Source organism: Canis lupus, chromosome 36, assembly GCF_048164855.1.
Source record: "Canis lupus baileyi chromosome 36, mCanLup2.hap1, whole genome shotgun sequence".
In the NCBI taxonomy this organism is placed as follows: Eukaryota; Metazoa; Chordata; class Mammalia; order Carnivora; family Canidae; genus Canis; species Canis lupus.
The window spans coordinates 2,931,976-3,004,064 of record NC_132873.1 but is presented as its reverse complement, the minus strand read 5'-3'; the positions used below and the strand labels follow the sequence as shown (position 1 = coordinate 3,004,064).

The 72,089-nt window shown below is 40.0% G+C and overlaps 1 long non-coding RNA gene across 1 annotated transcript; it reads right to left on the bottom strand.

The window, feature by feature from the left end:
- Positions 1 to 24,394: 24,394 nt before the first annotated feature.
- Positions 24,395 to 55,207, bottom strand: LOC140625872 (uncharacterized). The gene is made up of 4 exons (XR_012025147.1): positions 55,076 to 55,207; positions 53,856 to 53,940; positions 25,401 to 25,525; positions 24,395 to 24,589 (listed from the first exon to the last, which is right to left on the bottom strand). It is a non-coding gene; the product is annotated as an uncharacterized lncRNA (long non-coding RNA).
- Positions 55,208 to 72,089: the final 16,882 nt, after the last annotated feature.

Here is a 72,089-nt window from a genome sequence, read left to right as displayed (position 1 = left end):
TCATACGCACTGAGAATCTCTAACACCATTCTTTCTTTTCAAACTTGTTTGATTATGCACCATTTCCCCCATCCCCATTTTGTGCTAGAGGAGCTTTTGGAACTAGTGTTCCTGGAATACATTCTGGGAAACGCTGCTTTACAAACTCTAAACTCCACTTTTGGATTAAACGTGATTATCTAAGTGTTGGCCATTTAGGCAAAACCACATCAGTCCTATATACAACTTGCTTACCTAATAATTCGGCTCTGGTGAGGAGCCGTTAACTTACGTTCTGAGCTACGATGAAGAACATAATGCCGTGGAAATCATAGTTGTGCTTGTTGCAAGAACATGAATTTTCTTTGTTTCTGTGTCTGTTTTTTTAGATCTCCCTGCGTCCTGGTTGTGTGGTCCAGGTTTGGTAGTAGGAATAAGTGTGATTTTCAAACCTGAACAACCAGCTTCCCCCCCCCCTCCCCCCCGCCCCATCCCAGGCATACTACATATCACACATCCCATCATGTTTTGCTCCTGGATTCTGCTGCTTGGAAAATAGGGCTCCACTCTTACAAGCATATATATGCACTTATTATTAGCAATAATTAATACTAAGAAAAAGGATCTTTTAGATCAAAGACCAAAATTTTCTCGCAAACGATCCTGGTGACTGAGCAGCAGTGGAGGATGGAAGAGTGTCAGGGATAGAGAGGATGGATAGACATCGGATCTCAAAACATGAAATCAAAATGATTTCAAAAGTTTGTTTTCTCCGACAGTGAACATGCTTCAAAACCGGGCACAAATTCTCAGAGAACCAGCCTCGTGTTGAGGATTCGGTGCTCTTTTCTGATAAACTTGTATCACAGCTTAGTAAGACATCGCTCACGTTTGACTCTCCTGGGAAGACACAGAAGGTCATTTCGGCAAAAATATTCAAGAGCTTCACTGATTTTCTCAAGGGGCTTTCTCCATCCTTTGATATTCAAATCTTCTGCTTTTGAAGTTTCCACCAATGGGGTCTTGCGCGTCCAGTTTCCCTTACTTAGCTGTTAACTCACCCAACTGCCAGGTCTTCGTGGGCCTCAGGCTTGGGCTTCAAGCAGGTGGTCGTCCGACCGGCCTCGCAGAGCGGAGGCCCCAGGGCTCCCTGCACAGGGGGCCACCACCAGGGAGCCCTCAGTGGAAGACAGGTGCGTGGGGACTGGAAGGGCATTTGCAGAGGCCTTACTGCATGCCTCCAAGCAGCCTTTGCTTTTCTTAGGCAGCCCTGGTAACTTCTGGAACCCCTCAAACGAGGTCAGATCATACCAACCCCCTCTGTAAAAGGTCACGGGGTGCACGTGGGCACTTCGACCTGAGTCTGCATTCCTTTTGTTTTACCTTTTTTCAGTGTTTTGAGGTCATGGTGCTTTATTTATTTATTTATTTATTTATTTATTTATTTATTTATTTATTTATTTTTATTTTTTGCAGCTCAGTGAACAAAATCAGAGCGTTTTGCGGAAAAAGCGAGAGCAGCCTAAGAGGACTAAGCAACCAAACGTTACCCGACTTCAGTGGCCTCTTCCTTCACAATGTTGCTCGGCGTCCAAAGGTTTGGCTGACACCCTTCACATCGCGCTGCCTTTGAACCAGGACATCTGCAGTCGGGCACCACTGAGGTTTTATATCTGCGGTTAAACCTTGTGACACTGGGTTTAAAGACCTGTGTGAACCCTCATCCTTCTGCTTCTGTTTTCCAAATATTTACATGGATCTTTATAGTATTTAAATGCAAGATAGGTCCAGCTGTCAGCAATTGGGACATCCATATCGAGAGGAAATGAAGTATAAAATGACTCACTCTGGCTCTTTGTCCAAAAGGCAAGTGAGAAACATTTTAACAAATATATGTAATCCTCACGGCTAATTATGATTTTTCTCATTGCAATTTTAATTATTTTTTTAAACCCACACTTTCTTTCATCCCTCATGGCAGTTTCATTGTCATTAAAAGTACCGCTCTATTGTGTACAGCCTCTATTCATATTCATGAGGTCAGGACCATTCAACCACAGTAATTGAGCAGTCTGATTGGCTGAATGTCCCACAGTGGTTTAGAGTGATACTGATTAACAAAAGGCACCAAAGCCTCTGCCATGATAGAAAGTATAATTAAGTAGGACCCTAAATGGGGACTCCAATCATCTGACAATGCCCATTGGACTCACATAATATTAGTGTGTTATCTATCATCCCACTATGATTAAGTAGTATTTAATTATTCTTTTTTTTAACGGGGATTATCCCCAGTAAATATGTCTCATACCTACCAACTCAACAACTCAACTTCTTTTCTGGGTTTTCTAAAGAGGATTTTTAAGTCGAATATCATGCTGGACATGAGCATATCTAAGATGCTATCCCCCAAATTGGTAAGATACTCGCAGGAACACCCTGGTGCATGGTGGCAGTGCCGAATGCTGTATAGATTGTCGTACTGTAGGCAGAATGAAGTATGACTATCTTTTGTCTCCTGGGCTCTTTCTTTGAGCTCCAGGGGAAATTCCTTCTACTATTTCTTCCAATACTCTGGAGCCACGTAACCTCTGACACAGCATTTAATCTCCCTGGATTTCTGGTTCTTTATCTGTAAAACAGGAGAGGTTGGGGAAAAACGGTTCAGAAGCTCTTTTCCAGCTTTAGAATTCTGTGATTTTCTGTAAATGGAGGTCTATTCTATTTCATGAATGGGATTATTGTCAGAATTCCATAGTCTGTGTGGTAGCTCATATAGCCGTTTCAAAATATATATAGGAGGAATATAAAACCATTTCCAGGACTATGGGAACTCATTAGAACTTCATTTATTTATATTTATTTTTTAATTACCTTTAAAGGTTTTCTATTATATATTTATGTTTTATATTCATTAAGTTTTCAAGCACTTTATATGTGCCAGGCACTGTTCTAAGTGCTCTAAGATTATTGGTATTATTTAATCTTTACAGCAACTCTATGAGGGAGATATTCCTACTATACTGATTTTATTTATTTATTTATTTATTTATTTATTTATTTATTTATTTATTTTTAAGGTAGAGTGTCACTCCTTTTTGTTTAGACACTTGTCTTTTTTTTTTTTTTAAGATTTTATTTATTCATGGGACACACACACACACAGAGAAAGAGAGGCAGAGACACAGAGAGAGGGAGAAACAGGCTTCCTCTGGGGAGTCTATTGTGGGACTCGATCCCAGGACCCCAGGATCATGACCTGAGCCAAAGGCAGACGCTCCGCTGCTGAGCCACCCAGGCTTCCTACTATGTTGATTTTAATGGTGATGAAATAGAGACACCAAGGTTATGAAAATGACCTGAGATCATACAAAGTTGGAGATATTCAAGCTGAGACTTGAACTCAGACACAAACCTCTTAACCACTTACTATCCAATCCTAGTACAGTTACAGGATCCAAAAATAAGTAAGCGTGCAAATGGCAGACAGACTGTACGATGCCACTCCCCACGCTCTGTGATTCCCTTCCTTTTTCCTGATGTTCCTAGGTTCATATAATCCTCTCTCATTAGAGGCAGAATCTGTGACTTGCTTTTAATGACTAGGATATGCCAACAGTGAGAGGCTGCCATTCTCATCTCATTTACTGACAGATTTGTTCCAATAGGTTTCTCCTTTGGTGGCTCGGAAGGAGCAAGGTGCCATGCTGTGAACTGCCTATGGAGAGGGCCCCATGGCAGAGAACTGTGAGTGGCGGCGTCTAGAGGTTGACGGTGACCTCCCGTCAATGGCCAGGAAAAACTGAAGCTCTCTTTCCTACAACCATAAGGAATGCAGTGCACTGAGTGCTGCCAATAAAATCGTGAATGAGGAAGTGAATCCTTCCCCAGACAAGCCTTGAATGAGACTGAGCCCCAGCCAACATTTCAATTGCTGCTTGCAGAAACCCAGCAAGGCTGCCCCCCGCCCCAGACTCCTAACCCAGGGGTAAACTGTGACATAATAAATGTGTGTTGTTTTAAGCCTTACGTTTGTGTTAATCTGTTACACAACAATAGAAAACTAATGTAGGAAGGACCTGCTCATGTTTCTAGCCTAAAACAATGAGCCATAAAAATATATATACCACTTCAGTGTCTCTCTCTCTAACCCATCCGATGGATGTAGAAAATTTGGTTTGGTCGCACTGGAGTTTGGCTCTCCTCAGTTACCCTATTCCCAGCCAATATATGAGATTAGCATCAACAATATCCATGTGAAAAATAGCTAGCAAAACATCAGAGAGAGCTTTCTCTTCAGTGGGCTGGGCTACTTGTAACAAGAAAGGTTCAGGAATTTATTTATTAAAGAATGTAGTTAGAGAAAAAAAAATAAGAAATGGTGCCAGCTAAGGGCGCCTGGGTAGCTGTCAGTTAAGCATCACCTCTTGATTTCCACTCAGGTCATGACCTCAGGGTGATCAGATCAAGCCCTGCATTGGGCTCCATGCTCAGTGAGGAGTCTGCTTAGGATTCTCCCCCCTTGCTCCTCCCCCGACTTGTACTCACTCACTCTCTCTCTCTATCTCTCAAAATAAATAAATGTATGGGTTTGTTTTTTTGAATACAAGAAATGGTGCCAGTTACATAGAAGAAAGTAAAACTGAACCTCAATCAGACACCATAAAACATTAAATTCCAGATATTTGTGCGATGGAGAAAATGACATATAGAGAGACACCATGTGGTTATTTATGACTTCAGAGAGGCAGGAATAGAGGAGATTTGCCGTCCTGTCTTTGAATGGCATGAAATAACTCCATTAAGCATATTCCAGATTTTAGTTTGGAATACATTTCATAAAAATTTATTTTATATAATAGTAGTTTCAGGAGTAGAAGTTAGTGAATCATCACTTACATGTAACACCCCATGTGCCCTTCTTAATGCTCATACAAATTTTTTTTTAAATAGAGAAATATTGGGGCGCCTGGATGGCTCATGATCCTGGGGTCCTGGGATTGAGTCCTGAATCGGGCTTCCCTGCAGGGAGTCTGCTTCTCCCTCAGCCTGGGTCTCTGTCTCTCTCTCTGTGTCTCCATGTGAATAAATAGGTAAAATCTTAAAAATTAAAATAGAGCAAGATTTATTTTGCTTCCTTGCTTAAAAGACATGTATGTGGTTATCTTTTCATTTTGTGTATATTTTATGTTTTGTGTTTTTATCTATTGTATTAGAATTTTTGAGTTGTACAAGTAATGCTTGGTCATGGTAACAAGTTAAACCTGGTAAAGATGTTCACTTCCTTTTTCCGGTCTCCTGGCTGCCCACCCTCCCTACTCCATTGTCATTGCACACTTTGGTGTATATTTTTTCAACTTTTGCTATATCCACACAAACATGGAAGAGTAGGGGGAAGGCACCTGGAAAGCAAGATCTAGACAATCAGTGTACTTGTTGTACTATTGGGTGTCACTATTTTATCTGTGTGATTACATTACCAGTTGAACATAGTTCCATTTCTTTCTGCATATATTAAATTTCATATCTTTTTATTTACTAGAAACACTTTATTTACTTTAATTTTTGAACATATAAAACACTTTCAAATTTTGAAGGTCAAAACTATATAAAAACATATACTGGCAATATCTCACTACAATCCCTAAACCTTTCCTCCATGTGGCTACCTACCTCCTTAGTTAACACTACTTTTACTTAGAATCTGAAATAGCCTGCCTATGTTTCTTCTGCAAAAATAACTGTCTGTGTGCACATCCACAGATTTATTTATGCATTTTAATTTTTTCCTTCTTTCTTACATATAGCATAATGATTTTGTACCTTGTTTCTTTTATTCAACAATATATTCTGGAAATAATTCTCTATCAGTTCACAAAGATTTTCCTCATTTTCACAATATCATGTGGATGCAGCATAAATAATAAACATTTATGTATATATGTATGTATTTATATATACAGGCTGAATTCAAATAAAGAAAGAAATTGTAAAGTGCTAAAAAGTCAGAGAATATTGAATATTAGAATACCAGAAAGACCAGTAAGTGTAGTTATGTTGCAGCTGCAATGGGAATGAGCATGCTGGTGAGAACCACAGGATTTTTAGTCTAGCGGCATGAGTTTTTATGCCTACAGTTAATGGGCCCATGTGAGGCAGAGAGTCAGAACTTAAACTTCCCAGATAAAACCAAGATCCTCAAAGAACTGCACCCTTGGGATCCCTGGGTGGCTCAGCGGTTTAGCGCCTGCCTTTGGCCCAGGGCGCGATCCTGGAGACCCGGGATCGAATCCCACGTCGGGCTCCCGTTGCATGGAGCCTGCTTCTCCCTCTGCCTGTGTCTCTGCCTCTCTCTCTCTCTGTGACTATCATAAATAAATAAAAATTAAAAAAAAAAAAAAGAACTGCACCCTTCGTGGGAGAATATACCAGAAAAAAAAGTTGCCCATTGACTTATGTAGACAACAAGAAATATTGTTTATGTTTGCCTAGTTATTACATACTTCAGTCTGATAAATCTTGAATTAAGAATGTAACATAAAAATTGATCCTTGGACGGTAAATATCCAAGGTAGGTCCTGGAAGAAGTAAAATTCCCCACTAAAATTCTTCTTAAGATATAATCCCACAAAAAGGCTATGAAGAATATTTCGGAGGAAGGGGTATTTCTGACAGAAATAATTACAAAGCCAACTCAATAAATAGCAAGACTAGAACCTCAAGAACTTGAAATAACATGGAACAGTCACAGAAGAGTATCAAATAAGTATGTTCATTTATTTTTTTAAGATTTTTATCTATTTATTTATTTGAAAGAGAGAGAGTGAGAGAGAGCACGAGCAGTGAAGAGGGACAGAGGAGAGGGAGAAGCAGACTCCTTGCTGAGCAGGGGCTTGATCTCAGGACCCAAGATCAGGACCTGAGCAGAAGGCAGATGCTTAACCAACTGAGCCACCCAGGAGCCCCTCAAATAAACTTGTTTAAATGGTTAAATACAGAAAAGAACAATCAAAAAAATCAAAAGCCTAATGAGGCACTCTAAGCTAAAGACCAAAGAGACTTCTAGGAAAAAAAAAAAAAAAAGCAAAGTCCATGGAATGAAAAACTCAGCAGATTAAGGAAAATGTCAGACAAACTTAGGAAAGCAATGGCAAACTGGAAAATAGATGTGACAGTTTCACAGAACAAAGTTCAGAGATAAAAGAATGGAAATGATTTTAGGAAAAAGAAATTAAGATATGTATAGGACAGGATAAGAAAGTCTAGTATCTATGAGTAGTGTGTCTGAAAAAAAGAGAGGAGAATGAGGAAGGTAATTTTGAAAGATAAGAATGAAAGATTTCCAATTTAACCAAATAAATTAATCCTCAGGTTAAGGAAGCAACATAATTCTTTTGAAGGACAAACAACTAGTAATCTATTCCTAGACTTAGAGTAAAATTCCAAAATACCAGAGGTAAAGATCAATCTTAAAAACAATCATAAAGAAGACAGACCACTCTCAAATGAAAAAAAAAAAATTCATGAAGAGAGATGGTTTTAAAGAAAAAGCATTATCATTTTCAAAAACATAAAAGACATAGAAGAGCAATACACAATGCTGAAAAGAAAATTTTATAAGGAAATCCTCAATTCATATGCACCTAACACAGACTTAAAAAAATAAAGAAAATTGGAGAGACTCAAAAGAAGAATGCAAAGATCCACGCTCACAGTGAACATTTTGTCATTTTTTAAAGTAATAGGCAGAGCTCAATTAAACAGTGGTGTTATTTAGTGATATAATTTATAAACCTGTTAGTAAATGTTTATAAATACTACATGTAATGATGAGAGAATACACATTTTTTTACTTCTATTTTTTTTTTAAGATTTTATTGATTTATGTGAGAGGGAGGGAGAGCACAGTGGGGGGAGGGAGAGTGAGAAACAGACTCCCTGCTGAGCAGGGTGCCCCACATGGGGCTCCATTCCAGGACCCCGGGATCATGACCTGAGTTAAGGGCAGATGCTTAACTGACTGAGCCACCTGGGTGCCCCAGAGAACACACATTTTTTAAAAAAGATTGTATTTATTTGTTCAAGAGAGACTCACAGAGAGAGGCAGGGACACAGGCAGAGGGAGAAGCAGGTTCCCTGAGGGGAGCCCAACGTGGGACTCAATCCCAGGACCCCAGGATCACGCCCTGTGGTGCCTCTGAATCCACATTTTTAAAAGCCCACTTGGAACATATCTGAAAATTTAATACACATGATACATCCCAAAGCAAGTCTCAAAAATGTCAAAGAATCGATACCTATGCATTCTCTCTAAAAAGAAGCAAAGAGAACTAAGAGAAAGAGGACATGAAAGAGAGAGGAAGCATGCAGGCACAACCCTTGAATGTAAATTACCAAGATAAAAAGGGGAGAGGTAGGGTGGGGTTAGAGGTTACAGAAACACTATTCTAAGCCCAGGGAAGAGAGCCTTGGTGGACCTTACAGAGGAAGGGGGTTTGGTATATTTGAGTGAAAGGGGAACAGGGTGGCTCGAATTCACTGGTGGAGGAGGAAAGGTAGAATAACATGCGGCTGAAGAGATAATCAGGAGCGAGGCCAGGCAACTGTGTGGATCATATTTTCTTATGAACCAAGGTTTGGGGTTTTATCTGAAACTAAGAGGAAGGCATTAGAAGGTTTAAGAAAAGGAGGAGATGCGATCAGATTTGCATAAGGAAAATGTGCACTTACCTGCTGCATGGAAGTCAGACAGACAGGAGTGGAGGTCGGAGACCAGCTAGGGAGCAAAGCTGTAGTTCACACAAAACGTGGGGGACTTCAGGCCAGGATGGGAGCAGGGGAAGAGGCGGAGATGAAAATGAATGGAGGATGTGAGGGAGAATTAGGTGATACAAGATTCAGTGATGCCTTGGCTGTGGGGGTAGGAAGGACAGCAGGGGGTGTTTCATTTGTTGAAATAAACAGGTGATAGTACCAGTGACAAGAGACACAGGTATCGTGTTTCACAAACAAGATGAATTTTGTTCCTGCCGCTGAGCACCACCACCCCCCACTTTTTTTTTTTTTTTTTGAATGCTTAACTTCTTGCTTTTATTTTAAATATACCCCACATGGCCTGCAAGGCCTGGAGGACGTCTGATTTCTTCCATTCACGATCATTTATATTCCTTCAGCACCATCTGCCCTTTACAATTACACTTAATTATTTCAGAAATAGACTCAAACAGGCCTGAAGGTCTCCTGGTGGGAAAGGATGCTCAGCAGTGTGACCCCGGAGACTGAGTTTTGATCCATCTTAAGCGCTCCGAGACACACTAAATGCACCAAGGTTGTTTCTGGTTACTTGCAGTCTAGCAAGAAGGCACACCCGGAACCAGGGTCTCCAAAAACACTAAGAAGGAACAAGAGACTATAAAACTCCTATGACAATGGCAGAGCCTCTCCAAGGAGCCCAGCTTCCTTTCCCTGAGCCGTAGTAACAGCAGCTTCTGGGCTCCTTCCGTTGAAGGCTCCCCAGTCACCTGCTCCATGCGGCAGCCGTCTGGGCACACTCCATTAATTTGTTTTCTCATATTAAAGGAACTCATATTCTTTTTTGTGTGTCTTTTGACATTTCAGGGCTTTAGCTGGTGTTAGAAAAAAAAAGGGGGCTGAGGGATTTATTCATGGGCAGTCAGAACCTTGCAACTGTTTGCATCTAAAACCATCTGGGTCTCTTTGTGTTTATCCGACTGATTAGTGAATCTCCCGTCCTCTTCTGTTATCTATTAAGTTTGAGAGCCTATCTTTTTTTGTTGTTATGTTGCTGTCTTGTTACAACAACAGGAGCGATTCATTAATCAGATAATATCACACCCAGCCTCAAACCTCTCCCAGTGGTTTCCCATCCTACTCAGCATAACAAGGATGAGCTATGAGAATCAGCCCCATGTGCTCCTTGACAACCTCTTCATACTCCCTTTTTTTTTTTTTTTTAAGATTGTATTTATTTATTCATGACAGACTCACAGAAAGAGAGAGAGGCAGAGACACAGGCAGAGGGAGAAGCAGGCTCCATGCAGGGACTCCATCCCGGGAGTCCAGGATCACACCCCGGGCCGAAGGCGGTGCTAAACCACTGGGCCACCAGAGCTGCCCTCCTTTTTATTTCTCTTCACTGTGCTTCAGCTACGTCGTCTGCCTTCATGGAACACAATCACACACACACACCCCTCAAACTCGGCCTTTGTGATTTCCATCTCCACTTGAAGACCTCCTCCAGGTACTGACCTGGCTCGCTGTGGAGAGTGCACATCACCGATGCCCACTAAACCCCAGTTTTCTTTTACTTTCAGGTACACAGAGGATGACTTTCATGATGGGTCGATGACATGTAACTTCTAGGTGAAGCGTTGAGTTGAATCTCACTGTGTTTACATGCTAACATGTATAATACCTTGCATGTATTGCTTTCTTTGTTTTAACTGCAGGAACACGCCCTCCTAAATGAACTATTCCATAGCTTATTTTCCCATATTACAATTCCTCATGGAAAGTGTCAATGTCAACGTTTACTTGTACTGATTTGTCAATGTTTTTGTTTTTGTTTTAGCTACGTGCTAGTATTTACCTTCTCAATAATTATGAGTTTCCCAAGGTTTCTGAAACTTACTATTCATCCATTCTGGCTCATGTTTGTCACATGCCTGCCGTTCCAAGCTGTGGAGATTGGGCAGCAGTTGAGTAGACAAGGTTCTTTCACATAAGGAATTTTATGTTAAAGTGGTAAGAAACGGATAAATAAAATAAACCAGGGTGCCTGGGTGGCTCAGCAGTTGAGTGTCCGCCTTTGGGTCAGGGCGTGATCACAGGCTCCTGGGATTGAGTTCCACCTCCCACTCCCCATAGGGAGCCTGCTTCTCCCTCTGCCTGTGTCTCTGCCTCTCTCTCTCTGTGTGTCTCATGAACAAAAAAATAAAATCTTCAATAAATAAATAAACCAAAATATTTCAGATAGTGATCAAGTAACATACAAATAAACACGGTAATGAGATGGGAAGTGACTTGGACCAGAAGGGCGGTGTCATAGAAAAGATCTGGAGGGACTTTGGGCTCAGCCCAAAGGTGACACATCTAGTTCTACATATACTTAGGAGAAAAGCCTACCATGCAGAGGGCACTATGGGGCAAGCTTGCCACGTCTGAGGAACAGAACGGCCAGTCCAGCTGAAGCGTGGTCTGTGTAGGAGTGTGATACAGAATGAGGCCAACAAGGGAGGCTCTGATAGTGTGGAACACATAGTAGGTATTCAGTGATGTAATGAATAGGGCCTTTTTTTTAAATAACAATGATATGATTTCAAAGGGAAAACTAATATATTTGCAAAATGGGAAAAAAATTCTCACTCCAGGTTTGACTGATTCCATAAGATATTTTGAATCCAAAGGCTGAACAGAACCCGAGAATGTTTCGGCTCTTTTATAAGGCACCATTAGGATGGCCATAAAATGTTTAGCCCTTAAAAACACATTCTATAGCTCAGCAGTATGTCTGAGATAACTTTAAATGTTAATGAAATGTTTCATAAGTCCACTGTTTTTAAGGCTGTTAGGAGTCTAAGGAATTTCTTAAATACCATCTCATAAAAAAAATAATCTAACTTAAGATGAACTTACATACAGAATATATGTCACAGAAGACCTGGCATAGGACTTGAATTCAATGATTATGTTCTTCTGAGAGGGAAACAGGATTGATTTTGTACTGGCCTCAAGTAAGTTCTTGGAAAGATCTATTCCTTTCCAAATGAAAATATATTAGTGGCAATAAAGTTTTTTATAGCTTGTAATTCAGAAGTGAACTTTTATGAAACACTTTGGCACTGTGGATATATGTCCAGTGAAATCCTGTATAACTGAAAGATCTAGAATTGTTTTGCTTCTGGTGAGCCATCAAGATAAGCTGTGGAGCAGTGGAAACCATATTTCTAGAGATATCCTCCTATTCAGGTCCAGTCAGGTGAAGGGAAACAAGAGCATGACGTTCTTATGGGCACTGTTTTTTTGTTTGCTTTGCTTGTTTTTTGCTAATTGTTTTGCGAATGGATTTTTTACATTCCGGGTAGCCACACAGTCCTGAGGGGAGAAGCTACCAGAAGTCAAATCAGGGCATGAAAGCAGAGTAGCTACAAGAAATTAAACACATTTACCTTCAATTTATAAAAATCTTTCACTTCGCTGCGAGAAGTTGCATGTGGATTTGCCTTGTTTAATTAACTTTTCTTAGTACACTTTACATCTTTCACACCGAGAGATGTATGTGAGCTAAATCAGAGCAGCATGACAGTATTTTTGTCACTGCTGGAAAAACAAATTGCTCCTTTCAATTACCCAACCCCTTGCTCCCTGGACCCACGCATACAATCAAGTTAAAACTTACAAGAGACATAAATGTCATTCCTCCTTCCCCAAAGGAGAGTCTGACCAAGAACCCCTACTTCCCTTTGGGTTGAGTTTGGTTTTGCTGCTACCGCTGAAGGAATGAAGGCGACATTCATTGTCCCTTGCCGTTTAATGGAGGTAATAATTGCCAGCCGGCGTGGACTGTGATGCTAAAACCCAGAAAAAGCCTTTTCAATCATGGCATTGCATTTCCATCCAAGCCCCCGCTGTAGAACACTAGAGAACAAGGTGTAAATCAGTTTAAGAACATAGTTCTGCATTCAAGGCATTGTGGTTTACAGCTCCCAAATGACCTCCATCTATCTTCCTTAGCTGTAGAGGTGTATAATTGAACTAAAGAGAGTCTTGAGTAATGAGGTTCAGAGTGGCAGCTCCATTGCTGAGGCTTAATAGTGTAACTGCTGCATGCTTTTTTATCCCCTAAAATGTAACAAAATAGTCTAGTAGGTCCAATTCTTCAGGGTGACACTTGCCGAGAGTCTATATTTTAAAATAGAAATAGGTTTTTATAAGCAAAAAACTATAAATCTCTCTCTACAAGAGGGTTCTCAAAATACAATTATACAAGCCATTTTCTGCTGGAGCAGAAACTAATATGAATGCACACAACAACCTGTACTTCTTTTTGTGGGGAAATCATTTTTTTAAGCCTTTATTTTTCTAACACAACCCAACAGCTGCTTTCTTGGTCTCCAAAGGGGCTGGGGAGTGATAGCCTTTTTCAAATTGTGTGCTGCTGGGAGTTGTAGCCAGAAGACCCATGTTATTTTAAGTTTTCTTTTCTTTTTTTTGAGAAATTTTATTCTTTTTTTTTTTTTTTTTTTTCAGTGAAATTCAGGAAATACTGCTGCTGGAGAATTCTTTCTTCCAAGGAACAGTCTGCTTGCAAATGAATGTTTCTTTTTTAAGGATCCATAGTTTATATGCTCTTATCAGGCCTTGACCATATGCAAATTGCTGGGTGAACAATTTAGTAGAGCAATGTTAGTAAAGCATAAAAACTGAACAAAGGCATAACTACCTCCTTGTGAATTCTCTGGGAGTATAGTATTGGCTGAATTTAGGAATGAGCTTATTAACACAGTCATTTAATATGAGTGATTAGAACTAGGTGGATGGCTTTAGGGGCTCTAAATCCTCTATCCTTCCCCCAAAACAAGACCCTGAAAGAAAAACAAAAACAAAACAAAACCAAAAAACCCCAACAACCTGCTTGCTGACTATGCTTAAAATTCCACATTGGACATTCAACACTATTACACAAGATATTCCTGGCTAACATGCAAATTTCACTAACAGGGTAAATTATTAAATAATATCAATCACAACAAGTAACACTACCTGATTGCTTACAACATTCGTTAGAGTTCTAAGCGCTTGATATGATTTAACACTTTGAGTCCCCCAAACAGCCTATTGATTGCCTCCATTTTACAAATTCACAACCTGAAGCAGGAACAGAGGAGTTAATTCGTCCATGCTTATAGTTATACATGGCATTGCCCAGATTGTCGACTTCAGAACACTTGGTCTCTTTCTTTTTCTCTTTCTTTCTTTCCTTCATTCTTTCTTTCTTTCTTTCAGAGAGATTTATTTATTTATTTACTTATTTATTTGAGAGGGTGCTTGCACACATGCATGTGGGCGAGCTAGCAAGGGGAGGAAGGGCAGAAGAAGAGAGAGAATCTCAAGCAGACATCTCCACTGAGTGCAGAGCGCATTGCAGGGCTCAATCTCATGATCTTGAGATCAAGACCTAACCCGAAATCAAGAGTTGGTCACTTAACCATCTGAGCCACCCGGGCACTGCAGAATGCTTGGTCTTAACCCCTTTGTTCACGTGGATAAGTTTATTAGATGGATTTGTGAGAAGAGAGAACTGAGAAGGTTGAGAGAATCGTGTCCTGTGAGGAACCTCCTTTCAGAGCCCACAATTCCTCCTGGGACCAGTGGTAGAGGCAGTCTGTGGTTGCAGATTCAGTGATGCCATCAAGTTATCCTTATAAAAGCCATGCCACACCATTTATGCCATTAGTGTGTCGCAGAAAGTTATCATGGTCAAAATTATTTCCACAATAGCATACGTTGTTCACCTCTTTTACTTCGTTGACATTTGCAATGGTGGTACAAAAGCAAATGGTGGTTAAGATGGCTAGCAACTCAGATGAATTAAGGCAATGGTGTCAAACGTTGAATTCTTCTCTGACCACACTTGCAGTAAAAATATGCCAGTCGCATTCAGGAATGGCCTTGATGAAGCAGTAAAAATTGTTGATTTTACTAAATGGGACCCTAAGAAAAGGTGTTTTTAAAATATTTTCTATAATAAAATAGGGAGTATGGATACAGCACTTCAGCTACCTACCCAAAGCATGACGGTCGCCTCAAGGAAAAGCCCTTATGTGACCATTTAGGTTACAAGTTAAATGGGGCACATTTTTCACGAACCACTGTTTTTCACTTGAAAGAATGGCTGAAAGACAAACTTCGGTATTTGGCAGCTAGGATATCTAAATGAGCCTACAACACCAAGGAAACCAATTGATACCCACAACTAATTATAGTGTTGCCATTATCTTTTTGCAGGAGAAATCTGGGCAACTCTCTATAGCTCCACATCCCCCCAACACATCCCTTCTTCTTGGACGAGGTGTCTTTCCCTGCCTCTGAGCAACTTGATTGGGTTGGGTGCCTGACCCAAGCTGAGTCAACAAGCCCAAAGTTATAGCATGTAAAACTCACGACTATGTGGGTCACTGCATCCATGCCAATCAGAGAGGTATAAGGCCACCATTCTGGGAGGAAAGAAAAGAGAATGGAGGTGGCCATGATGTTTATGGAATGGTTTCTCATTGTTCCTGAGGCTTACAGATCCCCCATGAACTCTCTGTTATTTGGGCAATTCCTGAAATAAACTACCCTACCTGGTATTCTTTCATTGACTTCTGTTTGCTAACACTAGTTTAATTTGGATTTCTATCACATGCACTCAAAAGAGACATCACTAAATTTTATTTGGCTCCATTTCCTATTGTATGCCTCTATGTACCTTCTGTTACACTCACATTAAACTATTCAACAGACCTTAAACAAAAGTGTTGATGCATTTTCACATGCTTTCGCCTTCAGTGTAGAATAATTTTTCTTTCTATCAAAATCCTTCCATTTCTCAAGCCTCGGGTTCAATACCACCTACTCAACTAAACTTTCCCTGGTTCACCCACCCAACTACACGTTTCATAGCCTCTCCATGTTGTGCTGTTTATTTCCTTGTTGGTTTTCTCATTCAGCTCTGTATGACGATTATTTTACCACCTGTCTCTCTCACTAGATTTTATTTCCCTGTGGAAAGGCTCACATCATCTCTGATGCTTTAAGCCCCAGTATCTCAGTCACGGCACTTAGTTGGGACCAGTAAGGGTTTGTGCAATATGTAATTCAGGTGAGAGGGTATCATAAAGGAACCTGTCATTCGTGTCTCTCTAACGCTGCAGGGTGAATGTCTTCTTTCTTGTGATATATCTTCTTGACAATGTCTCCACTCTTTGTATTAATGTCCTATTTTTTTTCTGATTCGTCATTATTCTTACCCTGTGTTGGCCATTTTTTTTTCTCATTATAAAAATATTCTGTTTCAGAGCCAGATAGTCCATTTACTGAAGTAACACCTTATCTAGATAATGTGATTTTTCTACATCTCTTGTTTCTCGTGTTATTGTCAGACCTTCCATTTACACTATTCACGGTTTGTGAGTTTTTTTTTAAGACATGATTAACCTGGATGGTATATTTATTTTACCATAAATAAATGTGAAGTCAATATATGGATTCTTTTGTGTTTGTATCAAGTTTTCTTCCTTCTTATTTTGTATTTTATGGCACAAAAGCTGAGAATGGGAGGTTGTGTGGAAAGGGTAGGCTCACCCATCATCCATCCATATATTAGCTCAATAGAGTAGTTTGCAATCAACAAAGATACCATAATCTCATTATGATAACGTTTTACTAAAGATCAGTCATAAATTTTGGGTCATGGTAGGTATAATTAAGAAAGACTGATAGGGGTTTTGAAAATGGAAAATTTAGGTATCAGAACTCAGTTCCAATCTCAGTTGTCTTACTTACTAGCTGTAGGACATCACATCACAGATCATGCATCATCATAAATAAGCTTAGTTCTGAAGCAAGGGCTTGAGTACCTGAGATAAAGTACCTCAGATAGACTCAACTACATAAAAAGTTAAATTTAAATGTCAAAAAGCCCCACTAAAAAGTAAGTAAGAGAAATTTGAATATAGCAATATATTTATTTATTTAACAATTTTTACTTGAAACATACTTGACATATAATATTAAATTAGTTTTGCCCGTACAACATAATGATTCACCAATTATATACGTTACAAAATGCTCACCATGATTGCAGTATGATTACTGGCTGTATTCTCTATGCAATACTTTTCAGTCCTGTGACTTAACTGTTTTATAACTAGAAGTTTGTACCTCTTAATTCCCTTCACCCATGTTGTTCAACCCACCACTCTTTCCCCTTTGGCTATCACCAGTTTGTTCTCTATATTCATGAGTCTGTTTCTCTCTTTGGTTGTTGTTTGTTTTTGTTTTTTTAGATCCCACATGTAAGTGAGATTGAAATCATATGGTATTTGTCTTTCTCTGTCAGGCTTATGTCCCTTATTCCACTCTACGCCCATCCATGTTGTCACAAATGGCAAGATTTCATTCTTTCTTAGGACTGAGTAACATTCCGCTGTGTAGACGTGCCATAACATCTTTATTCACTCATCTATCAATGGATGCTTAGGTTGCTTCCATATTTTGGCTGGATATATATTTTATTTTTTGAATAAAGTTAATTAAAAATAGATAAAGCCCTGGACAGAAAAAAATTAGCAAATAATGTGAAGAAACAATTCACAAAGATAAACATAAAAATTGTCAACAAACTGGTAAAAAATTTTCGAATTCACTAGAGATAGAGGTACATGAGTTAAATTAAAAGAATGCAAAATATTTTACAATAATTAATTGTAAAAGATAGTTGTATATTAGATTGCCAGAAGCCAGAAATAATAATAGCCTCAGATGGGGCGAGTATGGAGATTTTTACACACGCGTGGGGGATAGTTACAACTTTTCTGGAGGCTAATTGGTACAAAAAGCCTTAAGATGCATATACTTTATGCTTTTGACCTAGGAGTTTCACTTCTGTGGGTTAATGCTAAAAAAATGACTGAACACGTGTACAATGAGGCAGGAGTTGGTTTGTTTTAATGCCAGAAGATCGGGAACAGTCTAAACAACCAACCATGAGAAAAAGATGTCAATTGGAGATGTTATTTAGCACTTCTGCAGAGTGGGATGCTGTTCAACCATATAAAAAAGTGCCAAGAGGAGTATTTCTCAACATGAAAATATATATTGGAGTTAGAAAACTGTTCAGTGAAAAAAGAAGCTATGAAATGTGAGATTAGGAAAAAAAAAAAAATAACACCCCCGTGTCTAGTTAGAACGATGTTAGGACGTTACCCAGTGGCTTTTCTCTGGTGGTGAGAAAATGGGTGGTTCTGATTAAAACCTTTGTCTTTTTTGGTGTTTTCCAAATTTCTTTGTGAATCAGACAGCTCTGCGACCTGCCTAAGTTCTTTCACTCGGGCCGTGCAGCAGCAAGGGACTCCTCTCTTGCGGAGTTGCTCGGTGTCTCCGGCAGCAGGTGGCACAGGGAGCCCTTACCTCACCTGTGGCAGGTGGAGACCCTTCGGTGAATCCTCTGGCGCGGCCTCCCCGACCCGGGGGACAATGTGGAGGTGCATTTTTAGGGCCCATCAGCAGGTCTCACCAGCTGACCTCTGGCTCTCCCTTGGCCTCAGAGTCCAGGTCACAGCAGGGCAGGGGACACGGGTGCCCAGCAGACTGTGGTGTCCGTGCTCTCTCCTTCTGCCTCGCCCTTCCTGGGCCTTCCCTCCTCCTCCAACAAACCCAGGCCAAGGCCTGTGCATATTCATTCCATCACATTACAATGCAGTTCACACTAACAGCGTGATATGGTGTCACTACAGAGAATGAGAGGCCCCAAGTTGTGGAGCCCCGTGGCCAGCACTGCCCCCAGCATCGGGGGATTGGATGGGCCCGCGGACCCGGGGGAGCTCGCCGCCTGCACACCCCACAGTGCTTTCCCTTGGCGGTTGGTCCAGACCAGTCCTTAGACCCTGTGGGATCAGCTCCGCTGCTGGAAAGAGCGTGGGGACCGTGAACAAGGGCACCTGTTGCACCTGCAGGGCCGCACACATGGCAGGTGGCAGGGCCCCGGGAGAGACGTGATGCACAGGCACTGGGTGGAGCAGAGTCTGTCCCCGGGGCCGCGGTGTCCCGTCCCCGGGGACGACACACACAGCTCCGCAGAGCAGGGCAGCCTGCGCCCAAGCCCCAGCCCAAACAGGGACGCGGTCCCCCGGACAGGGACAGGGCTCCTGCCTCCCTCGGGGACGGCTGTTCCCAAGGTGCACTCCTGGGCCACCAGGCAGGGGTCAGCAAGGCCTGGGCTCCCGGGGCTGCCCTTCCCAACTCGGATGCAGTGATTTAAAACTTTACCTTGGGTGGGCACTTGACGGGATGAGCACTGGGTGTTTTTCTATATGTTGGCAAATTGAACACCAATAAAAAATAAATTTATATAAAAAAAAAGATCGAAGCTATGTAAAAATAAAATAAAATAAAATAAAACAAAATAAAATAAAATAATAAAATAAAATAAAATAAAATAATAAAACTTGACCTTGGTAGGAAGCCGTCTGGTGGCAGGCCTGGAACAGATCCAGCCTCTGGCTATGCCTTCTGTCCAGGGGAGCCATTCTGTCCAGCTCAGCAGTTACTGTTTTTTACAAGAGCATCCGCCTTGATGGGATTAGGAAGTTCTGACCTTTTTCTTTTCAAATATTTTATTTATTTATTTGAGAGAGAGCACAGGGGGAGCAGCAGGCAGGAGAGGGAGAAGCAGGCTGCTCCGATGCAAGGCCAGGCTACATCCCAGGACCCTGACCTAAACCGAAGGCAGATGCTTAACCAACCTAGCCACCCAGGTGCCCCAAGAAAGTCCTGTCCTTTTTCTAATTACCTCCCCTTTTCTGGCAAACCCTAATAACCGAACTCAGTGGTGTTCAGAAGAGCCACAGAAACTTACCATTAGAAGGGATCGATGGCAGTCACTCCCCACACCCCTGGAAAAGTTAAGTTTCTGCATGCTGTCTTTTTCCTCATATTTCTTCTGCAGCTTTGGCCTAAAGCTTTGGGGGCCTGGTCTCCCCGGCTTCTACTGGAATAGGGTCGATGGTAACATCTGATTTAGCACTTATTTACTTTGTGATATAAACTTGATTACCTCATGGTGTTCTTTAAAAACGCCATTTCTTTGGATGGCTATGCCTACCCTGTGAAACACTATCCTCCTGGAGCGTACATTTGCTGTTGTTTTTCCCATTTACCTTCCTAAATGCCTGGAGGTTTTATAAGAAGTGCCCCAAATGCTAAAAGGGAATTAGAATCTGGTGGGAAAATTAGAATCAGGCCAAGATTTTCGTGCATGTCTTTTGACTTGAAATCCTATTCTGTTTCCTCTTACTGCCTCTAGCAGGAGCTCTAGAGGAAGATCTTGTTCTTAGGGCAGCCCCACTGCCCTCCACAGGCAAGCCCCTGATTCTAGCTGCGACAGCCTTCTTCACAGTTAGGTGACTGTTAGAAGGGCTGATGCCATAATACAGTGCAAATGAAAGGTAAATTGTGCAACCAAAATTTGCTCTAGGAGGTGGACTGATGCCTCTGGGGGAGAAGCTGCCTTAAGAAGCCTCAAGTCATGCAGAAAAGATGCAGTGCAGGACCCAAGGAACCCAAAGGAATATGCAAGGCAAGGATTGCCCGGTTGAATGCACTGCATGGAATGGCCATCGTACGTGAGAACAAGGTCACCACCGGTAGGTGCCTCAAGGAGGCTGGAAACAAGCAAGTGACACATGAACTCTCGTCAGTGCCTTGGTGATCTGAGCTCTAGACTTGTCCTACAGATTTTCCTTTTTAGCCAGTGCCCTTTCTTCAAGTCAGATTCCAACCGGGCAGGGGGTGGGGGTGTGGGGGTGTGGGTTGGGGAGGGGATCCAACCAGAGGTGTTCTATTTAAATTGAGAGTGGGGAGACCTGAAGCCCCGTGATGATTAATTTTACACGTCACCTTGACCACAGAGGACCCAGAGATTTAGTGAAGCATTCTTGTCAACGAATGTATTTCTAGATGAAATTAACACTGGAAGCCGTAGAACGTTGTTCTAATCTAATGAGGTGGAGCCTCATCTAACCTAGTGAAGACCTGAACAGAACCAATATGGCGGACTGAGAGAGAATTTTTCTCTTTCTGCTTGATGGTGCTCAAACTGAAGACAAGCTGTCCTCTCCTGCCTTCAGACTCAGATTCAGACTGGACCTATACCGGTGGCTCTCCTGGGTCTCCAGCTTGCGGACTGTAAATCTTGGGACTTCTCAGCCCCCATAACCATGTGAGCTAATTCCTTATAATAAATCACTTCTCGTGTTGTTTCTGTTTCTCTAGAGAACCCAGACATATATATCCCCCTAATCACCCTTCCAATTTCCTCCTCCACTCATCCTCTCTAGGAGCTAGTATGTGTGCATTTAGGCAGGTTTCTGGATGGAGGCTCTAGCCAAAAAAAAAAAAAAAAAAAAAAGGTTATAAATTCCTAGGATATATACCAGTCAGTCATGTCAGAGCAGCCTCTGGCACGAGGATTACACTACAATTTACTGGACTTGGCTCATCTGTCTTCCTGGATTGCCTTTGACTGTCTGTCAACCCTGGAAATTATTTACCTCCCCAGAGTTTAGACTAATCCCTCGTTTTCTTCCTTTCATTGCCACACTGCTTATTCACCTGTCAGATGGCAACTATATTTCTTCTAGCTCCAGGGAGTTTACTTGCTTTGAACCTATTGGGTAGATTATAGGGTCTGGGAATCTTAATTTCTGGGAATTCCACAGACTCCTTTTTAACCATTGGAGAAATCTGGCCACAGCTTTTCAATTCTGTCTGTCTTTCACATTTCTTTAAATCTGAACCTATCACTGTATAAACGTTAAGAGAGAGGATACAAGGGCAAGCATGATTCTCCTGCTATTATGCTTCAAGCGCGAACCCAAGTTGTCCCTATAAAGTCCAGAATTCAGCAGCGTGGCGGGATGGCTCCCTACTTTCTTTTTGTACTATTGGGAAATGGAAGGTAAGGGTTGGGCCCTGTTGTCAAATTGGAACCCCAGGCACCAACCTTGACTCCTCCTGACCTCTTGTACCTACCCCCCCATTCAAGCTACCACAAGGTATTGTCAGTTCCACCCACTAAATACCTGTCCAGTCTTCCTACTTTTTTCTGTTCTCATTGTCACTGCAGAGAAGTCACACCTCATGTAAGGATTAGGCTCTAAAGAGTTGAGGCTAGGAGTACCTGGTTGAGCATCTGCCTTCAGCTCAGGGTGTGATCCTGGGGTCCTGGGATTGAGTCTCTCATCGGGCTCCTCACAAGGAGTCTGATTCTCCCTCTACCTATGTCTCTGCTTCTCTCTGTGTGTCTCTCATGAATAAATAAATAAAATCTTTAAAAAAAGAGTTGAGGATAGCTGTGAGTTGTGTAGTTATGACTACCCTTAAGAATTCCTCAGGAAGATTCCTCAGTGGAGACAGACCTACTGCTTCTCAGCAAATGGAACACAATTTTCTCTCTAGTGTCAGAACACATTGCTATTTCTTCAGCTGAGCTCTAGATGAAGATGTTGGTTTGTAGTTCAGGGCCATATTGGATAAAAATGCATCCATATTTGAACCCTAGAATGACATTTCACACGATGAAATGTCTGGGCTCTCTCTGGGACACACATTCCCAGCAGTGGAGTGGAGTTGTCGGTATTACTTAAAATGGTATTTCTCTACATCTTCTGCTTTCTCCAATTCCCATCTCTCACCTTGTCACTTAGAGCATCTAATTGAATTCAAGTAAACATACGACGACACTCCACCGTGTTGATTTTAAGGTACCAACGTCTGCTGTCTAAATTATAATAGGGGTCTTCTAAATAGACCATCATCCTCCAGTATTAATATTCCTCAAACCATTTACCACATTGCGGCCAGAATGATTGCTCAAGAGCACAGAGTGTATCATGGTTCCTTCTTACTTCCCCGTGTAAAATTGTTCACCTGCTTCCCATTGTCCTGGGGAAGAGTGTAAAGTCCTTTGCATGACATGGGAGCCATTCACATTCTCTCTGCACTTTGCATGCTCTTCTCCCACCACACTTGTACCTAGCCTGCTGCCATTTCCAGTGAAATTCAACTACTTACACTCGCTAAAATAACAACACCTTCCTTTGCCCTTGGACTTTTGCACATGCCCTCTGTCTCCTTTTGCTTAACTAACTTCTCCTCATCCTTCAGAGCTCAGTGTAGGCATCATGTTCTCTGGGACCTTCGTCAAATATCTATAGCACTGCCATTTCACCCTCTGGCTAAGCCTTTGCATTTCTAATCCATGGGCAGTTCAAGGTCCCCATTGGAAGCCATTATTCCATATTTTTTAACACTCTAAGGAAACTTAGAGATGTAGAAACAGTTGTATTTCATGGGGTCATGCTGTTGAGTTGTTTTCCTTTAATGCCAGTTCAGTTACAGCTCAACACTGATAATGATAATAATAATAATTATTATTATTACAACCACATCAATAAGAACAAATACCAATGTTTGTAGTATATATGCTAGTCCTTCTAAGATATTTATACTTATATTTATATGTGATAACTATATTCATATCTATTTACCTAGGTGTATATATTTTTATACACTATATAGATACTCTTCTAATATGCACAGAATTATTACATTCTCCTCTAACAGATAGGCAAGGAGGGTCACAGAGACACAAAGTAACTTGCCTGGTGGATCAGAGAAAACATATTGCTTTTCAGTGAATCCAACACGGCTAGGCTTTCTTCTCGTGTTGGAACAAACTGGAAAAATCAGGATCTGAGTCCAGGAAGCCTGAGTCAAGAACCTGCCTAACCAGTGTACTCTCGGCTTCTCTCATCTGCTTGGCCTGGCCTCTGGGATAGAGCTCAGTTTGCAGTTCTTTCCCACCGACAATTACTCACTCCACAGCTCAATGGAAGTTCATGCTGTCTTGAATAGAGAAGGTATATATATATATATTTTTTATAAAAAGCCTAAGCCTTGAAAGACGTATTCTATAAGCATGAATAAATCCTCCACCATTACTGTTTACCATAATCAGAGGCCCTTTTCTCCAACAGTCTCTCTTTTAAAAAATTGTTGAATTCCACCCACGACCATGCTGAACATTTCCCCGGACTCCCCTGATCCAGGCATTATGCTATTTGTATTCATTAAAACTGATTAAGGTTTTCTTCATATTTATTACCAGTTTGACTTTCATAGCTGAGGCTTACTCTGCTATCAGCAGGATTCCTGGTCTCCTTTGGAAGTTTTCAAAGTGAAAATCCAAGAACACAAATGAATTCTGGCAGCCAGAAGTCTCTAATTTAGTGTGTGGGTTCAGCAAGATGAGAGGAGCTATATTTTAGGATAAAACAATTAGATAACCCTGAATTAAACCTATGGTGTACTCATCACATTCTTTTCTTGGATTCATGTGCAATGTAAATGTACTTGACATGATTCAATTATGACTTAAATTCCTGATTGCCAAAGCTAATCAGATAATAAAAGTATAACACACCAGCCATATTTACAAAAGTTGTGTAGAGCCATTGACCCTAGAAAGGACATGCTACCTCTAATTGTGCATTATGGGCAACATGGGCCCTATAAATCATAAAGAATTATCATTAAAATGCTAAAATAATGAGTTCAACGAAAGGTAGGGCTTTCCATTAAGTTTTATTAATACTGAAGAAGAATGAGATTATAAGTGGAGACAAACCATAGCATCTTTTTTTTCTGGTTCACTGTGTAGATCCAACCTTGGGGCCCTTACCATGGTCACCAAATACCTCTTATCCCTTGCACATCTTGAACAAGCTCATCAGGAGGAAGCATGCCGTGCATTCCTCTCAGGATTTTTCTGTTGAGGTAAGTAAAGATTTTAGCTTACAAAGAATACATATGTATAGTCATGGAACTTTCGATTTGCATCCCTGCAAACTACACACGTTGGTTGGAAACCATAGGTGTGGTCTAATGTTTGAGACATTCCTCCCCCTCCACCTCCCACCCCCATTTGCAAGGACACCAGCTGCTACTTATAAGAATATGTTGTATGCTATTTCTCTTCAGCACTCTGCTACCAAACATGCCTCAAGGAAAAGAGAAATCTGGAAGTAAACTGTCACCTTATGGAGTCTTTCTACCCCGCATGCTTATGTTTGTATATAAAAAAAGACACTATCGCTTTTCTCAGAAGTGTGGTCTGCCTCTGGCTTGTAATTCTTCATGGGGGGGGGGGGGGATTTTTTTTTTCTCCCAGTGACCTTAAATGCAAAGAGAATAAAGTTCTATAATTTGGAACAATGAATCCTTCCCACATTTCAAACTTGGCTGGAATCCTCTCTATCCCCTAAACACCTAGCGATTATAAACTCCTGTTGACGTTCTATCGTCTGTGCTCTGCTAGATACGTACTCACTTTTCACGTGTTTGCATCTTATCTTGCCAATGAGACCATGAGCTCCTCGAAGGCAAAGACTGTCTTTCACTGTTATGCATCCCTGCAGTCCCCAGGCTCAGCACCTTACACATTATAGGCACCTGGTTATTACTTTTGATGGCTTAATTTATCAGGAAGAGCCACTGGCTGACAACAAATCTAAGCTCCAAATTAGAGTCCCTGTGTCTTAGATCAGGGCTTCTCACACTTGAGTGTGCACATTGCTCACCTGGGGATCTTGTTACAACTTGGCTTCTGATTCCTAGAACTGTGGAGGTACCTGGGATGCTGCATTTCTCCCTCTGAGAGACTGCCAAAGTTGCTGGTTCAAGGATCTCACTTTGAGGAGCAAGGCTGAAATGTGAAGAAAGTCAGAAATGAATAAATCATCTAGCAATCACTTCTTTGCTTTTTATGCTTTTGCAGAGCCACACGTACATCACACTTCTGGTTGATGTGAATCTATCCAGTTCAGAGATTTTAGAAATATTCAGTCACCAATTAAAGGTCTTCTGCACCATAATAAGAGCTACTGTGGCAGGTAATTCATGGAGGTGCTAATTTGCATTTGTTCCCTGTATTTCTCATTCGTTTGTTCTGAGCAGGTAGTCAAGCCCATTCAAATTCTTTGCTTCAGAGATTCAAGAGGTGGGGGTCGGGGTGGCGGTGGGGGAGCAAGAGCTGCAGAAGACAACCCTTCTTTTTGTCTCTTTTGAAATCTGAGTGATTGAAAGGATCATTCTAGGTATTCTTTGGGGAGGGGAGAAGGAAAGAGAAATGGGTAACACTTGTGTCCAGGCCTATAAAGGGGAGGAAAATCAGTGTCTCTCATAAAATTAAGAACTACTTGTGAAGTGTGACAGGACCCTACAAGGGCAGTAGGCAGGCAGGGCACCAGACACCAGGCTCCTTCTCTGCCATGTACTGTGCCCTCTAAGGCATGGAAGCCACAGATTCCTGGGAATGCCTGGGCCCTGGAGATGGGTATCTCAGTAACAACCAGACTAGGCTGGTACTTGAAATGGACTCCGATGCTTTGGCACTGCACGACCTGCCCTATTCCAACAACCAAAGAAACACTGAATTCATGAGTTAAAAATGTGGAAAGAAGAAAAAGAAAAAAAGGAAGTGGAATTAGAAAAATGTTGGGGAATAAATTTCTCATTCCCCTAGCAAAAAAGAGTTTGCAACTGGGTTTAACACGATTTTAAAGAAGTAAGCCTAGGAGATAGTTTTTGTTTAGCCGAGTGTGAGAAGTAAGATTAATACTTGGTAGTCATCTATTGAGTGACAAATTTAAAGACAAAATCAAGTCATATCTCCATCCCTCCCCCTGGGCCACACACACACGTTTTCCCCCAACTCTCTAACCCTCCAACAACTTCCTATTTGCCTCAATCCCCTCAGTTGCTTCTGAGATGTTAAGTGGAAAAGGCCTACCAGGTCTGAAAGGTTTGGTACAAAAAAAAAAAAAAAAAAAGGAAGAAAGAAAGAAAGAAAGACAAAAGATTATACATTTCTGGTTACTATTTTTTAGAGTGATTGTGTGTTGACATAATGTGTTGACCACACTGGGTTAATTTCACCTGTTTCTCATTATTTCCCAAATTGCAGCTACTGGAAACCTTAAGGGCACTACATACACAGCTGGCATTTTACTTCTGCTGGCCTGCACTGCTCTGGGGATCCGCCCTCAGCCGACCTCCCCTCCCTCCCCTCCCTCCCCACCCAAGGGTCCTCCAGGCTACACGCACCTGCCCACAAAGCCAAGGCAGCACATGCCACATGCTCGAGGTTGGCTCTGTCTGCAAACTTCCTCCTCCCCGTCCAGGTCGGGTCTGGGCTCACCCTCGTGCAGGTTACTGCTTGGCCTTCCCCTCACTGCATTCAGCTAAAATTCTGCCCAAATGTCCCCTCTCCAGGGACGTTTTTCCTTACCACCCTAAGCCCATGCACCTCCTTCTTAAAGGCCTGGATCTGCTTCCTTTTTTCACATGACATCACATTGCTGGGCTCACCTGCACTCTTTCCCTCAAGGTCACCTCCAGCTTCTAGGAAAGTGCCTGCCATGTGGTGGGCACCTGGTAGACGATCATTGGATAATTGACTTAAGTGGTCATTCAAACGTGAGCTCTTGCTACCAACTCGTCATTTTCTTGGGAGTTTTGTGTACTTTTTTCATATTTAACTCTCACAGTAGATCTATAAATAAATACTACTGTAATCTAATTATACACTGGAGAAAATCAAGTCTTAGAAAAGTTAATTTAAAAATGTTTAGTTAATTTAAAAATGTTTAGGGGTACCTGGGTGGCTCAGCGGTTGAGCCTCTGCCTTGGGCTCAGGGTATAACCCCGGGGTCCTGGGACTGAGTCCCCCATTGGACTCCTCGCAGGAAGCCTGCTTCTCCTTCTGCCTGTGTCTCTGCCTCTCTCTCTCTGTGTCTCTCGTGAATAAATAAATAAAATCTTTCCAAAAAATGCTTAGTGTCCCAAACACTTTACAGAGATTTACTTACTCAATCCTCATAGTGGTGCACTAATACTGGCTATTTTTACTGGACGGGTTAAGTAATTTGGTTCAGGTGGTTAAGTAATTTGCTTGAGGTCAAGTAGCCTGCAAGTGGTGGGGCTGAGAGAGAAAGCCTGGAGGGTCTGACCCCAAAATCCAAGCCCTTTTGCCTCAGGGCCAGGTTCACACATTCCCAAATGCAAAGCAGGTTTGACTACACCCCTACTCCCCCCACCCCCCAGAATGCCCGTACTGGGATACCTACTCTCAGTGAGAGAAGACCCCCTCCTGGCACTTACCCCCACCTGCACTCTATTTCCACTACTCAAGTTCATTATCTTAAATACTGAAGACCCTATTAGGCTCCTCAAAATGTGTTTGATCTTCTGTACTTTCTCTTCTTTATAAAAAATACCACTAATTTGCTCAGTGTCCCAGATCTCAAACCTCACAGGCATTTGCCTTGTTGCCTTCACTTGTTGCTTCTGCCTACAAGTCTCTCTTCCCAATATTTTGCTTCTCTTCCTTCCCCCCCCCATTCCTACTGCCATTCATGAAATTCAGGGGTTTGTCAAGGCAGACCTGGACTTTGGGAATAATATGTTAATTTTTCTGCTGTTGTCATTGCCTCCTCTTTAAACTCATCCTGATGAATGATGGAAATATTTTTAAATAAAACAAAAACAATCATTGTTGTGTTTTTAAAAAGTTTGGAATGTACTCCTTCTTGCCTAAAGGATAAAATTCTTTGAAGTTCATCCATTCAGTGTCATTCAATGTCATCCCCAGTTAGGGCTAACCTGTGTTTCAAGCCTTATCTTCCAAATACCACCGTATCTGACCTTCTGCACTCTGGCTGCTTTACTAGCTCTCGGGAAAACAGCCTTTGTATGTTTTCACCTTTGTCCTATTATTCTTGGCATCTGCTACTCAATGTACATTTTACATTCTTTAATACATCCTAACTTATATCGAACTCTCCCATATGGCTTTCTCTGAGCATCCCAGACTGAAATGTTATTGTTCCCCTAAGCTCCTATACCAAGAAGATTTTGCATAGTTTACTCATGCAATATCTGCTCAGATTTAATCAAGATTCCTTGCACTGAAATGTTAATTCCTGTTCCATTGCCAAGTATCTTTCTTCCCCAGAGCCATATTCCCAGCAAGGGCTCTGATAAAACAAAAACAAAAACAAAAACATAATAATTTTGGAATAATCTATGTTAATAGATAGAATCCAGTATCACAAGAATTTCAGAATCAAGGATTGTACTTAAATTTGAGAAATTGGCATCTTTTTTTATCTCCAATGCTTTTATTTTGTTTACTTATATAAACCTTCTAGAACAAGACTGGAATCAGAATGATCATATTAATGATCAATGATCTTTAATTAACGATGAACTGGGGGAAAAGAAACAATAGTGGATTCCCTATAAGATGTTCTGTTTGTCCAGCCACCCTTTATGCAAATGAAATGATCGGATGCTAAATCTTACAACACTTTGCTTATAGAATCAGAGGATAATTTAGAAATCAATCTGCCCAGCTACCTAATTTCACAGGAGAAGAAACATCAAGCTCAGACTAGACACAAAACCAATAGCAAATCAAGAAGCCGAACTTAGATTTTCTGAATCCCAGAAAATCCACCTTGCTGCCTCTTGTCTGGAGAAAAGACATTCTGCTCAACCTCACTGATGTTGCTGAATCATCTAAATTTGACTTACACACATATTCCACTTGGGATTGTCGTCATTACCCTGCCACATTAATTACTCGCAGTCAGGGTGTTGTTTATGGTTCACAATACGTTTCCACAGACATTGTCTGCAAATGTGATGCTCACAACTACCCTAGGATGTTGTTGTCAGCATGTCTAAAGCCAGAGGTAAGGTGGACTGGACAAACGTGAATGCATCAGATGTGACTGTCTAGGAATTCCCTGTCCCAACAAATGTATCTCTTCGTGATCCCTTAATCAAGGAACATCAGGTGCCTATTTTGTGGGGACACACGGCACCTGCTGATAAGGGTTTGAGAGAAAATTCCCATGCCACGTGCCGGGTTATGCATGTGAAATATCCAGTCATGGTTCTGTAGGGCCGCAGAGTGAGAGAGGTGCTGGACCCACGGTGCTGGGTGCTGGGACCCATAGTAAGCGTCTTCATAGAAGAGTTGAGCAGAACCTTGGAGCCCCAGCAGGATTTACATAATGGTGATGCCCAATCAACTTGTGCATTCATTCTTTCTGCCTGTAAAATCTACACCTTATAAAGCATTTCTGTATTCTTCTTTACTTTATTTAGTCCTTTTGAGATCCTCGCCCTTTAAATGAACAGTTCTCTCAGGCCTAAGACAGTCAGTGTAATCTCGAATATTACCCATTCTAGAGAAAATTCTTTTGAATGCTTGGTCCCTCTATTAAGTTGAAAATTAAATTCTCAAGAAGTAGGGCACCGGTGAGGGGAGGGGGAAGGCTTGGCATGGCTCAGCATAGCCCAGAGACCCTTGGCTCAACTTTGTCAGGCTAATGACGCAGCCATCTTCAACAGGCAGTAGGTGTAAGTGATGGAATGGAGCCTAATTTTGCTAACTGTGTATTAAACTGAATATTAAAAATAATATTAATAATATTTAATAAAGATTAAATTAATAATTTAATAAATATTAAAAATATTACCAGAGTGCTGAGTCAACCATCAGAAATGGATTCTTCCCTCATTCACCAACATGAACTTCTGGTCATTGAATAGAGATGCCATGGTAAGGTGGCATTTTGTAATCTGTCAATTCCAAGAGGGTTTGAAAAAGACTTCTTGTGGCAGATTAGTCTAGAAATGCTTCATCCCCTTTCTCACAATGATTAAAGTGCTAGTTACAGGTTTGTTTTTTTTTTTTTTAAAGATTTTATCTATTCACGAGAGACACAGAGGGAGAGCGAGAGGCAGAGACACAGGCAGAAGGAGAAGCAGGCTCCATGCAGGGAGCCCAATGTGGGGCTCGATCCCGGGACTCAAGGATCACGCCCCGGGCCGAAGGCAGGCGCTAAACCTGCTGAGCCACCCAGGGATCCCATAGTCACAGGTTTTAAAAGTTCAGAGCTACAACTACTAAGTTAAAGGAATTAAGTTAAAGGAAATAAGTATCACACTATTATTATTTTATTTTAATTTTATTTTAATTTTCCACACTGAGCTGTCCATAGAAATTTAATACTATCTTTGACCTTTATACTTCAATTTGACCCACAGGCTCTATGTACTCCCCTCTCCCACACTTCTGGGGCTGCTCCTGTTGACACAGCTATTAAATGGCTAGCATTAGGACTGGTTTCTATGGTTGCAGAGTGAAAGATGGGTTTTCTATTATATGTTCTAGCACAATGAAAGCAAGGGGAACAGCCAAGCCTGTTGGAGAAAGTCTAAATGCCAAATTTAGATAAAGAGCCAGGAACTGAGAATGGGTTGGGAAACAAACTCAAAAAGCTGGACCTGTATGGATAGGGATTAAAATGAGAAAGGATCAAGTGTCTGATGTGCAGGTGGCCCGAGCCAGCTTTGGAAGCCCTGGAGCAGAACAGCCCGCACAGCATCCAACATGAGGAATAAGCTCAGGTACTTGCATTCATGATGACTGCCTTAGCCAGGCTCAGGAGGGGTGTCTTGAATGGCAAATGAGCACCTCTCTCTAGGGTGGTCCTTGGAAAATTGTCATAAAAAAAGAACAAATAAGCGAGTGAGACTCCATCATCCACTGAAGATGGGTCACAAAGGCCAATTGGCACATTGAGAAAGACACTCTTACTACCTTCTCAATATGGAGTGGTTCGCTGCTGGTCCAGACACACCACATATCTATAGATTAAAATGTTGCTCAGAGAAACACCCAAAATCTCACCAATTCCGTCATCCCATATCAGGATACCCCAATCAATCAGTGATATTTCCAGAACTGAGTTAAGAATTTGATTCCAATGAGAACTTTGAGGATCACACTACTTAGTACACAGGCGTGGTCATTTATGAAAGAGGACACCATTGCCTTATAAGGCTTAATGAAGCTTCCCCAGTGCCTCACCTAGTTATACTGGAGTGATAAACCCACCTGTCATTAACATTAAGGACTGTTATGACCATAATGTAACAGGGACATCAAAACCGTATTATATACTCATACCCTAATAGTACGAGCACTGCTTTAAGATAAATAGAGATTGATAAAATTCTTGAGAAAATTTGATGGACATTTTTGAGATTACTCTAAAGTAACCAATGCATTTATATCATCTCAACAGTGTTAGAATTTTCATTGTAAGGAAAAAAAAAAGAAATCATTTGGAAACAATATTATGTATGATACCTAAAGAGAATTTGTATTATTCTATTTCTCATGCTACAAATGTATAAAAAATACTCTTTAAGGGCAAATTATTGACTTAAATTATAATTTAGTTCCCCAGACCCCAGGGAGTTGTCTTTCTGGCAATGTTTTTCTTTCTTTCTTTTTTTTTTTTTTCTTAGTACACCAGCCAAATGTATTGAACACCCACTGTGTGCAAAGGCTTGCGTTCAGGCAGCCCCTTCCCATGCTCGGAAAGCCAAGAAATAATTTTAAACCAAAAAAGTATAAAGTGGTGGTAAGTAGCAGTGTACAGGGCTAACTCAGTGAGCCAAAGGCATGGGGAAGGCAGGCATGTTACGGACATATATGTGGCATCTAAAACTGGTAACACACATGTTCTAATTCACAACACAGATATGTCAGGGATTTTAAAAAAAAAAAAGCTGCCTTTGACCATGAAGAGCTGAACTTAGGTATGATCTGTTTTTGCAGAATGTCTGTGCCCTCCACCAAAGCCCCCTCATGCTTGTACTTGACATTTATACTCCTGAGGGAGCCATCCATTTTTCTGTCTTCAGAGTCCCTACTGATTCTGGCCCTGTTTCTCACCCCTGCAGTAGCGTGGGTGGCTAGAGCCATACTCTGACTTTATAAGAAAGGAACTGCTATTCACTGCTATTAGGGAAACAGTAGTACAGAGACAATAATACACTGTTTAAAACCGAAAGACTTAGCAAAAATCCCTACTCCTCCATTTCCAATTTAGAGGACTATGGGCAAGTTTCTTAACTCCTCTGTGTCTCAGTCTTCTCATCTATAAGATGGGAGCAGTAACAGCATCTATCTTGTAGGGTCATTGTGAGGACAGAATGAGAGGCTACATCCATCAGGCTCAGCTGGCATATATTGATGATAATTAAAAGATAGCTATCATTCATTGGCTCTTTGGGGAAAATGTGCTTGGAAGCCCCATTTGTCACTTAGAAATGTACACATAGAAACTGCCCGTTTTGTGTTGAGGAGCAGAAAAACTGATCAAATATACTTGAAAGAATGAGTATACAGACAATGGCCAAATTATATATGAAAATAAAACTGTGGCAACCTGCAGCAAGCAGCCCAAGAAGACAGCCTGTCTTCTGTAAGCAATCCAAGAAGTCAACTACTATCCGAAGAGTGTATTCCAGGAGACCAAACAATAATCCCTGTAAGAATCACCCCCAAACAGCTAGGGCTTGATTTAGTAACCAATATTTTCTCTAATTTTTGCCCCAGCTTCTAACTTAGGACCACACAGGGAAGGTCAAATATGTACCTTTAACTAGTCATATATAAGATGCCCCGCACTGGGCACTGGGGTGCTCAGTGGTTGAGCATCTGCCTTTGGCTCAGGTTGTGAAATAAAATCTTTTTTTAAAAAAAGGATGCCCCAGATGTAGTTAGTCTTCTTCAAGTCCAGCTTCCTCATGCCAACAGCCTCTACTTGGGACCCACATTCACTTAGGGCACACCTAAAGCCCTCCTTTCTCTTTACTTGCTTGTGATGAGTAGAAGGGAAGGATGATATTCACAGACATAAGTGACCTCCTCTACAATCTAATTTTGGTTCTGGGCAAAAATGACAATTTTATTCATAATAAATAAAAATTAGACTAGACCCATATAAGGGTTTTTAAATGTAACAGTCACAAATTGGGGAGTGCTAAATATAACTTTCTTTCATTTTCATCAATAAACCCAGCTTAGTTTCAGAGCCCATATTTCTGCTTGGGAGTGGAAGAAAAATAACAAGCCTTTCAGGGTAGGTTAATTTTTCATTTGAAAAATGGTCTCTTTTGGGCTAACTTTTCAGGGGAAATTCTGTTTTGTCCATTGCTTTCCCCTTGCGCCAATTCCCTTTTTTCCCCTTACCTGGCACCTTGGCCACAGAAGAAGATCCAGAGGGTTCTCTCATTCTAGTGCAGTCTTACAGTTTTCTCTGGCTCCCCCTGACCTCCAGGTGAGGTGCATTTCACCTATCCTGGCCTTCAGACAACAGTCTCTGTTATCAACGTCCCAGTGTTGTAGCCCCTGGCTTGTTCTGGGGTAGTCTTGACTCATAGGTGCTTGATGGTGTCGCTGATATTTGTAGACTTAGTCCAGCCTCCATTCAACCCCTAGTTTTGAACTTCCCACTAGCCACCTCTGCAATAGCATCCTGCCATGACCCCCATGTACACACTGGCAGAGCCATAGGAGTAGTTCTAGTGAATGGAGTGTGAGCAGAAGTGTAATGGGGAAACGAACAAGGGGTAGTGGAAGGGGAGGTGGGTGGGGGGATAGGGTGACTGGGTGATGGGCACTGAGGGGGACACTTGACAGGATGAGCACTGGGTGTTATACTATATGTTGGCAAATCGAACTCCAATAAATATATATATATATATATTAAAATATATAATATTTTATATATACATTAAAAAAACTAACCAATCTAGAACCCATATCCCAACCATTGTCTTCCTTGGCTCTCATGCTCTGAGCAACTATCCACCAGCTCTAATCACCTCAGGGCACAGACTAAACATTAAGACAGGCTCTATATTCCAGAACACGCTGAATCTTTTCAAAGTACCCTGCTTACCATATTTCACCAGTTTTCTCTCAAGGAAACTACAGTGAAGGTTCTTATCCACAGCTTTCCTCTTCTCCTGATTCCTTGTATGCCTGCCCCCATGGACTAGTGGGGCCCCTCCTCTTGGGAACTGTGAGGAACACCCTATCTTTCTTTTTTTTTTTCACTCTATCTTTCAATAGCAATTGTTTTTTCATCCGCTGTCCTTACTATACCTCATATTTGCTATGAATACACTGTAGTTTAAAACAGAGTGATTATTACTACCAATAGGATTATGAGCAACTTGGTGGCAGACACATGTATATGGTTCTTTATTATTTTTTTTAGTGTTTTAGATTTTATTTATTTTTCATGACAGACACAGAGAGAGAGGCAGGGACACAGGCAGAGGGAGAAGCAGGATCCCTGCGGGGACCCCGATGTGGGACTCAATCCCAGGACCCCAGGGTCACGGCCTGAGCCAAAGGCAGATGCTCAACCACTGAGCCACCCAGGTGCCCCTCATATGGCTCTTTAGAAGGCAGTCTGTCATTCAGTGTTTGGCACATAGTAGTGTATAGTCAAATCTACGTACTAGTATATGTAGTTTATATATACCATACTGTAGTATGTATAAACTCTACAACACACAAAGCTATAGGCTAGTATATAGTAGTATATAGTCAAAAATGATAAATTCAGTGAATTAATGGGAATAACACAAATCACTATATACAATCTGTTTCTTCAAGATAGGAGAATAGCAATGCTAAAACCATCAGGAATATCCACCTTTGAAAGTAGCTGGGAGAAAGAAAGAATGAACGGAACGTTATGAAGAAAACCATCACAGCATAGATCCATGGATGCCAGCCAAAGTGCTCCAGCAAGGAATGGGGATAAACAGATTTTAAGGAGTGTTAAAAAGAAAATAAAAGAAAAAAAAAGCAACAATAGTGAACACAAGCATTGTTCTTAGAGAGTACATTGATGTTATAAACCTGACCGATATGAACTTGGGAATTAGGGAACACTACCTTCTGATAGTTATACACCTGAAGATCGACACACAATGGATCCTATCACAGATATGCTAAGAAATGGGAAATAGCAGACAAATAAAAATGGAAGGAAATGTACTATTACAAATTGGGAAACTTACTCTCAAACAAAATGTGCCAGTTGATATGACAGGACTAAATTTGAATTGATGGCAGGGAAGTTTCCTGATGAAGAGACATTAAAACTGAGACTTACGGAACTAAATGTAATCTGATTGAAAATATAAACCCATCTGACAAATGAAGAGAGGTGTGTTCCACAGGACATCCCAGAAATGAAGAGTCATGAGGGGAGAAGTCTCAGCCTCGAGACTTTGGGTGTCAGCAAAGCCATCACCGATGTGGTGGCAGATGCAGGACTCCCCCAGCAAGGTGCTAATTGCCCTGAACAGCCAGCTCCCTTATCTCTGCTAATAAACCTTAGCTTCCACTATCAGACTTTCAGTTCATCCCCCATCCCCTGTTCTGAATCCACGCCAAACTTCTGATTACAGTTTGGCTTCCCACGGAGGTACGCCTGCAGAGAAAAGTATACACTGATCATGTGAACTTTGAGGCACTTCTGATTTCTAGTGGTGGTTTCTTGTAGTTAATTAATAAAGTAATTTCTGATCGTGATTTGCCTTTGCATAAAAGTGACAACAGAGAGAAAGTGATGTGCATAGGTGTCTTGTTTCTTGTACCTTTTAAGTGTGTCATTGCAGATTGACAAATTATTGTTCCCATTTCTGCCTGAGGTTCAGGAGGGCTGCGGTCAGCTTCATGTAAACGACTTCATTGGAACTTTACTGTCAAGAGAGCCCTGCAGACCTGATGACAGTCAAACGACTTTCAAAGCAGGCTAGATCCTGGGACACGGCGACCTTCTTGAGAAGTCCTACCTCTCCTTAGGAACAGCCATTAGGTCCACCTTTCTCTCCACCACATGCTTCCTCAACTACTAGTAAAACGATGGGAGTGGAACCACGTGATACATACTTCAGTATGTTCACTTGTTTAGCATTGAAGATGCTTACGCAGAAATTAGATGGTCACTTAACACCTAAACAGATGCTTTCAAGGCTATTAGATGAGGTATATGACCCAAGGTCACTCTAGCCTCTGAATGAATGGATGAATAATAATGTGCTTTAATTTAGGGTTATTCCTTCCTTTTGATAACTGAGGTCTAGGGACTGACTTTCTCATTCCTTAGGATGAATTCTTCATATAAGTAAACTTTAGCAAGGACCAAGTTTCCCCTCGGGTCTTCCAGAAATACTCAGAGCAGGATCCCAGCAGGAAATTCAACTCAGACCCAACTGGCTTGCACCGGACACAGTAGGTCCCAAGTATAAGGCTAATTAGAGAAGGTAAGGACCTAGGTTGGGGAGAAATAATATACATACATACAATATATGTATCTGTATGTCCAGAGACGAGGCTGGATAACAAAAGACACAGGGCATTGAGAAGTTGGCCAATGGCACACAGAAGCGGTAAGAAGCAGAAAATTGCTGAATGGTCAGAGTTTAGCATCTGGAAAAGGATCAAGAGTGGAGATGAGAAATCCCAGTTTCCTTGCTGCAATGTTGGAAGGGTGGAGGATTCACGTGGTGGAGGCTGGCAGATGCTGCAGACCGCTGGATTTTACTTTCCTAGAGTAAAATTCCTAGGGCTTGGCTGTGTTACCCCAGCTTCATCCCTGATTCAGTAAGTGGTAGCTTTTATTACTGAAAGTGCTCTGTCTTATAATGTATCGATGTAAAACAGGATACATAATGCAAATAGATGGGTATAATTAATCTCATATGGCACACGAAGAGCAAAGAGATGCCAACACAAATCATTGCCCTGGATCCGTGATGTTTTGCTGCCCTTGGAATCAGTGACACAGATTTTGTTATAGGTGAAACAGTAATATAATGAGATCCTTCTGGTGGATTTGGTAACTAAGTCCTCTTGGACGAGGTCCATTCAGAGCACATGCCACAGAATTCCATATGCTAAGCAGTCATCTATGAATACACTGTATTTTAATGGTGTCCCTCAATTTAAAAAAATGCCATTCGAGTGGGTAAATATATGGCTATGCATTTGACTTTATTTCTTTTTCTAGTATATTCCCAAACTAGACATACTAGAACTTTAAGCAGAATGGAGATCTTCCAAATTTTAGAGTCAAAGTTTATGTAGTTGAGAGAAGTAGTGGATAACAGGTTTTTGCTAAAGTTATTCTGGTTGTAGTAGCAGTAGTGGTAGTACTTGTAATAATAGAATGCTTACAATGTGCAAGGTGGCTTCCTACCTGCTTCAGATGCATCACTTTTGCTTCATCCTTACAAAAGTATCAACTAAGCAGAGGTTTTTTTTCCATTTTAAGATAAGAATCTCAACTTTCACTCTCCCAAGGATGTATAATTATCAACTGTATAATTATTAAGTGTCAGAAGGAGATTTTGAATCCAAGCCTGTCTGGCTCTAGAGCCACATTATTGACTGCTACTCAATATTGCTCTTTTTTCCTTAGCAACAAATCCAGAACAAATATCTCTGAGCTTATTTGTTAGCTTTCCTATTACTCAGACAACAGAACCATTTCAAACCTGAGAGTTTTAATCAATAAGTATTTCTTGAATATCTAGAATGTGTTCAGCAAAGATAAAAAGCAGGAGAGATGACCTGAGCCTTAAGAAGTTTGCAACCTTGGGCAGCCCCAGTAGCTCAGCGGTTTAGCACCGCCTTCAGCCCAGTGCCTGATCCTGGAGACCTGGGATCAAGTCCCACGTCGGGCTCCCTGCATGGAGCCTGCTTCTGTCTCTGCCTGTGTCTCTGCCTCTCTCTCAATCTCTGTCTCTCATGAATAAATAAATAAATAAAATCTTTAAAAAAAAAAAGAAGTTTGCAACCTTAAGTTGGAAGAAGAAAAGAACCCACATAAAATAATAACAAACAGAACAGAAATGAACAGAATTAATGGAGGAAAGTAAAGCACATGGTCCAATTCCAACTGTCTGAGATGATGGGATCGCTGGGAGATAAAGTGACTGGCAGATTTAAAAGAGATAAGCCTTGATCTGAGTCTGGGAAAAAGATGAAATCTCTGTTATATGCTCGATGTCTTAATACATTTATAAATACATAAAAATATATTAATACATTTATATACCCATGCACACATACAAATGAATCACATTTTTAAAAAGTGTGCAATAAACATAAATACCTGAAAGTATACGAAACACAGGTGTATGGCATGATGAGTAAATATAAAGTGAACACAATATAACTGCCTCCTGGGTCAAGAAATTGAACATAACTGGTTTCGAGAATCTCCCCATGTGTTCTTCCCAATCCAAACCCAATGAAGCACATTTGATGACCTTTTATGAGATGAATAAAAGAAAAAACTGTAAGTAAGGGCCCAGCAATTATGTTCCTGGCAGTTTCATGTTTTATATTAGAAGTGGCTTCAGGCATAGACAAAGTAAAAATCCAATTGTGTCTTTAAAGACAGAAAGCCTTGCCAATAATCAAGCTGGTCTCCACTCAACCAACCCTGAATGTATCTTGTGATGAATAACCGACCAACGAGGCATTTCTCAAGTAGCATCCAGATGTTGCTGACTGAGACATCCTTCTGCCACCATGACAAATAGGGCAGAATTAAGTGCGTGGCAAGCATGTGACACAAAGGTAGCCATGCCCATCTTGGCAGGACCCTCCCATTCAGCTGCAGACCCCAATGCTGAATAATCTGAATGAGCACCACTGAACAAAGGGTAAGCCCACCCCTGCTTGATGCAACTCTAATCCTGCCCCAGCTGGGCCTCATTAGGTTCAAGGAATGGAACAATCATATTTTCTGAAACACACAGTAACAAGAAAAGCCTAATTAGAGAGCAAAGGGTAGAAGTTTAGCGGCCCTAATAAATATGATGTGCTGAATGCATTATCTATTTGGCAGAAAACAAATTATGGAGTAATCTGCAGTATTCAGATAGTTTAATTTATGGCAGCTCATTTAAGGAAACGCTTTAACCCAGCATTTTGAGATCATAAAGCACATTTTAACAAGTGCAAGCATGATTTTCTGGAATGTAGAGAGATTCTTAAGGGATGGAAATTTTCTGGAATATATTGAGACTATTTGAATAATGTTTTAAAGATTAATTAGTTCACAAATGCTATTCCAGCAACTTGATATTACTAAATGATGGGGAAAACATCTCTTCGTATTTTTTTTTCTGAAATGCATGGAAAATTATCCATCAGACAATTATTTTATGGACCCATTTGATCTTTAATCACTGTTGCTTAAATAGCATTCAGTTGTCTTCTGTTGTGCTCAGAAAGCCATCCTGCAGCCCTCCAATTTCCTACCTGCCTCAATTCTCCCTACCTGTTGGGCTCTGCCCATAGTGGCCTACTTTCTAATGTCTACCAGGCTACTTCAGGGCTCATAGATCTAGCATTGACTCCTTCTCTCTACTTGAAATGCTCTTCAGCTGATTTTCATGATTGGCTTCTTCTTATAGCTTATTTCCCATCTCTCTTCTGCAGAGATATCTTCTCTGACCACTCTCTATTCAAAGATGTGAAGACACTCTTTTATTCCTCTCTCTGATTGCCTTCACAGCACTTAGGACTGCTAGGAATTGACTCAAGAGTTCACTTGTTCCCTGTATCTCCATTTAGGACATCCATTCTACCAAGCAGGGATGTTGTCTTGCTCATTCATCTTCAACTTCCACTGCCAAGAACAGGACCTGGAAGATGGTAGGTGTCCCTCATAATAATGGAAATATGAAGTAGTGAAAAAAAAATGGAAAGAACCTTAGCTAGATCTTGGCTCTAGAACTGTGAAAAGTCAATTCAATTTCATAAGATACATTTTAGAAATCAAATGTTCTTAATTTACATAAGAAAAAATATTTAATCGTACCAATACTACAAGTACTATCTTCTTTGTGTGTGTAACTTCAATGATTTTCCTGTCACTGACTGAAAAGCATATTCTAAATACATATTGTCTTTTTCCTGTGAGTGGGAAACTAAGGTCTAGATTGACGCCTACTTTCGTTCAAGCCAGGGCATTTGAGAGACAAAACCAAAGTTAGCATTTAGTGATTTGATTTCTATCCCTTGGATTTATCTTTTCACAATTTTTTTCTAGCTATTAAATATATACAAAATGATGATAAATGAAGAAACAGTCACACAATATGCCAGTGACTTTTTAATAAGAATAGTTAGTAAATTTGCCTTGAGTTATTAGTTTTCGAAAGTATTTATCTTCCTTTTTCTTACGAGCAAAGTGAATGTTCTCTTGCCCTTTTGTAATTTATGCAACTAAAAAATTGAATCCCTCTTAACATTTTTTGGTTAACTCACACTATCAAAATGACTTCCAGGGATTGAAAGATAGTCAACTGGTCACATTATAGTTACCGTGTAGCTCATTACTTATATGATTGCTATAAATTGAGACATTGCACTAATAGTGTGCTTGACATGCAAACCACATTTCTTTAAGTTATATAAAATAGAATATTTCCCATGATTATATTTTGCTATCTTAGTAATCTCAGGGAGAGCCAAGCAATGAGCTGTGTCTCAAATAACTAAACACGGCTCCTGGTGCTTACTCTAAGTGTGAACAAGTTGGTCATTTCAGACATCACACAATATTTCAATCACAGAGGTGCCCAAAGGCAAGCATTCCACCAATAGTTATTGGAAGGCTTGAAATATTTATCTCAAATTGTATATGGCCAAGCCAACAGACCAAAATTAAGATTTGGCATTTTTATTGCCTTCACAAGGGTCAATAAAAATCATTCCACATTTTAATAGTTCCAACTCCTTTGAAAGTTTATTGACCCTTGTTGCAAGATGAGGTATGGACTTTGGCTAGTCCAGTCCAAAAATTCATATCCAATCCATTGTTTAAGTCTTTGCCTCCCTGATTGGATCTGATACTGGTAAATGCTTCTCCACTATGGATACTGCTACATGCTTCTAGTCAAGGTCTGTATCCCATCTTGCCTTAAGGGAACATGTTTTTTGGAGAAAGTCCAGGTTTTGTGCATTTTAGCACACCTCATGGTATGAGGCCATGGCTACATGCAATTGATTTGACTATTTTCACTCCATGGAGCCTCTAACAAGTTAGCACAAACAGTCAGCAAATGAGCAATCAGTACCAATAGTAATAATTTAACATGTAAATTAATTATGCATGTGTGGATATAGCTAATGGCATTGTTTACATCAGTGATTCTTGGACTCCTTCACATATTTCCTTAAAGAATATACCAAATACTCTAGAATTTCATGAAGATGGTCTTGCTTAAAAGATTTTTATGATAAACAATGTAGAAAGAAAAAATTTTAGCACTTAAGGAAAAGTATTGCTAACATTTAGGTGTATACGTATCCATGAATCCAAACAATTATGTATAGTTTTACCAAATAAGCCTACATGATACATAATCAAATATATCTCTACAATTTTAATGTCAATGAATGCATAGCATCCTTTTATGTATAAACCATAACTTACTTAAACATTCTCTTATTTCTGAACATTTAGATTGTTTCCAAGATTTCCATTGGTTTGTACTTAGCTTTCATAAGCCACATTGCAAAAACATTCTGACAGCTTATCTAATAGCACAATCACAATTACTTACCTGGCATTATTTTCAAATGAGATACAGCACACATAATCAAATAATTTATTTGACCTAGACATGAAATGATAGATATTGTCATATTATAACCATGATTGCTTCAGAGATCAATAATTTTAGCTAATAATTATAACAGAAATAGTAACAATTATTATCATTACTATTTTCTTTTATTGAGTACTTATATGACAATGTTTAAGTGCTCTATAAACAAAATCTAATTTAATTCTGATGCTGCTTCCATGAAATAGGTATTATTATCCTATCAATGATTTATGATTAAAATATGCAAAATAGTCTGAATTCATCACAGTATTCAAGTAAACTGTTTTAGTATCAAAATATTGCTTTTATCTATTCAGTTGTTGCCATTTTGTATATTATACACAACCATTAAAACAGACTTTTAAATATGGAGGATTCCAGACATATACTGGTTTCAGTTCTCTACTTTTTCTTCTATCCAGATCTTTTGCCACATAACTTTGTGTACTCTCCCTTTTTTTCCTTTGTGCCTTATTGAGGCCAAGAGAATGACACTAGCTTCCAGCCTAGGTCTTGAGGGCTTTACACGTCTTACTCACCCTCTTGCACTTCTGTCAGAGCAATAAAACCATGCCTGTGTATCCTGCTGAAGGATGAGAGATTTGTGAAACAAAGCTGAGTCACTTCAGTGCTCTAACCATGGCCATCCTAGGTCAACTGACAGCCAGCCAACACCAGATATGTGAATGAGCCTGGCCAAGAGAAACCATACCACTTAGACAAATCACAGTTAGTTCTAGAAACATAAGCAATATGTATTTATTGCTATATGCTACTGAAGTTTGTGGTTGTTCATTATGAAGCATTATTATAATACTAACTTATACACTTAATAGAGATAACAATAGAACACATCCTTGCAAGTTATCAGCTTAAACATCAATCAACATGTGACCTACCTCATATGACATATACTTTTCATGTCCATCGGGACTATTTTGAATCAAATTCCAGACACATACTTTCATCCATAATACTTCAGTCTGTATCTGAAATAGATATCCTTACAAAATATACAATCACAATACCATTGTCACATAAAAAAATGACAATAAGGGGGAATCCCTGGGTGGCTCAGTGGTTTAGCGCCTGCCTTTGGCCCAGGGCGCGATCCTGGAGTCCCGGGATCGAGTCCTGCGTCCGGCTCTCGGCATGGAGCCTGCTTCTCCCTCCTCATGTGTCTCTGCCCACCTCCCCTCCTCTCTATGTCTATCATAAATAAATAAATAAATAAATAAATAAATAATCTTTTTAAAAAATTAAAAAAGAATGGCAATAAATTGCTAATAGAATCAAATATGCAGAGAGAATTATGAATGTTTTTGGCTCATATCTCAGAAGTTTTTTTATATTTGAGTGTTTGCATCAGGATCCACATCTCTGATTTGCTTGCTGTTTGTTTTAAATCTAGAAGCCCTCCAACTTTTTTCTTTGCCAGTTATTTGTTAAAGAAACTAGGTCATTTGTCCTTTAAAATCCCCACGCTCTGGATTTTGCTGATCACATCTCCATGGTATTATTTTCTATGTTCTTCTCTCCTTTTATTTTCCATAAACTGGCACTTTGAGCTAAGGATTCAGCTAGGCTCAGGGTTCATTTCTAGGCAGTAATACTTCTGAGCCGTTTATGAATTCATTTTGCATCATAAGGGAAGTTGCCATGTCTTGTTCTCTCTTTTTGTAGGTGTTGCCAGCCTATCCATCCGTTAAAGACTATCCACCGTTATTTCACCTAACAATTGTAGCAGTCTTTAATGGTCTTTACCTAACCTATTATTTCACTCAGGGCTGCCGAGTGGTGGTATTTTAATTGTTTTATTCCTTATGTATTTATTACCTAAAGAAATAACTCTCTTTCCATGATGATTTGAATACGCTGTGTTACAAATTGCATAGAATTCATTCTTCCCCTTTACTGACCAATTTTCAGAAAAGTAAAGTGGTTCCTGAAGATCCTCTGAATATGACTAATGAGCTTTAGTGCTTCTGAGAATCATAATGAACTCAGTGATTTTAGGTTATTTTGTGTATTTCAACCCATCAGGATAATTATACAGGCATATTTTTAAAGGAGAAAAATTTTATGAACATTATGCTTTATTGCCTGCATATCACCACCTCTTGACTTAAACCAAGCCTATCTTTAATATCAGGAGCAGGTCTATTGATTCTATTCTTTTTAGCTATAAAAGTATATTTATTTATTCTATTTGTAAAAAAAAATCTACTGCTGTCTCAGTCTTCTAGACATTCATTGTGAGTAGAATTGTTTTTTCTTGGGGATATTTTAAAAAATTATCTATTCAGAGAATTTGTCAATTGACTTAGTACTTATCAAGTGCTACACAATTCAGACATCATTTCCATGACATATTGTACAAGAAAAGATTTTCTCCTCTATTTAGGAATTTATGTGGACATTATTATTTTGAAGGAAGTGCTGGGAGAGAATCAGAAATGATTATGTGTGTGTATGTGATTTCCTTGAGTAGACCTGCTTGATGTGCAGAAGAGCTTTAGACACTTATGAAATATTATGAGCCCAAGGCCAAATAACTGCGGAATTTCCTGATGTGAAATTTACCTTATTACTACTGAGAGATTGCAGACAAAATAGAGGGAAAAAACTACTTTCTGTATCACCCTTTCATCAGGGAAAAAAATATATGATAAATAGAAACGGGCTCTTTAAAAATGCAACTTACTATCCTCTTCCCACTTCAACTACCTTAATTCTTTTTGTCCTACACCAGGATGCTGTCCTCATGAGTCTAACTTCATTTTCAATCTTTCACATTTCTTATTTCACAGGAACATTTGGCTAACAAGACTAACTTATAGCAAATCATTCACCAATATGACATCCAAAGTAAACAATGGTGATCTGAAGATCATTTTGTTTCCTAGCTGACAAAATATAGTTTATTTCAGGCTATACCACACACATGGTAAGATTGAAATGATTAAACGTTCTTTGTTGTATGATGGAGGCACATTTACATAAGCAACACATATTTATTGTAGAAAGATTGGAAAATACTAAAGTACACAGAATAAAATAAGAATCATATACAATCATACTGCTCTGAGATTATTACTTTTATCATGCTGGGGTTTTCTTTTTTATTGTTTTATCAGTTTTTGATGATCTACTTTAATTATCAAAATCAGGAGACAGATTTTGAAGCTTTGATAATAGTAATAGTTCCTCAATTAAAAATAATTGTATGGCTGTCATATGATAAAACCTGAAGTGCATCCTGTAGCGATGCGGAGGGAAGACCTGAGAACACAGGTAGAGATTACAGGAAGTGAAGTTTTGGTTCAACTTAAATGAACTTGGTTTTTCTATCATTTTAAGATCACAAATAACAGTGGTATGCTCTGCCAACTTGTACTGATTCATGAAAAAGAATTGTTAAATTTGAAGAAATCTAGCAGACTGGCATCAGATTGTCAGCTTGAAATTGGCCATGGTGGGAGTATTTACACTATAGAAATTGGCAAATGCTGCAAACCAGGGCTCCCCACTCCACCTCCAGCCTAACACCACCTACAGGGCATAAGAAGGTTTAATTGTACATGACTGAATCAGAGCAGGTAATACCGAAGAAGAGGGACTAGTCCAGATTGTAGTGATCTGGAGAGACATGTGCAAGGGATATCTTCAGTTCTAGCCATGTTTCTATGTGGGAAAGGGCAGCCAGTGTTTTTCAATCTCATGGTTTCATGAGGAAATCCAGAAATAGGGAATTTTTTAATGTGAAATTTTCTGAATTTTAAAACACTATTAGAGAGGCGGGGGGAAGATGATACTAAACTAAATACAACTTGTGGACACCAGGTTTCAAATCTTGCTAAAAAATTGTGAATTTCTTTTATTTGGCTGTATAGGGAGAGGGTGAGTGTTTTCTCATCAGTTATGGCATAGCAAGGATTCTTATTTTCAATAAGGATTAACTAATGATCTGTAAGTTCCTTCTCTATTCAAAACCCCCACAACTTGATGCCTCTGCACTTCCCTGCCCTGAAATACCTTTTAATATTTTCAGGCACTAATCATCATGGCCATGTAATATTTCACTGTGGTTGCATTGAACTCTGCTTCATCTCTTGCATGAAGGCATACTACGGAGGGCCATCTTCTGGGAGGTCTGGAGGCTTTTGATTTTATAGAATCTTAGAATGTCAGGGCTGGTAGAGGCTTGATGACAAGTCAATGAGCCTAAGAGTTATTGACCCAGAATCTATGACTGAGAGTGGATGATAATTGTGAATCCCTTGAAGTTTTCTGAGAAAAAGGTCCACAGATTTCATTCATTATTCGGATATTCCAAAATGGGTAAGAACCACCCATATATTATATCAGGCTTTTCCATTCATTCAACAAATATTTATTGAGTACTGGCTATATGTCAGATTCTATAGGTAAAAATTAGCAAACAGGAAAAATGAAGACCATTATCTTTAAGTCCAGAAGAGAACACACAATTAAATAAGCAATTCCAATAAAGCATAGTTGTCCTATGGCAAACAAAGCACATAAACTGAGTACCTACCCTAGCCTGGGAGGCATAGAGTAAAGTTGTCATCAGAATGGAATATTGGAAGAACTGACATTTAAGTTAATATCTGGAGGATGAATAGTAATTGGACAGTTAAAGAGGTGATTATCCTCCCAAATACTTAAGAACCACAGAATATGTATAGTACTTTCACTTCCCATAGGAAGAAACTGAGAACTTAACACCCAACAAATCTTTCCTAAGTCACTAGAATAGAGCAAAGCATGAAAAGTTTGGTACACAAATGCAAATGAGGAAACAAATAATGAACGCAAAGACCTTTCTGTTGTGGAACACTGACAATGCTCATTTTCCTTTCACCTGGGCTTATCCACCCGTGTTGGCAGTTGAGTGGCCGCAATATCGTGAAGGGAATCAATTAATCAACCCCATGAGGCCAGTTTCACTGTAGATGGTGGCTTTGTCTGACCTGGGCTCCTTCTTTTGCCTGTTGGGATCCCTAAATGTGAGCTCGCTCTTTCTTAACCCACCCTAAGTTTGGGCAAGGTGTCTGGAAGTCAGTGGCTCCCAACCTTGGGCCCCCCGTATCCTGTCCTTTCCCTGTAGAATTGGTCACTGATAAACATTATTTGTATAGCCCTCAATTCTAGAGGACTTCTGGGGTGAGAACTCTGCCCATGCTTCATGACATTTCCAGACCAGCCTTGCTTTGTAAAAAGGCAGGCACTGAAATATTCATTCTCTGTCCCTTTTCTTCTTCCTCGTGACACATACTATATGATTATATTAGCACCAAACCTCTCAGGTACTTCCTCTTCAGGAAACAAATATTAATAATGATAACTGGAATTGTATGCTTAGTAAAACTGTTATTTGGGGGGCACCTGGGTGGCTCAGTGGTTGAGCGTCTGCCTTCGGCTCAGGGCATGATCTCAGGGTCTTGGGATCAAGTCCCACATCAGGCTCCCTGCAGGGAGCCTGCTTCTCCCTCTTCCTGTGTCTCTGCCTTTCTCTGTGTGTCTCATGAATAAATAAATAAAATATTTAAAAAACATGAACTTTGTTATTTTTTAAATTATTAGGTACCAAGGTTCCAAAGATTCTAAAGAAAGGTCCTAGACATCCATCTACAAAGCTTGCTAAAAGTTGGCCAAAACCTTAATCAGGTGCTCAAGTAACTTATCCCAACTGGGACAATTTTGAAAGTGAAAGGGGGTTGTTCATAATTACACTGATCAAGAGGTGTAAACCAACATTCCCAGTCACTTCATCCTGAGCCCAATATCCACCTCGAGCCAAAATGAGAGAGAAAGAGGAGTGTTATTAACATCCTTAAGCTAAATGAGAAGGAATCAAGAGTAGTTAGTAATTCCTTATCAGCTGGTGACTGCTGAGGTAAAAGAACTCGCAGGCTTTTGTTGAATGGTAGTTCCTAAAAAGATGTATTTATCATCCCCTTCAAAACTGGTGGAGGTGACCTTATTTGGAAAAAAGGCATCTTTGCAGATGTAATTAAGGTTCTTGAGATGAGATCATCCTGGATAACCCAGGTGGGCCTTAAATCCAATAACAAGTATTCTTATAAGAAACAAAGGAGGAGAAAACCCTGACAAAGAATTAATACAAAGACGGAGGCAAATATTTGAGTTATGCAGCTAAAAGCCAAGGAATTCCTGGAGCTACCAGAGGCTGGTGGAGGACAGTAAAGAGTCTCCCCTAGAGTCTTTGGAGGGATCATAGCCCTACGGACACTTGATTTTAGTCTTCTGCATTTAGAACTGTAAAATAATAAGTTTCTGTTATTCTAAGCCATCGAGTTTGTGAGCATTTATTACAACAGCCCTTAAAAGCAAGTACACGGACCCATCCCAAGATAAAGCCTGTGAAAATTCTTGGAAGATTATTGTTCTTTGAAGTTTGGGGCTACCCCCTGCAATTTCGAGGTGAGGAGGGGAGTCCGCAGTCAAAGCCAGCTAGACTTTCACAAAGCGCAGGGCAAGGATGTGTGGTTCTCTTTTGACAGTGGACACTTCTGAGGGAATCCTGGTTAGACATATGATGAAAAGGCTATTCCCAAGAGGACCACTTTCAGGGATAAAGCAACACCAAGTACATACTGCTAGGAGCAGAACAGAGGAAGTATATTAGTTATCTATGGCTCTGTAACAAATTATTCCAAAACTTAGTATCATAAAACAGCAAATATTAAATATCTCACACAATTTCTAGTAATGAGAGCAGCTTTGCTGGGTGATTCCTAGCTCAGGTTTCTTATGAGTTTGTATTCAAGCTGCCAACTGAAGCTACTGTCATCTGAAGGCTTGACTGGGCTGTAGCATCTGTATTCAAGTTCACTCACATGGCTGTTAGAAAGCAGTTTCAGTTCCTCTGTAAGGTGGCCTCTTCACAGGATTGCTTACAACGTGATAGCTGACTTTCCTGGGAGTAAGTAATGAGAGAGAAGGAGAGACCAAGACAGAAGCTACAGTGTGTTTTATATCCTAATCTTGGAAGTGACAACCATCATTTCTCTTGTATTCAATGCCAACCCTGGTACAATATAGGAGGAGACTTCAGAGGGAGAATACTAGAAGGCAGGGATCATTGGGCACATCTGGCTGGTTATCATGGGTGGAATTGTAAGAAGCCAGCTAGAGAGTCCTCCATGGCCATCAGGGATTAGTGTAATCAATAGCCAAGACAGAATTACAGATGCCCTCTGCTAAGTACAAGTGGTTTTTTTCTCCTTCTCTTTTATCTTTTTGCCCTGCTATTCCCTTCCCTGAAGGAGTCAGAAGTAGCAGAGGTAGATGGATCAAAGAAAAAAAAATACTGATAATGCCCCTTGCTTCATTGATGATCAGCAGAAATACAGATGAGGTGACCTGGTGAAAAAAAAATAAAACTTTTGAATATGATGAGAAATAATTTTTTTTTGTTATATAAAAGTAGTGAAAGGTATAATGTAACATGCTTCAGCAATTGTCAACCATTTGATCCCCCTCTATTATGGATGTGCTCTCTTTCCCTCGCTGTATTAATCTTCTCTCATCCCTTGCAATCTCTTAGTCTTTCCTGATCAACACAGCCCAAAGGGTTTCCTTTCCTCTGAACTTCTCGTAGGTTTCAGTAGCGCCTGGAATCCAAACTCTAGGGCTTCACTGTGGGATACTTATCTCTGCTCCTAACTGGAGGGCCCCAACTGATGCTGTTATTGAAGCTGGCTCTAAGAAGGGGAATGGAATTGCGGACAGAAAGGGATGGGTCAGAAGATGGACATCCATGGGTATATGCAGAAGCAGCCTCCTCTGACTAAGGACCAAGAGTTATGGACAATTTGTGAGCTGTCCGATGTGGAGAAGCTGCTCAAAAGCCTGGAAGAGATTTCATATTCAAGGTGCCAAGATAAGTCAGAAAGAGCTGTACAGTGAAAAGGATCTAGAAGTAAAAGTCAAGAGTGGGTGTTCATCCCAGATCTGCAATGTGACCTAGGTCATATCATGTCATCTCTCTGGTCTCCAGGGCCTTCCCCTCCCCCCAAAAAAAAATCAGCAGGAGGAATTGACAAGCTAATTCCAAAGTTCACCTAGGATAGTGTCTTTTGATCTTTTCATGATCGTTGTTATTATTATTAATATTATTACCACTCCAAGGGGATTTTTTGATATTTTTTTTCTAATCACCCCCCCCCCATGAAATGTTCCATGAACATATCTGTTTAACTGCTGTGTGTATCTCTATCTAATGCTTAACCCTTGGAAGAGTAAGATCTTTCACTCTCCAACAGCTAATTCCCAACTTTTAGGAAGTGATATCATCCCCATTGAGAACACATGATCTAGAATTTAAAAAGTAGAAAGTAATTTGAAAAAATTCAGAACAAGAATTATGAAAGATCACTTCTCCAAACTAACATCAAAACATGCTAAAAATTACATTAATTAAGAGGGTGGTAGAACAATAGACAACGGAGCACAGCATCTTAAAATAGATTCACATCTATATGGAATATTTAGGAATTTATTATGACCATCTTGGCATTTCAAAGTCAGTGAAGAGAAAGGAAACTATTGAAAAAAACAATCTGGAGAAAAGAGACATGCATTGGCAAAAATAAGCCAGATCCCCGAAGCCTCTGAATAAATAAATCATAGGTATGTTAAAGAGGTAGACATATAAAGTAATTCCATAAAAATAAAGAAAAATACAGAAAATGAGTTACATTTTAATTTTTTCCTACTCTTTGATTGTTTTCTCCCTCTACTTTAATCATTTAAAGGTTTAGACTATAATCTCTTTCATATAGTTCTAGTATTTTTAGTTCTCTGGGCTCTCATTCTCTTGTGTGTTGCATGTGCAGACACACTTTCACTCTCATGAGTGAAGTTTTCTTCTTGTGGTTTGTAATTTTTTAGTGTGAGCTCATCTTTGCAAGATTATGCCCTGGCTTGTGAGAACAGAGCAACAGAGGGTTTTTACATTTGTCTCTTCTGGACCTCCAGGGGTTCTAGACTCCTACCGATGTTAATTAATTCTTACTTGGGGAATCCCATACCACATAAGTAGTGTAAATTCACATCCCACAAACCTGCGTGTGGTTGGGGTTTCTTTTCTTCATAGGAGACCTTTTCTTCTCCACTGACTGCCCACAAAAGATGGTGCAGGTCTCTCACTCCCATATCAGAAGGACTTGAAGGATTCTAACTCAATGGAAAGCACTCAGATGCAGCTACCTGCCTTTCAGAGAGGTCCTGAGAGCCCAGAAGACCTCATGCATGTCCCCTAACTAAGTAAGCATCTATACGCCTACCACATAGGAGGCTTCAAACACCAACTGGTGCTGGCTGCACTTATAGGCAAATTAAGTGACATGTGCCCCTTTGGGCCACCACCACCACCACTGCCCACCACCCCAGTCCTAATTAGCAGGGGCAGGGGCCTCTGCAGGACAGGCAACAATGGGGAGGTGGAAAAGGGAGATGATACTTTGAAGCTGGACTGAGTGAGTCTGCTATTGTTTGAATTACCGAGAGATCAGATCTAGATGTCATTAAAAAGCTTGAAAAGGAGATTAGATAGGCTTTGGTTGGAGAAATATTAAACATTTTCATGCTTGTATCCCAGCAGCCCAAACTGTTCATGAAGCTGATCACATACCTATTACCAAGACTGTGGAACTCTTAAGTCAAATACAGTGAGGTTCCATTTTCACTGTTCAGTGAAAGAAGCAAGTCATACAGTGACATGTATGATACAATCCCATTTATAAAAGATATTTTTTAAGTATGTTTCTATATACCTTCCTATCTATATATCTGGCTATCCATTTAAGTGAGGTATGCTATGTCACACACTAGCTCCATGACTTTGTATAAATTGCTTGGCCTCTCTGTGTCTGATTCTCCCCTTACCCCCACTGGTAAAGAGGAATAATAATGATAAATGCCTTATGGGACCTGTGACAATTGTATGAGTTGTATAAAGACTGTATGGTTTAGGATTACTTTTAGCACCTGGTAAGTGCTATTGGTTTTGATCCCATTATTCTCTAATGAATTTTAAGGGTCTAAAAGATATTTACCAAACTTTGTGGAAATAATCTCAGGATAGAGGGGATGACTTAAGCTTAAGGTTCAGTTTCATTTCCTATCTTACCCTCCCTGCTAAAAAATTCTCACCCTTAGAATATTTAAGTACAAAACCTATTTCTGCAATACTTGTATTATTTTATTTTATTTTTAAAGATGTTATTTATTTACTTATGAGAGACACAGAGAGAGAGAGAGGCAGAGACATAAACAGCAGGAGAAGCAGGTTCCCTGCAGAGAATCTGATCCAGGACTTGATCCCTGGACTCGGGATCACGCCCTGAGCTGAAGGCAGATGCTCAACCGCTGAGCCACCCAGGCATCCCAATACTTGTATAATTTTAAAACAGAAAAATTAAATGTTTGCTCCAAAAGATAACCACATGTCCCTTCAATAATAACCTTCTATGACTCTTCCAAAACCTCCTGGTCTTTTTTGCCTTTTATCACACCCCCTTGCTAATGCCCTTTTCTTCTCCCACTGATACTAGCCTTTATTTTGTAAATTTATACCATGAGTTTTCTTTTCTATGTCAAAGTTTTGTCTTTCCAAGTGGGCTTTCAGCTACTTCCATGCCAGCACAGTCTCACATCTCCATTTGTAACCCTATCATGATAAATATAATGTGACAAATGAGGCCAATGCACAGATTGACTTACCACCTTTTAAATCCAGAGATGCAGATTAGACCAGTTCTTTTAAACTCATTTTAGGTTCTGGGGTGCCTGGGTGACTTAGATCAGCTAAGTGTCTGACTTCAGCTCAGGTCATGATCTCCCAGTCCTGGGATCAAGCCCCATGTTGGGATTCCCATTCATCAGAGAGTCTGCTTCTCCATCTCCCTCTGTCCCTCCCCACCCCCACTCTCTCAAATAAATAAATAAAATCTTCCTAAAAAATAAAAATTGAAAATTGAGAAAAACCTCATTTTAGGTTTCAATACTTAGGCTTCCTTGATTATACTTGCTCCATTGAGTGGCCAACAGAATCCCCATCACAATCTAGTTTTGAAGTCTTATACTTGTTGCTATATGTATCAGACAAGGTTTTAATTTAGGTATTTTCAAACTTTTTGGTCTCTGACCCCCTTTACATTCTCCCTTAAGAATACCAAAGAGCTTCTGTTTATGTAGATCGTATCTGTCAATATTTGTAATATTAGAAATTAAAGCTGAGAAAATTTCAAGATAGTCATTAATTCATTTTAAAATAAGGATTGATGAAATGTCAACATAAATACTTTCTAATGAAAAATAATGTATTTTTCAAAACAAAAAAAAAATGTGAGAAGTGATTTTGTTTACATTTCTGTAAATCCCCTTAATGTCTGGCTTACTAGAAGCAATCCGGACTCTTCCATCTTCTGCATTCAGTCTGCTGAGCTATCACATCAGGTGGCTTCTTAAAAACTCCATGGTACACTTATGAAAGAATAGGAAAAAGAAGGTATTTAATAGCTTGGTATTATTATAAAAGGAGTGCAAAAAGGTAAATATGCCTTTGCATTATTATAAAAATAGCGTTGACCTTGCAGAACCCTTGAAAGAATCACAGGGACCCCAGGAGGCCCCAGACCACACTCTGAGAAGATCATACTTTGGGAAGAGCTGGTCTGATTTAATCCTCAAAAAGGCTCTGTAAGGTGAAAATTATTCTTCTTCTTCTTTCACAGATGAGGAAATTAATGCCCAGAGTAGTCAGGGAAGTTGCCTCAAGTTACCACAGTTGGTAAGTGGAAAAGTCAGAATTTGAGCCCAAATCTAAACCTTGAACCACTATACTATACCGCCTTTGTAGTAGCCTGCACCTACACCCATGGCCTGCTATCCTGACCGAATAGAAGTCAATGATTGCCCTTGTCCATCTCATCTACCTGACTAGATATCTATGTACCTACCTACCTACTAGTGACAGACCATTCATAACCCATCTTTCTATCTCTTGTCCTGACAGTGCCTGCTAATGTAATTTGAAAAAATGAGTAAAAGCACTGGCTTTTTTTTTTTTTTTTTTTTTTTTTTTTTACATTCACACAAAGTAACATCAGGACTGAAAAATACGTTTTTGGTAGTTACTTCAACCGTTCACTACTGCCCCAATTAGGAGATACCCGATTCCTTGTCTTACAGCTGGGAACAGATGTTTAAGAAAGTTGGTCTTTGCTATAGGAAATGGTGCTGGAAAGGCAGTCACAGAAAGCAGAGCTCCAAGGCCATTTCAATACTCTGCCTGTGATTTAGAAGTACACCAGTATGTTTGAAGTCTACATTCTTAGCAAAACATCAATTGCTTTTCCAGTATTACATTCGTGTTGGATGGCCTCAAATTATACATTGTCATATGCTTGGCAGGTCTGTTCCCAGCTTTTTCGTTCAACCACATAAATATCCATGTGTCTTCTGTACATTTAGTTGTGAACATCAATTACTTAATAGACCTGGAACATGAGAAGTAGGAAAGAAAATCCTTGAGCTCATATAGCTGATAATATTTCATTATGGTCAACCTCATTTGAATGCTAGTGTTAGGGAATAAACACTTGGTTTATAACTTTACCGTGAGTTGATTGTCAAAAGTGATATTTTGTACTTCACCGCAAATATGGGGTCTGATGGGACCCACATGGGACTTTACAGGCTGGAGTTTTAATCAGGAGAACCACAGCACAGCTAGCCCATTGTTTTCACTTGGCACTCTAACGTTCTGAAAAAGAATACATGAGTCGTATAACAGAAAGGCAGAATGAGGAGGAGGAGAAAAGGGAACATTTTCAGGCTTACCTAAGTCAAAGAAACCTTACTAAATAATTTACTTTTCTTGATTATTCTTGAAGAATACCTGGATTCCTCTCCATTCAAGCTCTTGTCCTTAGCTGTCAGCACCCCAAATCATTTTTTTTTCTCATGCAGATTTTGAACTATAGGTATTATAGGTTCAGGGCGAGTTTTATTGTTCTTAAGCTTGTCATTCTGATAAGGATGGAGCCAGAAGGGACCAGGATCCCATGTGACAAAGGTGGGTCAGTCAACCACAAAGGATCTAACTTGCTCTAGCTTGTTCATGACTTAATCTTTCCAGCCCCTACCGTCTCCTACAGTCCCAAGACAGAATGGAAGTCATCAGGGCAAATGGCTACTCCCTTTCCTGGAGAAAGTAATTAGCTGTCAGTGGCCTATCGTGGTACCCAAAGCCTGATGACTCAGTTCCATCTGCATTTACCTTCATCACCTCCTGCTTTGCAAAATACAAAAAGATGACCACAGTCCATTCATGGTAAACAGAAAAATCCTCCAACTGAAGATGAAATAGTGGTGCCTCCAGATGATCCTTTAGAAATAACATAATTAATTTTTAAAAAGTTGGAGAGTAACAATTCAAGAATATGGTAAACTGAAACAATTAATTAAGAATAAATGGCCAGAGAAAGCATTATCCGATGAAAAAGTGCTATTAAATGCCAAATATTAATAAGAAAAAAATTAGGTAAATGATTTCTATTTTATGATGGTAATTCATTCAAATTTAAATAATCCAAGGAGAGATGATAATGAATGGATTTTTTCCAAGGAAATGCTCATTAAACAAAAAAATGCAAATTATTTATATTTTTACCTTCTAAGATAGGAAACATACAATAATATCTTCTAGAACAGTTTTGCTCTGCACAGTGTGTTTTGGAACAGAGATTGTATATGATGAGTAATATGACCTTTTATACCCTATTATCTGCCTCATTTGAAGTTCAACAGATGTATTACCACAATTACATATTTCCAGCTAAAATACCAGTTCTGGGAAAAATTACCATATTCATTATGAAACCTTCCCACTTTCTAATTTCTATTGTCTGGAAACGTCTGATCATCCTGTGTTTTAGCATGGCCCAGAGTGTTGAGCCATTAGACCCATTCCCTGAGGCAGGTAGGGTTTCAGTCGGCTGCTCAGGGCTTTCTGCTTGCATCACACATTTAAACACAGTCCACACCCACACTCCACCCTAAACTCTGACTGATTTCAGTGAGGAAAAAAGAGTTATTAAAGGTCTACTGACTAGCTCACAGAGTCGGAAGTCTGAAGGCCTAATATTATGCAGTGAAGTCTAATATCTAAAATCATGGTTCACAATCAGTCTGATAAAGACAACTCTGCTGTTCCCCTTAGGTGGGAGTGTCACTACCAGCAGTAGTAGCACTACTGGCAGTAAGCAGAGGAGGCTTCTGTTTAGAGGTCTCCATGAACCTACACATAATTTCCATCATGGTCACCAAAACCATATTGCATCACCTATTCAAGAAGCATCGGCGGGGCTAGACATAAAGGTTTCATACAATCCTAACTTGGGACATCTCGATCACTTAATTTTTTTACTTCCCCAAGGCTAACATGGCTTCTTCCTCTAGTAGTGCTCAACTCACCAACAGAAGGAGCCAACGTTGAGTCCTAGTGTGGCACTATTCCTCTATAGAGAGATAGCTAGTTTCTGATCCCCCCCCCCATTTTTATTTTCCCTCGGTTTGTCTTTATTTTTTTAAACTTCTTTTGTTATACTAATTGATTAATCAATTGTGCTATGAAGTGATGTAGCAGGCTAGCTTCTAACTTAATCAAGACAGCAAACCAACCAGTCATTTCATTAGGATTGCATCTCAAGAGATGGTCCCACCACTATACAGCTCTTCTGCTGGAGCTAATGAATTATAGTGTTGGAATCTTGTTTCTTCTTGGCAGACTTTGAGTTTAAAGGTGATAAACCTCTGCATTTTATTACCCCAGTCCCCATGGTGGCAGCAAAACCTTGGAAGTATCGGTTAAGAGAAATTTATGGATTTCCTGAAAGACTGCATATGGTTTTCTAGGATGACATTTTTTTCTCTAGATCAATTTTAAAGTATCAGCATATAATTCATACATACGTATCATTGTTGAACCAAGAAAACAGAGAGACAACAAGAGAGAAGAAATGGATAATCCCAAATCAACCAGATTCATCAGGACATTTAGTTGCAAGTGACAGAAACCCAATTCAAAGGAGCTGAAGCAAAAATGGGAATTTATTGACTTTCATACCGGGAAATAATATGGATGAAAGACCTGTGTGGACCCAAGGACTCAAATGATATTACCAGGTTGTCCTCTGCCACAGGGTTTTGCTCCTCTCTGTGGCTGGCTTCAGGCCCTCATAATGGCAACTGGCTGCTTATGTGTGATGTGGGTATTTGAGGAAACATGGCCATAGGCAGCCTTGGGTTTACATCGTCTCTGTTCAGCTACTCCAGAACAAAAAGAGAAACCTAAATTTTCCCAGTACTCATCTAGAAAATCCTCAGGGAAGTACAAAGGGGTTTAGCCCAGATCACATACTCATCCCTATGGGCTTATCACTATGGTCAGGGGGAAGGGTAATTCTGATTTGCCAAACCTAGGTCATGTTCTTATATCTAGGATCAAGGAATAGGGTAGTATAACTAGAAGCCTCCCTAAAACCACCTAGAGGGAAAGGGTGGTTACCTAATAGAGGCAGGAGGTAATTTCACAGAGGGGAAGTGATAGATACAGACCCAATGAAAAACAAGATGTCTACTCCGTGGGGTATGGGTAGATGTGCAACTACCACCTCTTCTTAACACAAAAAGAAAACACTTGCTTGGAGCATCTGGCAATTTCTGCACTGTGAATGCTGCTATCACAGCAAATTTCAAGCTGCCCATGTGACATCATGGAAGGAATGCAGATTTGGGAAGATCAGCACAGTAGCCTTGCATTTTCGGGTGTCTCCCATCCACAGATACATCAGGAGTACACCATCTCCAGGGCACAGATCTTAGTAAAATGCAGGAATTCAAAGTAATGGGTTTGAATGTTCATTACTTTTGTTTTTAAATACAACTTGTTTAATTGCAAGTTTATGTAACTTAATTTTTAATAATTGCTTTAATATTAACGTTGAACAAGACTGGCTGAACCAATTTCCTGAAAGTTTAACAAGTAGCCACACAGCAGGCTCTGGCGTGCCATGTGAACTTAAAACAAAACTAGTCAAAATAGGATATAAAATTATCAAAATTACCACACAGACACTGAGGCAGCCACAATGGGAGGAAGGAATTGGCCCTTCCTCTCAAAATAAGTAAGTACCTGCAATCTCAGGATGCATGAGACCTCCTGCTTCCCTGGAAGGGTCTGGATCTACATCCTCATCTCTGCCCACTTTTGGCTCTGAGGTAGTGGGAACATAGGGAAATATCAACGTCACATTAGGATGGGAGGAGAGCAAAAGCATCTGTTTCTGCTTCCTTCCCTCTGTCAAATCACAGTCAGCGCCAAATTTGCTCAGTTACATGGTATAGTATATTTAATGTTAATTAATACACAACAGATACAACAAGATAATCTTAAAACTTACTCCTTCCTCCTTCTTTCCTTTTTTCCTTCCTTCCTTCCTTCCTTCCTTCCTTCCTTCCTTCCTTCCTTCCTTCCTTCCTTCCTTCCTTCCTTCCTTTTCATTCACCACCCCTCCTACCTGCCTTCCTTCCAGACTTATTGGTAGCCTACTACATGTCTAGCGCTATACCAGAGATAGAGTCTAATTACAGTGTATAAATATAAAATGCCACCTTAATGGACCTGATGCACATATATACATATATTTCTCATACAATACATCAGAACATGATGCTATTATTAACAGTATTATGTATCCTATAATTCTCACCATCTGTAGGATGTGTATTTCTTAGTGCACAGATGGCTTATCTTGAATTATCCATAAATTTCCTTTAAAGCAAGAAGAGCTGGCTTCCTATTTTGGGTGGCATGGCTGAATTTCAAATCCCTTCGTCAGAAATTATTACACATTGGCAAAGACATCTGGTCACTTACCTGGTAAATATAGGACTCCCGACAAAGTCCAGCCTGACGCATGACCACATATGCCAGATTTGCCAAAATAGGTCCTACAAAGCCATGAGCCAGCTGCTGAAGTGCTCAGATCCTCCCACCTCCTTTATGTTCTAACTTCCTTAACTTCTTCCTATTTATACAAAAGCCATTTTCTTCCCTGACCTCACAGCAACCTAAATCCATATTTGCTGGCTTCATTTATTTATAAATAAGCATAGTACTTTTTAAATTTTTGCTTCTTTTACATGATACTCTTCAATGCTATCATAACCTCAAGTTATTCCAATTGCTGTAGCCATTTTCCTGCCATGCATTCTCATTCCTGATTTCTGAGTAGACCGATGGAGAAGCAGTAGATTCTCAGTTATGGCTTAAGCACTAGAGCTCAACAGGCACCGAGAAAGGTATTAGGCTAAGGGGAAAATCTACTAAGGCATGTTTTAATTGTCTGTGTGTTTCTAAAATCTAAAAGGACAACACAGAGATTCTAACGCTCTCTCAAAAATATCGCCCCAGAGAGGACCATTTCCAGACCTACTGTAGCTAAATAATTTGTTAGCTCAAGAGTTAGTCTAGAATTCTCACCTTTTGCGGGGAAATCAGGACAGCAAAAATGCCCTCATGTCTCAAGATCCGGATCCCAAGTTCGAAATGCCTTCCGGTCTCCACTGTAGGAGATGTTTGGGGCCTGACCACTGCTTCAGGGCAAAAAGCCATACTTTTATAAGCAGATAAGAATTTTTTTTGTACATATATTTTTATTTTACGCTTATCTTCACCAAAGATTGGCAATGAGGGAAACTGGTTGGAGTGGATAAAACCAAAAGGCACATTTGTTATCAAGGAATAATGGTTAGCAAACAGGACCACCAGGGCCTACCATGCAAAATCAATAGCTCCCTACTTTTTCTTCCTTTCATATTTTCAGTTTATAGCAGCCATAAATACCTTGGTGCATGAAATTTACCGGAGTATAATGACCAGCTGGCATTTCTGACCAGAAGCTGAACGGGGCAACCTCATACCTTCCCCACTGTCATCAACCCAGATAATGTTTCAGGCCTTGGTTATTAGTCTCCAAATGACATTTAATTATAGTTCTAATTGGAGGTCTCATGGATATTCTTCTAAATTGAGGTGTGCTCAGTGAAGTCTTGTAAAATGATTCAAAAATCCACTAAGCAGTTGAACGTTGTACCCATGCTTTTGGTTTATCTCTGTGGGTAACAGAAATCTCTAGCGAATCTCTTTGTTTCCTAACCCTTTCCCTTCCGAACTAGGGAATAACTGCATTGTGTTCTCTGCAGAGCTCCAACTACCCGAAAAACATCATCTGGCAAAAGGTATTTTCTCCAGAGATAGTCAAGTACCCTCAGCATATGCACAACAAAATGCTGCTGTTTGCTGTGAATCCTGTTTTAGATTCTGTCAAACTGAGAATGAAGAGCCTGACATATGGTTCCGAGCGTATCAAAAGAATCGCTGGATGTTATTTTATCAGTGCTAATCATATTATCAGCTTTACTTCTTTTGCTATTCATTTTTTCCTTAATTCTTTTCAAGAACTACTCCAGGGTTGTGATGGCCATTTGTTTTCCTCTAATAAAATTGTTCTTATACAATTGTTTTTTTTTTGTTTGTTTGTTTGTTTTTTAATTTTTTTTTTATTTATTTATGATAGTCACACAGAGAGAGAGAGAGAGGCAGAGACACAGGCAGAGGGAGAAGCAGGCTCCATGCACCGGGAGCCCGATGTGGGACTCGATCCCGGGTCTCCAGGATTGCGCCCTGGGCCAAAGGCAGGTGCCAAACCGCTGCGCCACCCAGGGATCCCTACAATTGTTTTATGTAATTCACATTTTGTGCTCTTTTAATGAAAGATTATAACACAAAAATTGACCACTAGAGTCTTTCCATTTCACATTTCAGCTTCAGAAACATAAAATTATTTATATGTAAGTGCTATGTTTTCTAATGTATGTTTTCTCTATAAAGTCTATTGGAAAAAAAAAGAATATTATCCTTTTACCATTGAATCTCTATCATCTAACACAGGTGTGGTACTTAGGAGCCACTCTAATATTTGCTGAATGATATCTGACTGCACACATATGGGAATAATATTTTCTTTTTTTTTTTATTGGAGTTCGATTTGCCAACATATAGCATAACACCCAGTGCTCATCCTGTCAAGTGCCCCTCTCAGTGCCCGTCACCCAGTCACTCCAACCCCCTGTCCACCTCCCTTCCACTACCCCTTGTTCGTTTCCCAGAGTTAAGGGTCTCTCATGTTCTGTCCCCCTCACTGATATTTTCACTCATTTTCTCTCCTTTCCCCTTTATTCCCTTTCACTATTTTTTATATTCCCCAAATGAATGAGACCATTCATTTGAATGTTTGTCCTTCTCCGATTGACTGACTTCACTCAGCATCATACCCTCCAGTTCCATCCACGTGGAAGCAAATGGTGGGTATTCATCATTTCTAATGGCTGAGGAATATTCCATGTATACATAGACCACAGCTTCTTTATCCCTCATCTGTCGATGGACACCGAGGCTCATTCCACAGTTTGCCTATTGTGGACATTGCTGCTATAAACGTTGGGGATACAGATGCAGTGAAATGCCGGAACACCTGCACCCCAATTTTATAGCAGGAATAATATTTTCTATGATGGCTTGTTCTGTCTTTGCTTATGCTGTCACACCAGTCAGGGTAATCAGGGCAAACTTTTAAACCATTTCTTAGTTCTACATTGTATTTGTGCTATTGAATATGGATTTTAAGATAAATCAAGGCTAATGTAGGAAATGAAATGATTCTATCTAAAATATTGTGGAATAAAGAGAACGTGGTTTCCATCTTAGGGAATTTACACTTCAATGAGCAAACCTTCACATGAAAGGAGAAAATTTGTACCTATAGGGTACCTTTAACCCTACCTGGGCATAAAACATTCCAAAGATTTTTCACCACCCACTGATATTGAGCAAGCCTCAGTTTCCTCAATCTGTAAAATGGGAATAACAGCCTGACCTATTCCACAGGGTGGTTGGAAATCTGGTTCTTTCTCCCTGGCCAGGCACAGAGTAAGGACATCCTCACAAAGCAACCCCTTCTTTGCTTCTCTCTCCCACTGCCTGCCCTGGGAGCACTGGGGCACACTCCCTTCCCCAGTGCAGGGTAATCAGCAATTGTGGCCGACAGTGCTGTCCCCCTGGCTAATGAAAGGGCTTCCCTTGAATCTCTGGTTGGAGATACGAACACCAAGATGATTTGCTATAAAACAGAAAGCTAATGATCTCAAATCAAGAGAGGAAGGTTTCATTTTACCCGCAGCAATACCTGGGCAATTTCATGTGTCTTGAAAGCGTAGAGCTTCTAACAGAATCTCCAAGTAACTGGGTTTTTTTTTTTTTTTTCTCTTGGTTGTTGTTAGCTGTTATAAGAGAATGAGAAGGCCTAATTAGCCTGGGGAATTCAGGAATATTGCAGCAACACGGTCTGCTCTTGTTTGCTCTGGCCTCTGTGCCTGCCATCACACAGACAGGATTGGGGCGGCATCCGCCCATAGAGATGGCAATATCTGGCTTCCCACTTTGACGGCTTTGCTGACAGTTTACAAAGCCAAGCAGCCCAGAGGAGCAAAACGGAAAAGATTATTTGAATCTGCTTCTGTGATCAGTAGAGACTTCACAAGAAGAAGGGCATCCTGTCCTTTCCCAATTTCACATAAGCATTCAGGCAGGTACACCAGAGAGGGACGCGTAATTGCCTCCCAGCCTTGTCACATCCCTATTGTCTCTGCTCTGGCTGCTTTGGTCTTTCAGTTTAAGAAAAATGAGGCTTAACACTTTCCCTGTAAATCAGGAAAGTGACCCAGTGTCCCTGAGGGGCTGAGCAAAGGTGGGATTAAATTGTAACCCAGAGGCCATACAGAATAAACCAAAAGGAGAATTTACAGTAGCAAGGCTGTTCCATGCTAGGAGGACCATACTAACGTGTCCTGCAAGAAAGTTCATTGCTCTGCCCAAATTATGATCTACTTCTTGTCTCAATCAACAATAAGACCACCAAATGATGGACCAGCTCTTTCCAATTTGAATTAGCTAATTAGCCACTTTCTTATACTTATTTTTCTTCTCCAAATAAACACAGTCTTAGAGATCTGGTCATAGCTGGTGTCAGAGGCCAGAAGATAGACTTTGGATCTCTATTTGAGTTTCATTTTTTCTTTGGATGCAGGAGGCTGTGGAGGTTAGTGCAAAGCTTGGGATTTGAGCTCACACATCTCGATTCAAGGTCCATGTTTACTTTTAAATGTGTGATTGATTTTAAGTATGTTACTGAAACTCACTGTGTCTCTGACATGAGGATGATGACTGTCTTTACCCCCAACACCCAAGACTATAGTGAAGAGAACTGTAGTATAGGAAAAGAAAAACTGGATTTGAAAGTAGAAAGCCATTGGTTATGGATGTTGTTATCATAGGTAAAAGATTGGACTATGTTCTTTAAGTAGACTGTGACAATTCAAATAAATATTCATTCAACTGCTTTTCATAATATCTTTGAACTTAGACAAATAAGGGTACGAATCTCAGTCCATCATTTACTCGCTGAATGACGTGGGGTAAGTGACCTAGAATCTCTGGAACTCAGCTTCCTCCTCTGTAAAGTGGGACAATAATAGTGACCTCATACACACAAGGCTGCAGGGGTTTGGCAGCAGTACTTGTATCAAGAATCTGACCTTGGCAAAAGACATGAACAGAAATCTCACAGAGGAAGACATACACATGGCCAACAAGCACATGAGAAAATGCTCTGCATCACTTGCCATCAGGGAAATACAAATCAAAACCACAATGAGGGGATCCCTGGGTGGCACAGCGGTTTAGCGCCTGCTTTGGCCCAGGACGCGATCCTGGAGACCCGGGATCGAATCCCACGTCCGGCTCCCTGTGCATGGAGCCTGCTTCTCCCTCTGCCTATGTCTCTGCCTCTGTGTGTGTGTGTGTGTGGGTGTGACTATCATAAAAAAAAAAAAAAACTCAATGAGATCCCTCCTCACACCAGTGAGAATGGGGCAAATTAACAAGGCAGGAAACCACAAATGTTGGAGAGGATGCGGAGAAAGGGAACCCTCCTACACTGTTGGTGGGAATGTGAACTGGGGCAGCCACTCTGGAAAACTGTGTGGAGGTTCCTTAAAGAGTTAAAAATAGACCTGCCCTACGACCCAGCAATTGCACTGTTGGGGATTTACCCCAAAGATACAGATGCAATGAAACGCCGGGACACCTGCACCCCGATGTTCATAGCAGCAATGTCCACAATAGCCAAACTGTGGAAGGAGCCTCGGTGTCCATCGAAAGATGAATGGATAAAGAAGCTGTGGTCTATGTATACAATGGAATATTCCTCAGCCATTAGAAATGACAAATACCCACCATTTGCTTCGACGTGGATGGAACTGGAGGGTATTATGCTGAGTGAAATAAGTCAATCAGAGAAGGACAAACATTATATGGTCTCATTCATTTGGGGAATATAAAAAAAACGTGACAGGGAATAAAGGGGAAAGGAGAAAAATTGAGTGGGAAATATCAGAAAGGGAGACAGAACATGAGAGACTCCTAACTCTGGGAAACGAACTAGGGGTGGTAGAAAGGGAGGTGGGTGGGGGGTGAGGGTGACTGGGCGATGGGCACTGAGGGGAGCACTTGATGGGATGAGCGCTGGGTGTTATTCTATATGTTGGCAAATTGAACACCCATAAAAAATAAATTTATATATATATAAAAAAAGAATCTGACCTTGGCGCACCCGGAGTGGCTTAGTTGTTTAAGCATCTGACTCTTGATTTGGCTCATGAGGTCATGATCTCAAGGTCTTGAGATTGAGCCCTGTGTGGTGGGTTTCTATGGTCATCGAGGAATCTGCTTGAGGATTCGCCCTCTCCAGTTGCCCCTCCTCCCCTCAAATAAATAAACAAATCTTTGAAAAGCTGAAATAAAGAATCTGGCCTAAAGGCAGTTCCCTTCTCCTGTTACCCAAATGACAGTGGTGTGGGCCATTGGACAATGCCAGTGATCAAAGAAGAGTCTTTCTATAAACACGAAAAGAGCAGAAGAATCCTCCCCACCCAACCTTTGGAATGTCATTTTCCGTCTTCACCTTGCCCCTCTCTTACAGCAATGTGCTAACTTCTTATCCTGGACAATCACAACCGAGCCAAAATTTAAACCATAAGGCTGAACCAGCAGTGGGAAGTCACAGAATTTTTTTTTTTTAAGTTCAAAATGCTTCTCAAATAGTAGTAAGATCCACTTAAGTCTAATGCCATGAGTAATTGTAGGACATAAGTAGACATACAAAATATATAAACCCTATAAAAATGGGTTTGTTGTTTCCAGTAGATATTATTGACTCTGGGGTAAGATTCTATGGGAACAAAGGCAGTTTCTTCTATTTGTACATCATCCTCTGTTTTGTTTTATGCATATTCAGGCTTTGGAAAGAAAAAGAATTTTTATTTAGCTTTGCTCTCTGATGTGTTAATGCAGAGACTGTACCAGTGCTAGTCCCCAGATTTAATTTTCTGAGTTCATTCACATTTACTCCTAATAAATTTAGCTAATTAGATTACTTGTGCTGTTTTTAAATGGCAGACTAAGGCAATCTACTTAATTCTAAATTTGATTATTCTTCTTTTTATTTGGAAGCAAATTTGTGGAAAACTTATCACATCAGTGCTTTTGGGGGGTTAACCATTAATGAGATTAAATCAATGGGCTTTTAGATACTTTTCTTGTTGGTATGCAACAAATTAGGCCTTCTTGGCACAGGAAGGTTTGGCCTCACCAGTGTAGACTGTCATTTATGACCGTGCTCTTGAAAATTTCTGTCAATTCTGAGTGTTCTCAGTAAATCTTGTTAGTGTTGATGAAACATTTTGAACTCTCTGTTTCTCCCTCTTTAAATTCCCTAACCATCCTTTGTGGTCCATCCTATGCTTATAAAGTTTAGATTTGGGTTTGGTGGTGATGCCCAAAAAAGACATTAGCAATTAGCTTCAGGGGAGGGAGCAGGTAGAAAAAAGAAATTTCCATCAGAATTCCAGCATGAAATGGTTGAAAGGGCAGCACATAGACACTCTCAGCCTTCTAGGTTACCTAAGAGAGATGGAAAGACAGAAGCTGTGTTGGCTTTGGTGCTGACGTCACTATTTTCTTCTTGGAGTCTGCAAGAGTGTTTGAGATTTTCAATGTCACATTTCCCAAGAATAAGAAACTGCTAGGGTATAAAACAAAGGAGAGCCCCTCACTGCTAAAGTTCTGATTGTTCTTCAGTATTAAAGCATCTTAAGATTTTTTTTAAAGTTCTAAGAGTTCTTGTAAGAGTATGCATGTATGCAGTTCTGCTTAAGACTCAAAGATGATGACTCAAATGGCCAACTTCCAGTGCTCTTTCTATAATCATTATAATGCAATGGTGTGATGACAGCCAAGATAAGGATGACCATGAAGGCAAATTTACATGTTCATTTCTTTTTACCTATACTTTCTCCTGTAAAGGAAGATATTTGGTTACTGTTCCCAGATCTTTCATTTCTCAACACTTTTGTGTTGACAGCAAAATATCACTCAGGATGCAAATTCTCCTTAGAAATGGAACTATACCAGGCATTGGCATCTGGGGTAAAAAGACAATATACCACCAGTAGTAGTAGAAACAGTTGTGATGGTGGGCAACATGAGAAAGCTCACTATGTGACAAGTAATTCTCTGAACAGGAAGTTCAGCTGGTTATAGAGCTGCCTTTGAAACCTCTCCCATAGTCAGTCTGGGGACTAGAGCTGTTGCTCAAGACAGGGAAGGAAGAGGGGACAGAAAGAAACTATGAGGACCTAACGGTGGCCATAGATGCATAGGCTGGGTCCTGGGATCAGGGTTGATTGAGTCTAATCCAAAACAGGAGTGGGTGGGAAAACAGGTCACAAGAGCCTGTTTCCACTGCTACAGAGACATGGTCACAATTGCACCCTTATAACACCTCTAGGAGCTAAGTGTTGCAGGTCACAAGCCCTGCCCACAACCCTGAAATTCAAAGTTCTGAAACACAAAAGGGTTGTACCGGGTTTGTGGCAAACTCACTTGAAAGTAAAATCTGACCTGAATTGAGGTGAAACCTACCTATGGTCTTTATGCCAGTTGGTGTGAACATCGAAATATTTCACTGCAGACCTGGCATAATTATTGAGCATTTGCACAAAACTCAGTGCACAGTGAGGCATCTACATAGAATACAGAATATATAAGCTGTGTGAATGATCAACATCTTAAAATTCTGAGGTCTAAAATATTTCTGATCCAAAGGTTTTAGAGAAGAGATTATGGACCCAATTTATAGATGATAAAATTGGGGCTTTGATTGGTTCAGAAATCTTCCCAAGGCCAAACAGCTTTTACATTATAGAGTCACTTCCCCAACAGACCTTTGTAGACCAAGATTATTGGTGGGATTGGGGGCAGTTGGTGAGGGCTATGGTTACATCCAAACAAAGGTAGGGAATCGCTGTTGTTTTCCAAACCTTAACTAACTGTTCTGACTACTAGCAAAGATTATAAGTGAAGCAAAACCCCACCAAACACAAGCAACTCCCATGGCATGATTTGCGATAGCAAGTGAGGATTATAGAGCCCGCAGCAATGTTTTCAGTAACAGCACATTATGACTCTGGACAGTTTTAATCACTAAATAAGATCCATTTCTCTATAACTTATTCTTATTGGTTTTCCTCTTATCCTCTGCAGGACAGGGAGAAGAAATGAAGAGACTTTAAATTACTGGGTTTCTTTGGGAATTTTGATTTCAACAAGTAGAAAACCCATTCAAAATGACTTACAAAGAGAATGGGGGTGAGCAGGGCTCATTTATAGGATATGAACAGAATCATCTTGGCTAACCTAATTCTAGACTTTCAGAAGCTAGAATGCCACCAGTTATTTTTTCCTCTGTCCTTTTCTTTGGGCTTTCAGTCTCTTACCTGGTTTTCTCCCAACACATCTGCTTCTTTCTTGTTTTTATGGACTGGATTCATTGGACAGCCTCGTCTGGTAACAATGACTTACCATTAGGCTGACTCTGATCTTATAGCCAGTTCCACTGTCCCCAGCCATCTGACAACTCCCTTTTGAGGGGTTTTGAGAAAGGAGATCTGGGACATGTAGTTCCTGGCACAATTGGTTGGAACCAAGAGAATGGAGTTATTTTACGCAAACATGGCCTCCCAGTTAGTATCATTCAGTAGGTGTATGTCTCTGGCCTATGTGTCTCTGATAGAAGGGGCACTTACAAAGTAAGGACTAGGCAAGGCCTTAAAATTACATTTTCAGTATTTGTGCTAAAGAAGGTAAAGTCATCAGAATAATTACTGGCCCTTTTTTTTTTTTTCCCAGAACAACACAAAATAAGTTTACTCCTTCTTTCATCCAATAAATAATCAACTATTGTATTCCTCTTTGGTGTTCTTAGTTCTAAGGACTTCAAATATCTTTCATTACAACCTATTTTCTATGAGTTATTCTCTAGTTTGCTGCAGAAATATTTAATACAAACTTTAAAAATCTAGTTTTAACCCTAAGTGGAGCATCTATAGTTATAACAAAATATATTTGACTGTGTTTACTGATCATGAAATGCTTCAGATTCTGTAAATGTTTTCTAGATAGATACTGGCTCTGTTTGTAGACTTTTATAGATAATCTTTACAAAATTTTGCATCCATCTTTATTTTTAAATTAACAAATGCTAGATTTGTTATGGTAAAATATGAAGGTTCCCTTTTATGTGAAGAAAAAGTCTTCAAAGTCTATTCTATTCTCTATTGCTTAGACCACAAGTGTATCCCCACATCAAGGTCACAAGAGAAAGATTCAGGACGTGAAGTTAGCTTTAACTTGTTTGGATGGGCCACTGATAGTTGTCTGCTATTTCTGAAGCTTTGCCACCCCTACAGCCATGTAGAGAAGCTTATGTGAAATAGAAAGAAAAAAATTGATTTGGCGTCCTCTACTGTGGCTCAGTCTAAAGGTGAATGAAGTCTTAAGAATAGAAAAAAAAATTAAATTGCTTAAATGGCCTTGAAAACCTACATCAAAGAGCTTGCAATTTGTTACCAGGCATTCTCTCTGCCCTGTTGGTAAAAGCTTTTCTCTCATTCACTTGTTTATTCCTCCAAAGCTTAGTTTGTCATTTAAATCAAAATGATTTAGATGAAGAACTTGATCAGAGAGAATAAATTTACAGGTTTTCTCCTGCACAGAATATCTTTATTTTTTAAGGTGATAAACTTAAAAATATGTTCGGTTCAATACTTGTGCTTCTCATTTCTCTTTCTAAATGATAGTGCGATGTTATGTCATCTGCTGGTAAATCACTGCAGCATTTCATTCCAGAGGTGACAGGATTTTTAATGGTCCAGAAAATGACACCACATATATCAATCTAACCACATCTCACCTGCACCCAGGTACAAGGCAGTGTGAACTCTTACTGATTTCTCTCCTATTTTCCTAACAAGTTTAGAAGGAACCCTGTTGTTTTGGGTTTGTTTGCTTAAAAAAGACTCTTATTGGCTTGTCTCAAGGAATGCAGAGAGATGAAAGGTCAAAATTACAATAAGTATGTTTCTTTATGCATGTGTGAGACTTGGCAAATTAGCTACACTATGGGCTAGCAGCAATTTCCTAGTAATAATGGTTGCAGTATTGAGCTAATGTTGATTGAAGAAAACCTATTGCACGTAAGACCAGTAAAAAGCACTTCTCATAAATTTAACACATTTACTTTAATTTCCAAACAGAGTTAACATGAATACACGTCAGACTCCTGGAATGGGGCAAGTTGGTGATATTGTTCAATTTAACAAGATCGCTCTTGCGTGTTGAACAGCCAAAGCATGCATCAAAATTGAAACCATGTTCAATATGATGTTCCTTCTGCCTCATACATAGCAGGCATCCATCAAGTGTTAATGTTCTGTGGGTGGTGAATATTCCAGAAGGAAAAAGATTCCACAGGAGAGGCCCATGGTCTGTGTGGAGACATGATCAAGAAAATCTGAAAAAGTTAAAGAGAAGTCCAGAGTAGATTTTACTTTGAAACAAAGCTCCCATGATAATGATGTTTCTTGTCTCCATGATTTCAGAACCACAAATTTCATGAATGTCTACAAATACTTTCTTGCATGGATGTTCACTTCAGAGAGAAAAAAAAAAAGAGGAAACAACATATATGTTCAACACTAGGAGATGAATAAGTTTTGGTACATCTATATAATAGAATATGTGTTGCAAAAATCATGATAATGATGTAAAAAAATTTAAGGATCTGATCTAGTAGGTGGTGAAAGTGGGTTTATAGAGTCATATATGTCATATTTTTCCATTTTGGTGGAAACATAATATATATTCTATAATATTCACACATGACTACATGCATAGGTATAATTGTGAAGGGATAATTCCTAACATATTAATAGCGGAAATCTCTAGATGGTGAGTTATAAATGATTCTCCCCTTATTTTTTATTCTGTGCGTTAATATTTTCTAAAATGAGGATGACTTATTGCTTGTGTAAATAAGTTTAAAAATTTAAGATTGAGAACAAAGCAATAAATACATTATGATCAAGCAAAGACAGAAAGGACACAGATAACATGCTGGCTATGGCAATCCCTAGGGAGTAGACCATGGAGGCTTTTATTTTCTCCTTCCATTTGTTTATGTTGTCAAATTCTTCCATAATAAACATTTATCAATTTAGAAAAAAAATGTAAAGATATAGATAGTCTAGATTCCTCTGCTTTAAGTGACCTAAGTTTAGCAACAGCTAAGAAGATCTTAGCTGTAAGATCTTCTAACAGCAAGATCTTAGAACTGAAAGGTTACTTAACTTAAAGGTGACTTAAAATCTTAAAGGAATCAACAATCATATGATGACACCATTGACTAAAGGCTGTTAGTGCTCAGCCTTTCCTGAAGTTTCAAGTTACAAACGTAGTTTCTTTTTTATGTGACTTTAATGTCTTGAGTGACAGTTCACATACCTATGGTTCATTTGATATTATGTTGGGAGGAGGACTGGTGTAGGATGTGTGGGATGAGAACAAAAAAGAAAGCAAGATATAGCCCTTGACCTTGAGGAAGTTATAATTTGTAGAGGCAAGATTTGACTACAATAGTGATTAGCATTTCATGGGTGGTTTATGGAAATTAGTTATATGAGGAGGGCATAATTAGATAGTATTTCAAAATAACAAATAAACCAAGGACATATAAATATAGCACAAATAAAAGTGAGTAAGAGAGGAGATCATGAAAGCCATGGTTCACGTTGAGGAAGTTCACTATACTACTGAAATCTGTCATAATATGGTAATCTGACTTCAGCTAACTTAACAAAACACCCAAGAGAATAGAAGATGGGACATGGTTAGGTTCGGAATCACAGACAATATTCCAAGATTCACACTAATGTGAATAGAATTCTTTCCTCTATAAGAAAAACATCGACTGAACACCAGCTTTCATTGCTTTCAATCTTGAGATTTGAGGTAATATGTCAGCCAACACAAATAGCACAGACTATCCCCCAAC